Source organism: Lactuca serriola, chromosome 5 (genome assembly GCF_051521515.1).
Source record: "Lactuca serriola cultivar US96UC23 chromosome 5, Lser_US96UC23_V15, whole genome shotgun sequence".
NCBI classification, from domain to species: domain Eukaryota; kingdom Viridiplantae; phylum Streptophyta; class Magnoliopsida; order Asterales; family Asteraceae; genus Lactuca; species Lactuca serriola.
The window spans coordinates 145,189,361-145,261,449 of record NC_136412.1 but is presented as its reverse complement, the minus strand read 5'-3'; the positions used below and the strand labels follow the sequence as shown (position 1 = coordinate 145,261,449).

Sequence of the window (72,089 nt, the reverse complement as noted above, 5' to 3'; positions counted from 1 at the left end):
AAATTTTATATTATTATTTTTAACAGACCGGGATAGGAAATCCGTTAAAAATTCATAACTTCTTCATCCGACGTCCGTTTTCGTCAGACTTTTTACCGTTGTGCTCCTAATGACGAGACCTTCAATTCTCGTTTAGGTTGTGTCGGCTAAAAATCGATCGATCTAAAATTCGAGTTTTTAGCTGTCTACTGCTACGCTGAAACTTCGAAAAATCATAACTTCTTCATACGAAGTCAGATTTGGGCGTTCTTTTTATCGAACTTCTCGGTTTAACGAATACTACGACTTTCGTTTAGATTACTAAGGCTAAAAAGTAGTTTATCAAAAACTCACTTTTTACGACATTCAGCACCGTGCCGGTTTTGTCGCGAAACTTCAATAGGTCATAACTTCTTCGTTATAACTCGGATTTTGGTATTCTTTATATCCCCGAAATCCTTGTTTCGACCACTACAACTTTACGTAAAGATATCAGGCTTATCTCACACTTTAATTTTGACGCTTATTTTTATTTTTAATTAATTAAACCCTAATAATTAAGCATAAAACACATAATTCACATAAAATTCACATAATTCCTTTTCATTTCTTCTAAATGAGTTACAAAGGTTAACCTAGACCATTATGTCAATATTAATGCCTAGCCTAGAAACACGGGCGTTACACAGCCCCTCATGGTTTGTAAAGTTTACATTTTCAACCCTTTTATTAAATACTTCCCGGTTTGGTCCTTAAAGTAATTTTCTTGACATTTTAACACCAAAATTTATTGAAATTAATATTTTTCAGCATATATTTCATAGAAAACAGTTTAAGTCCCTGAAAATGTAGTTTTCTCGGTTTTAACCCTTCTTTTTCGCAATTTTGACAATTTTGGCCCAAATTGTGAAACTTTTGCAACTTTGGTCCTTTTTAAATTTGAAAAGCATTTTAAACCTTTGAAAAGGACTTGGATCACTTATGGTCCACTGTTTTACAGAAAATCACAGTTTTGGCCCTCCAAAACAGAAAAATTCGCATAATGGGCCTCATTGGGCCGAAATTTTCATTTTTAGCCCATTAAGCTTGAAATTTATGTTTTTGATCCTCTAATTGAGTATAAATCCAGAAATTGTTTTATGGAAACTGTTTTGACACACTTCATCCATCAGAATTCGTGAAATGTCAATTTGGGCCCTTAATTTTGTATTTTTCACATTTTTGGCCCAAAATTTGCGTTTTTAGCTTAAAGAAAATTGTTACTAAACCACTTAGCTATTTTTCTTGAAACACTTTGTATGTAGAAATACATTTCATGCTAAAATCATATAACATAAGTTATATCTCGGTTTTGAGGAGTTTTATGGCTAGATCCAACATTAAAACACATAAAGGCATACATATAAGCATGGAAATCATACAAGGCATATAAACACATATAGATCTACACTTTCACTTGTATTCCCCCCCCCCCCCCCCCACAAAACTCATAAAAACAGAAAATAGGGGGTATGAAGCTCACCTTGGGTGTGGGGGCTCGGTTTTGCAAAGAAAATGGAAAGAAAATGAAGTGTTTTTGGCCTTAGCTCCCTTCCTTGGTAGATCTCGAGTTTGAGATGGTTCTAGGGTGCAAGATCACGATTTTTGCATAGATTAGGAAAGGATTTTGGTAAAACAAAGAATTTAGTTCATAGATTCAAGCAACTCTTACCTTAGATGAAGAATCTTGTGGAGATTTCCTCTTGAATGCCTCCTAATTTTCGAGATTTTTGGAGAGGGGAGAAGGGAGTGTTCTTGAGTGATCTAGAGAGAATTTGAGAGATTTGTGAATGTGTGTGTGTGTGTTTCGGCCGAGAGGGAGAGAGAGGAAGGAGTGAGGTGATTTTGAAGTGATACTTGCATGGGAAAAGGGAATATCTTGCATGGAAATCCTATGGACAATAATGAGGTGGCATGGGAAAGTCAAACCCTCCTCTTGGGCTTGATGTGGGCCGAAAACATGGAAGGAAAAGGAAATTTTTGGGCTTTTTGCTCCCAAGCCCATTATTAGTGTTAATTAGGGTGAGTTTTAAGTCTAAAGGAGTGTGGTAGGATTTTTTTTTATTTTTATTGGACTAGTTTAGGTTATTCATGTATCAAGACTTTTAATTCATTTCTTTCTAGGCCCAATATGGCCCAAAATATTGAAATAAATAAGTGTGGGTCCAATTAGAGCCCAATTAGGGTTCTAAGCCCATGATAGTCTAATTGGAAGCTTATTGGTCCATTTGGATCCAATAGGGGAGTCCTAATCCAAAATGGACTCAACAAGGACTTTTAGGGTCTCCAATTGTTTGATGACTATTTGTAGCACTTGTATGATGTATTTGATTGAAGTTTTTGATTCACATTAGCTTGAATGTATAGATTACATGACACAAAATTTCCAGTTGTGACACATATAGGATTCAACACATAATGTCTCACATAACGACATGATACTTGATCAGTCTCTTGCTATAATATTCCATATATTGAATTTCCTTTGTTGAATCATTTCAACACGATATTCATATATGACTAAGACTAAGTTCCATTAAAATCCTTCAATCTAAACTTTTAGATTAGAAATGAAATATTAGTGCTCTCTCCCGTATAACTTTCTATAGCGAAAAATTTTCAAACTTTGCAAACCGCAAATTTGTAACCTTTGTTTCCTACGAACAATATTGCCTACTTACAGCATAACAATTATGCTCCCATTAGCATAATGATTTTACTCTTGCCAACATAACAATTATGCTTCTATCTACATAATAATTATGCTCCCACTAGCTATGACATGTACCCAGAAATCAATTGGATTTCTAGAAATCAATTCTATTAACTTCCTTACTAAAGTTTAGATTTATGATTCGTGATGCTTTGATAAGTCTTCTTCTAGACTTCTCAAGCTCATACACCTTCACTAGATAGCATATGTGCGTGTTTAAATTGTTTCAAAACTACAAGTCATGTATGTTTAAATAGTTCCTTTCCATTTATCACAACTCAAACTATGAAAAGGGATGTTGTAATCATATACAAATTTGAGAACGCAATTATGACAACTGCTAACTATAATGATATCAATCAGATTTAAAATCTACTAGTGAAATTGTTTCCTCATAATGAGTTTCATGAATCAGAAAGAAACCTTTTGTCACTTAGATTATATGGTGTATGTGTTCCTATCGATTTGATTTTTTCATTTTCGACCTACAATCATAAGATAAGTTTTATGAAAAAACCAAAATCAAATTTAGTTTTCCTTTCATGGACCAAACTTTTGCTTATTCTTAGTTTCTCGCTCTCCAGTAGCACAAGGGCCTACCAATGCTTCCAAGTTGTTTAAGCAACTCACTTCCATTGACCAATGTACTATCACGGACCAATGTGCTCTGCCCTTTGCAGTCAAATGAGAACTATAGAACTCACATGCATAGTCAACTTTACTGGAAGGTGCATAGAAACAAGAATGTGTCAACTTAACACGATAGGTTATCAACCACAGGTCGTGTGCTAGTGATAACTAAAAGGTTTATTCTTCATTGGCTCTTGAAACTCTTTAAGACCAATAAGACTCTGTCACACCCCAAAACCGAGAACGGCGGAAACGTTCTGGGGCGGAGGACGTCATGTAATGTATCACAATAATGCAAAGTAGTAAATAAGAAACAACATCATCCATTGCATTAATAGTATAATTTTAATTACATTTGAGTTCTTTCATAGTATAATTCTACAAAATGAATATTCAAAATAAAAGACGAGTCTTGACCGCTCCGTCTCCACAGAACCTGGTAGTCGTACCTGTCTATCTATGTCCTGGGAATACAAGTTATTTTGAAAGCGAGTATCAACAATAATGCTGGTGAATTCATAAGTATTTATGTGACTTTGATTTGTAAAGCTGTAAAGAAATACCTGCAATGTTTGAAGGAAAGTTTGTACCAATGGACATGATTGTAAGTAATTGTAAACGTTTGAAAACTCTAGAAAATCCCATATTTTCTACTAGTATAAAAAATAGCCTTCTACCAAGACCCGACTGTTTTGAATGTTTAATTTTAGAAATCCAATATCTGCTTATAAGTGAGTGGTACTTTAAAAGTCCCAAAAATGAATTACCATGGTGATTTTCATGCCTAAAATGGTAGATTTGTATACGTATATAATCGCTAAGGTATTTGATAACTCCGTAAATCAACGTGTTTTTAATACTCCATGTGAGTTTTATAACCATGCTAATGACCCAGACTGCCTGTAACAACGTTCTTCAGGCGTTGGAATGTTATGACGTTTGTCACCCCAGGCCTGCCGGTCTAGCTGTAGCTAACAGCTTAGGTGTGGGATTGTCAATCCCGTATAGATCTATACACAAGTATCACGCTCCCCCTACAAGGGATTATGGTATATAATACAGGACTTAATAATGCATACTCGAAAGTACGTGAAACGTCTCACAAAACCTTGTATCAAACAGATTTATGTAAGAAAATGTCTATTTGTTCTTGTATATGAAAATATCTCTTTGATATGGTACTTGTAATATGTAAAATTTCATGAATATCTAGTACACTATCTTATGTAATCGTATCTCTTGAAATTGTATATCTTGAAATTGTAGGTAATCGTATCTCTTCATATAGTATGTAATGTATTTGTATAGACTCATGAATAGACTGACTCTTGTGTGATCCCTTGTACTTGGGATGGTATTTAGTATCTCCTAACTATACCCATTATAGTTTCTAGTATTGTATGTGTATAACCGAAATATGCCTTTGCTACTCAAAGGTACTGAACCAACTGACGTAAACTTTTATGCCTATATATGTACTTATGATATATATAACTAATATTTGGACGACATTTGGACGAATAACCGATGCCCTAAAGCCACATCCCAACGAGGAAAAGGAAATAAAGCGAGCTAGCCGTCCTAAGTCCTTCAAACATTACTTATATAACGATACATATATAGGCATGCATTTACCAATATAAAAATATAAAAGAAGTTTTGTAAAACCTTTGAAAAATTTAATAAATAAGAAATGATGACTTGAGGTCAGTTTATAAAACGATTTGAAAGTAGTTTGTTTGATAAGAACAATTTTAAGTGTAAGAAGACCTTTGTTTGAAATACGATTCTAACAGCGTTCGAAAGGAAACATAAAGTATGTAAGACAGTTTGATAAAGAGTTTTTAACATGTAAAAATGTTTGTCGTAAACTATTATAGTTTTTCCAAAAGTTTGTTTCGTTTGTATGGTAAACCCTAGTGAAATGCTCACTTGTTATGTAATGTGTAACTTTTGTAGTGACATAAATGAACACATATACTCAAAGTATAAATAAAGTGTTTGATTCGTATATGTATAACAACATATTTAATTTCAAAAGACAAGATGTTATCGTGATATATTTTGCGTACGAAAGGTTCCACGTAGTAGTTATGAATCACATATGATTTACTTGATAAAAAGAGTATATAATGAAACTTTAGGTTACACATGATAATAACCGTGTGTTTAATTGTATTCCCCCCCCCCCCCCCCCCCCGTTAAAAGTGTATAAAAGCACTGATAACACATTTCAAAATGTAGTTTATAGGGGTATGAACTCACCTAAGAAAGTGCGTGATTTGAAGAAAACGAGATTTTCCCGAGCGGCACCTCGACCGGAAAGTGACGAGATTCTCTGGAATCTCGGGGCTTCGGACCTTCGTCGGGGCTTAGATATGAAACCGGGAAGTCGGGATGTTGTCGACACAAAAAACGAGGTGAAAATGTGAGAGAAATGAAGAAATTTAGCAAGGGTAGCCGGCACCCTCGCACTCTATTTATAGGAGCTGGAGGTCCTCGGTACGCTGGGCGTACTTCGGGCTTACGCGAGGCGTACCTCGTACGTTGGGCGTACTCCGAGGTTACGCTGGGTGTTCGCTTGCATCAATGCTGACCGCATCCTCGGGCGAAGTGTTTGGTCGACGTGGACGATCCGAAGCCTAGCATCCGAGTACGCTGGGCGTAAATCGTTTCGGTGTGTGTGCCACGAACTTGTAAAATCCGTAACTTTCGCATACGGGCTCCGTTTTTGACGTTCTTTATATCCACGCGAAGGTGAGAAAATACTCTACAACTTTAATTTAGACTCTGTCGGCTAATTTTGAATTTAGTTTTACTTATTTTTTAATTCATAGGCCGGGACACGATAACTTCGTTAAAAATCCATAAGTTCTTTATCCGACGTCCGTTTTCGTTTGTCTTTCTACCATCGAACTATTATTGTCGAGACATTTAACTCTCGTTTAAGTTGCGTCGGCTAAAAATCGCTCAATCTTTATTTCGAGTTTTTAGCTGTCTATCGCTGTTACGAAACTTAGTAAATTTGTATCTTCTTCATGCGATGTCCGTTTTGGGAGTTATTTTTAGGCATGATCATGGTTTAACGTAATCTACAACTTTCGTTTAGATACTTAAGGCTAAAAATTATTGTATCGAAACTTTGCATTTTACGTCTATCAACGTTGCCGGTTTTTGCCGTGAATCTTAGATTGGTCATAACTTCTTCGTTATAACTCGGATTTTAGTGTTCTTTATATGTACGAAAACCTTTATACGATTCCTACTACTTTATTTAACCCAAATAAGATTTTTAGGAAAGTTATATTTTTGGCCTAAATTTGATTGGTGTTACATTTTATTGTCTCAAAATATCGGGTTGTCACATCATCCCCCTGTTAGAGGGAATTTCGTCCCGAAATTCGAGTTTAAGCAGTATTAATTATCATGCTACGGACAAAAGTTTTATTTGCTACTCGTGTTCTTAAGTGAACATTGGTCTTCGCCTGGCATTCCAGCGAACCTTTCACTATCGGGATACGACTTTGCTTCTTTCGTTTGACTTCATTGATATGATAACTTTTCTTTGTCGAATGTGTGTTGAGTGTTTCTATGGTCTGTGAGAGTATTACACCTTGTACCCTACAAGTAGTGTCTTAGGCTGTCTTGAGGTATAGGCAGTGACTTTTCCTCTTGCTTAAGAACACAACCAAGCCCTTGGTTGGATGAATCGCATTACACCACGAAATATTATATCTCCTTTTGGGAGGGATAATGTTGGTGCGATGCATCATACTTACTTTAACGTTTGGAATGCTCTTTCTTGTTTATAGACAATTTTGGTGCTCTTCCAAGTGAGAAACTTGTCCTAAAGAATCCCCTTCTGAGGAGTTTGTTAAGCTCGCTAGGAAGTTCTCGCATCTCGGTTAGAGCTAGACTATAAGGTGATTTGGCTACTAGGGTAGCCCCTGGAACTAAGTCGATTCTGAATTTGACTTGACGCTGTGTTGGTAGTCTCGGTTGTCCTTCTGGAAAGGTGTCGGGAAAACCGCGTACTTCTTGGATGTTCTTGAATGTCCTTCACTTCTCGACACGTCTCGGCGATGTGTGCAAGGAATGCATGATATTCCTTTCGTAAGCATTTCTGAGCTTGCATACACGAAATGATGAGAGGGTTCGTACTTGGTTCATGGCTGTAAATAACTAGGGCTTCGTTGTTTAGGGAGGTTAGGACGAACTGCTTTATCAAAGCACCTGATGTCAGCTCGATGTAGACTTAACCAACTCCTACTGATTATGATGCCAAAACCTTAGGGTGGATTAGCTGTCATGAAGATCTAAAAGTTAGTATGACTACTCATGAATTAGGGAAAAGGATAGGTATTTCTAAGTTTATTCTCACGGAAGCAAGATCATTCGCAGTCTTGGGCAGTCTCCGTCCTGAAGTTCATAATAGAACTCATACCTGGTTCATCTATCACAGTCTCGGGTATACGAGTCGTATATAATTTAAGATTGAGAAGGTTGTCGAATAAATGATTCTTCTTTAAGCCCACATCCCAACGAGGAAAAGAAGTTAAAGTGGAATCATCAATTCTAAACCTGTAGAACTTTGATTATATACCACCGCTATGTATACATTCTTCAGCGATAGATCAACCGTATGGGTCTTTAGATTGAACTTGACGTACTGTACGAGTGATACTTCGGGGAGGTTTACTGAGCTTTCTTTGGAAAAGATGAGAAACATGAGGTACTCTATGCATGAGTACTTCAGTGTTCTGGAATGACGGCTTCGCTAGAAAGATGTTTTCGGAGAAGGAGAAGTGCGCACAAAATTGGTATTGCAAGGATCGAATTGAGTGAAGTTGTATGATGACATCGGACTTACTTGGAAATAACGGTATTAGATTTGATCATAAGGGTGTTACAGACAAAACACAACAGTACAACTTTTAACAGAGTTACAGTACTTTGGTTTTACTACAAGACTATTGTTGCGAGCAAGGTATACTACAAAAGGTAAGTATACACAGCACGAGGGTCCCCTTTACTGACGGGATTTCTCAAAAGATAAGACTCGAGTTGCACTAGTTTTAAACATGTTTAACATCATACTTAATGCTGACGATTGGAAGTGAGTCCCCATTATAGTTGGGTCCTTTATTGCCTTTTTCCATTCTGAGGTCAAACTCGTCCTGTTCCACTGTCGTTCTTCTCTTGTTGGGCAAGCCCTCTTGAAGTGTCCCATTAAACCACATAGATGGCATATCCGAGAAATTTCGACATTGGTGGTTGAAGTAATGTGTTGGACTCGAGTCCTGTAGAAGCGGGTAGTGTGTCTGTTCTTATTGCAGGTCTTGCAGTGTAACAGACGACAATTACCTAGGTGATGGAAGTTGCACTTATTACACTTCAGTAGGTTTCCAGCATAATGTCTTGTCGGGTTAGGGATAATTGGGATACTAGTAGTGTTGGTGGTAGGAGTTGCAGATGTCGTGGCTGCGAAGGCTGCCACCGACGATGGTTTCTTGTTTGTCCCTCAAGGTGATTTGCCTTTAACTTTATCCCGGAATTTTCGTTTATTGCTCTTTGGTTTGAGGTTCGGAGTGTCTTGGTAGTTTGTTACTCGTGGGTGTACTTGGTTGTTACATGGATTGGAATTATTGAAAACCATCCCGCTAACATTTGCGTTGTTAGCGTTAAGGTGATTCAGAACAGCTGTTATGGCAGCTGAGACTGCAGCTTAAAAGGTAGCTGCATCAATCTAAAGAGTTGGTTTTGGGCTGATGGGTTGATTACTTTTCTTCGGCGACATGATTATGTAACACGAAAGAAAAAGGAGTTCGTGAGATATTATGGTTGAACCTAGATGTATTTCGATCACTTTAAGTAAAGAGTAAGAGTATGTTCTCGAAAGTTTGACCTACATCCATATGATGCAGTCCTAGTACGGATTGGAAGTATATTCATGATGGTTTGACCTACATCCCTATGATGCAGTCCTAGTACAGTGTAGAGGTATGTTTGTAGAGTGGTCTTAAGACGTTTGTCGTTCAAGCCGAGGTATCGTTGGTTGGTGACTAACATCATCCAACCACTAAAAGAGACATGGAAATGTCTCCGGAGTTAAATTACTATAGTCCAATGACTTGACTAAAGCATGTTTCAGATAGACTCCAACGAAGGTATGATGAGGGTTTTTGAACAAAGAGTGACACGGAAGTTAGCCGACTGTCAATATCATTGATGTTTAAGATGTAATAAGTTTAGGAAAACTTGACCTTGAAGAAGGTCTTACATCATATCCAGAGTAGAAAGGTTTTGGCCGCATAAAGGCCTAACTAACAGTACTTACAGTACAAGATAGTTACATAGAAAAATGCTAGATAGGACATACACAGGAAAATGATTCCTTTAAACAAGGAAGGGAAATAAAGCATTTCTTACTGGCGGCGGTCATCCTTCTGGTGAACTCTTAGTTCAGCCAATAGACGTTCCATTATCAAGAAGGTGTCTTTCGTACACTCTCTGGCATACTCGTATCTCTATGACTTCAGCTCGTGTTTTAGCTAATGCTAGCAGCAGGGTCTCATGGTCTCTCTCAGATCTCTCATGAGTGTTTTCAAGATGATTGGTGTAGATGATGTGCATTCTTGTATTGTCATTTAACCTCTTCGGTATATTGGAGAGTCGTCCTGCCCTGAATTTCGTTTTGAGTAACTCTACGGATCAGGATTGGTAAAACTTTGCCTGTTGAGCTCCCTTTAAGTTGTAATAGTTTCGGTCTCCTTTAAACGAAATTGGTTGATTTTTCTCTTCGCTCCATGTTTTCAGGCATTCTATCCAAGGAAGTGTCGAGCCATGAAGAGCTAGACGAGGGTTAGGGTTTGAATTGGGAGTTACCAGGGGTAGATTCTCATCCTCGAGTTCGGAGTTATCATCATCCGAAAGGTCTTTAGCATGGTGATCATTCAAAAGGGATTGGATGATCATTCTCTGGTTCTTCTCTGAACCATCCATCATTGCCTTTGTTCGGGAAATACAGGTCGTCGTGGGGATGGGGTCCAGCTATGTTATCTATGAGGTAATTAGGGTATAAGAATCTAACACATAAGTAGTTTATAGTAATACACGAAATACTCCTATAGTATTTTAGGTTTATGTTCTATTGTTCTCATTGTGGTATTGTGGGTAAGTTTTTAGACTTGTTGCAACTCACAACCACACTTAGGCACATGCTAGTCAACCCTCGGATAATATAGTTGATCAGGCTATATCATCCCAGTTTTGACTATATGTCTCTAAGTCTACTTGTGCTGCCCAACAATCGTAATACTTTTGTTCTGTCCTAGTGACACTGATTTTAGTATGAATGCAGGCACGTATACTTACTTAAATATTTTATTATTTAAAAGTATAGACTCTTTGTCAGAGTATTTTAATCCCTATTGTATTTATAGTTTGTATATCTTTTATGAGTTGATATACTCAATTCCCTATAAACAATGCTCTGATACCAATCTGTCACACCCCAAAACCGAGAACGGCGGAAACGTTCTGGGGCGGAGGACGTCATCTAATGTATCACAACAATGCAAAGTAGTAAATAAGCAACAACATCATCCATTGCATTAATAGTATAATTTTAATTACATTTGAGTTCTTTCATAGTATAATTCTACATAAATGAATATTCAAAATAAAAGACGAGTCTTGACCACTCCATCTCCACAGAACCTGGTAGTGGTATCTGTCTATCTGTGTCCTGGGAATACAAGTTATTTTGAAAGCGAGTATCAACAATAATGCTGGTGAATTCATAAGTATTTATGTGACTTTGATTTGTAAAACTTTAAAGAAAGACCTGCAATGTTTGAAGGAAATTTTGTACCAATGGACATGATTGTAAGTAATTGTAAACGTTTGAAAACTCTAGAAAATCCCATATTTTCTACTAGTATAAAAAGTAGCCTTCAACCAAGACCCGACTGTTTTGAATGTTTAATTTTAGAAATCCAATATCTGCTTATAAGTGAGTGGTAGTTTAAAAGTCCCAAAAATGAACTACCATGGTCTTTTTCATGCCTAAAATGGTAGATTTGTATACGTATATAATCGCTAAGGTATTTGATAAATCCGTAAATCAACGTGTTTTTAATACTCCATGTGAGTTTTATAACCATGCTAATGACCCAGACTGCCTGTAACAACGTTCTTCAGGCGTTGGAATGTTATGACGTTTGTCACCCCAGGCCTGCTGGCCTAGCTGTAGCTAACAGCTTAGGTGTGGGATTGTCAATCCCGTATAGATCTATACACAAGTATCACGCTCCCCCTACAAGGGATTATGGTATATAATACAAGACTTAATAATGCATACTCGAAAGTACGTGAAACGTCTCACAAAACCTAGTATAAAACAGATTTATGTATGAAAATGTCTATTTGTTCTTGTATATGAAAATATCTCTTTGATATGGTACTTGTAATATGTAAAATTTCATGAATATCTAGTACGCTATCTTATGTAATCGTATCTCTTGAAATTGTATATCTTGAAATTGTATGTAATCGTATCTCTTCATATAGTATGTAATGTATTTGTATAGACTCATGAATAGACTGACTCTTGTGTGATCCCTTGTACTTGGGATGGTATGTAGTATCTCCTAACTATACCCATTATAGTTTCTAGTATTGTATGTGTATAACCGAAATATGCCTTTGCTACTCAAAGGTACTGAACCAACTGACGTCAACTTTTATATCTATATATGTACTTATGATATATATAACTAATATTTAGACGACATTCGGACGAATAACCGATGCCCTAAAGCCACATCCCAACGAGGAAAAGGAAATAAAGCGAGCTAGCCGTCCTAAGTCCTTCAAACATTACTTATATAACGATACATATATAGGCATGCATTTACCAATATAAAAATATAAAAGAAGTTTTGTAAAACCTTTGAAAAATTTAATAAATAAGAAATGATGACTTGAGGTCAGTTTATAAAACGATTTGAAAGTAGTTTTTTTGATAAGAACAATTTTAAGTGTAAGAAGACCTTTGTTTGAAACACGATTCTAACAGCGTTCGAAAGGAAACATAAAGTATGTAAGACAGTTTGATAAAGAGTTTTTAACATGTAAAAATGTTTGTCGTAAACTATTATAGTTTTTCCAAAAGTTTGTTTCGTTTGTATGGTAAACCCTAGTGAAATGCTCACTTGTTATGTAATGTGTAACTTTTGTAGTGACATAAATGAACACATATACTGAAAGTATAAATAAAGTGTTTGATTCGTATATGTATAACAACATATTTAATTTCAAAAGACAAGATGTTATCGTGATATATTTTGTGTACGAAAGGTTCCACGTAGTAGTTATGAATCACATATGATTTACTTGATAAAAAGAGTATATAATGAAACTTTAGGTTACACATGATAATAACCGTGTGTTTAATTGTATTCCCCCCCCCCCCCCCCCCCCGGGTTAAAAGTGTATAAAAGCACTGATAACACATTTCAAAATGTAGTTTATAGGGGTATGAACTCACCTAAGAAAGTGCGTGATTTGAAGAAAACGAGATTTTCCCGGGCGGCACCTCGACCGGAAAGTGACGAGATTCTCTGGAATCTCGGGGCTTCGGACCTTCGTCGGGGCTTAGATATGAAACCGGGAAGTCGGGATGTTGTCGGCACAAAAAACGAGGTGAAAATGTGAGAGAAATGGAGAAATTTAGCAAGGGTAGCCGGCACCCTCGCACTCTATTTATAGGAGCTGGAGGTCCTCGGTACGCTGGGCGTACTTCGGGCTTACGCGAGGCGTACCTCGTACGTTGGGCGTACTCCGAGGTTACGCTGGGTGTTCGCTTGCATCAATGCTGACCGCATCCTCGGGCGAAGTGTTTGGTCGACGTGGACGATCCGAAGCCTAGCATCCGAGTATGCTGGGCGTAAATCGTTTCGGTGTGTGTGCCACGAACTTGTAAAATCCGTAACTTTCGCATACGGGCTCCGTTTTTGACGTTCTTTATATCCACGCGATGGTGAGAAAATACTCTACAACTATCATTTAGACTCCGTCGGCTAATTTTGAATTTATTTTTAATTATATTTTAATTAATAGGCCGGGACACGATAACTTCGTTAAAAATCCATAAGTTCTTTATCCGACGTCCGTTTTCGTTTCTCTTTTTACCATCGAATTATTATTGTCGAGACCTTCAACTCTCGTTTAAGTTGCATCGGCTAAAAATCGCTCGATCTTTATTTCGAGTTTTTAGCTGTTTATCGCTGTTACGAAACTTAGTAAATTTGTATCTTCTTCATACGAAGTCCGTTTTGGGAGTTCTTTTTAGGCATGATCATGGTTTAACGTAATCTACAACTTTCGTTTAGATACTTAAGGCTAAAAATTATTGTATCGAAACTTTGTGTTTTACGTCTATCAGCGTTGCCGGTTTTTGCCGTGAATCTTAGATTGGTCATAACTTCTTCGTTATAACTCGGATTTTAGTGTTCTTTATATGTACGAAAACCTTTATACGATTCCTACTACTTTATTTAAGCCAAATAATATTTTTAGGAAAGTTATATTTTTGGCCTAAATTTGACTGGTGTTACATTTTATTGTCTCAAAATATCGGGTTGTCACAGACTCCAACTGACTTCTTGACATATAAGTTTCTTTGAACATTCCTCGACAAGCAAAAACAAATATTCAAAAGTTAGTGTGGATTCTTATCAAGACAACACTTCATTTAATTGGTACTAGTTTATCTTTTTTTTTATAACCAAAACATCACAATTACCAATTTCAAATGTGCTAGACTAAGAAAACATTTCTACTCCACATTTTATGAGGTGTTATAAACCTATTTAGTTTTAAATAAATTTCGAGATACGATTCGAAATTATTAGAGTGTGACTCTAAAACTTGATTTGATATAAAGTATGGCTCATCTTTCGATTGAACCATTTCAACAATATCTGATTCATCTTCTTAGTCAAACAAAATTCACTAAGATGTCCTAAGAGGATCAATTGTAATATAGTTCTACAATCGTTAAGATGATCATAAAACATGATACTAAAGTATTCTCCTTTCGTTTTATATCACTCAAACTTTTATCTTTCTACCTAGTAGATTCTTATTATTTGTTCTATTACTCTTTGAAACTTTTCAAAGTGTTAGAATTATGCTTAATCTTATAAACAAAACCATATTTACTGAACCATTAGTAAATTATGACGAATAGACTTATTGTCCTTCGTGGTGGATCTGACCAATGCACATCAATGTGTGCTAGATCCTTTAGTCCCTTACTTGAATCACATAAACATGTGAACAAGGAATTAGTCTTAATTTTTAAAGATCAAGATTTTCATACATCACACAATTCGAATTGTATGACTCCAAGTTTCTATCCAATTGAAACTTGGATGATCAAAATTCTTCTTCACTTGGTCAATTATGACATTACCACAAATGATATAACGAAGAATCAAATCCACTTTTAACATTGCTAATAATAGAAATATAACCACCAATTTTCACACATACCATTGCAAGGAGATATAAAGTAAATAAGATAAAACGAAAAATTTACCTTATTGATTATGTGCGGAAAAATTTGTCCTTACAATGCAAATATATATGAAACTATGTTTCTAGATATTTCCTAAAAAATCTATTAATCTACCATAACTCCTAATCAGCAGTTCAAAAATATGATCCTCGAACCATGCGATCAAAATCCATCTCTCACGATCTGATTCAACTTGTTCTTCTTATTCTTTCTTCTTTCTCTTAGATCCTGCAAAACATCAAAACATGACTATCACATCATGTAATAAGAATCTATGAATAAGAATTTAACAGAGTTAGATAGTGGTTGTACCTGAAGTAGAGTCATACAACTTGACTTTACTATCTCTGTAATCTTTCAGGTAGACAGGACAGCTTCGCATCCAGTGTGCATTCACTTGGCAATAGAAACATATTGACTATTCTGGAATGGCACATTTGCCTTTCTTTTTACCATGTGGTCAAATAGTTTGACCTTGGCCGATCCCTTTCCATTAGGAAGAGAAACCTTTTCTGAACTACCAATGTTGCTATTGTCCATGGAGTTTTGGGAGACAGATCCTTCAAACATATTTGCTTGACCAGTGCTCTTCGGCATTTATGCTTTAGCACAAATTAGCAAATATTTTAGATCAATAAGGGTTACATCGTTGTCCATCATATAGTAGTCCTTAATGAACTGACTATATGATTTAGGAAGCGAGTGAAGAACCAAGTCAACAGCCAACACCTTTGGGAAAATGACACCCAGCATTCCCAATTTGTCAATGTGCGACTTCATGTTTAGAACATGTGCACATACATAATTTCCATCTAGGTGTTTGCATGCCAACATGGCATGAGTAACCTTGAACTTTTCAAGTTGAAGAAAACGTGGGTCAGGGAGAATCACTGGAGTAGGTTGAGGAAGAGTTGGAGGAGTATGATTTCCAGTTCCACTATTTGAAGAATGGAACATTCTTTCACCTTCATCAACCTGTGGCAGATCATCTTTAGAAGGAAATCCGTTTCCAAAAGGACAAGCAAGACCATTGTTGTCAGAAATTGACATCTATAAAGCGATAAAATAAAATTCAAGTTAGTTGATTTTTAATCCTTAATTATTAACCCAAAATTTAAATTAAGGCTAGGATCCATATATTCGATTCGAATTCTGAAGAGGGATGTCATAATCAAATTCGAATATATTTTAGGTAGGTAAGCATTTACCAGTTTCAATCGAATGAAACTCCTAGATCTTTAAGATTAATTGAACTATTCAATGACATGTTTAATCTCGATTATGCTCTTACTTTGTGAGTGAGATGCCGAGGATCACAAACAAGATATGAATAACCATGCAAATTAGCTTAGTACTCTCGATGTCATTTATCACTCAATTAATGTGCCGGTTAACCAAACATGCTTCATTAATCAATGATAATTTATGAGACACCCATTCCTAACAATATTAGTCCCATATTAGTGTGTCGGTTAACTACACACGCTCCGCTAACAACCAATAAGGTGCAATGTGCAATTTCATGGGTTAGCATCAAATTCACATTTTTCCTAAAGTAATTAAGAATTAGATTTTTATAAAATGGTATAGTTACTTTATAATCCATTATACTTTTAATGAGAGTTTAGTGTCCTATCCTACCCGTTCGGCTAACGACCCTCCACTAGTCAAGAGTGTGATGGGTAAGAATGGAGGTCATTTTATAGGCCGCTTCTTTAAACACCCCTTATAGGCCAACTTCGTGAATGAGGCCTACTAACGGAAAGACTGACTTATTCTTATCCATATATAAATTAGACTTTTAATTTTATAATAGTATATGTGTGTATTTTAAACATTTAAAAAACTAAGGTTTTATCTTTTAATAAATAAACTTTTAGTTTAATTAAATTTAAACCATTTTTATGGATTTATTAATTGTCTTTTAATTAAACACTTAATTAATTTATTAATGAAATCCATGAGGAACTCATCGAGTTCTATGAACAGATTGACGAATCTGTTCCCTCCTCCTTTGGACAATTCATAATTACATCAAATTCAATTGAAAAACATCCTAGGTTGTGATACCACTGATGGGTTTTGAGCATAACTACAACCTATGTGTTCATGCAACCCTAATTGCTTTGGATCTAAGTTTTTAACTAGTTGAACATACAAATTGAATACCAAAGCAAAACTATAGATCTAGCATATATATATATATATATATATATATATATATATATATATATATATATATATATCGAAATCTACATATAATTAGGGTTTAGAAGTTTACCTCACTTGTTATGTAGAAATAACAAGAACACCTTGTAGATCTTGACTCTTGAAAGCTTAGTGCCTCAAATGTGACACCTCTAATGGCTTACAAACACCACTAGCAAGAGGATGAGAGGGGAGAGAAGGGAATACTTTAGAATTTCAGCTAGGGTTCTCAAATGCAAGCACTTTATGAAATCCTTATGGTTTCGGGTATTTATATAGTTGTTGGTTGCTAGTGTTTTCTAGAGGAAACACTAATTTCCTGCTTAAGGCTTAAGCAGCACATGGATACCTCATCTAGAGGCCTTGGATGAAACCTATTGTGCCTCCCTATAGTTTTCATCTACTCCCATCTAAGGAGTCCAATAGCCCAGCTTCACAACTATCAATGATTTGCAAAACAGCCCATGTTCCTGATTATTACTTTAATCAGTTCCTTTAATCCTAAAATTAATTCCTAATTAATTTTTGATTAAATACTAATTAAATAACATGATTTCTAATTAATATAATATTTTTATAATACATTAATAAATTAATTTATTATTCCAAATAATAAATTCAACATCTCTCTCTAAAAGTCATTCTATCAAGTTGCTAGAGTGAAGGCAACCTAAAAGGACCATGCTACTATCAAATCAAGCATATAAAATTATAGTTATAGGCTTAGAACCTAATCCAACAAGTACTTGGTGGTAGTGGGTAGGTGGTTGTTGTACTAGGTGGTAGGGGTAGGGTGGCGAGTTGTAGTTGGTGGTATTGTCGGGTGGTGAAGGTAGTCATGGGGGTGGTGATGGGATGGTGGTGGTGGTGACAGGTGGTGAGTTATTGATATGGGTGGTGGTGGTTGGTGGTGGTTGCTGATGGTGGTGGTGGTTGGTGATAATGGTTGTAATGGTGGGTGATGATGGTGGTGGTGGGTGGTGGGGGTGATGGTGGCGGGTGGTGGTGGTGGTGGTGGTGGTGGTTGGTAGTGACAGGTGGTGGTGATGGGTAGTGGCAGTAGGTTGTAAGTTGCGGTGATGGTGGTTGGTTGTGGTGTGGGTGTGGGTGGTGGTGAGTGGTGGGTGGATGATGGGTGGATGGTGGTGGTTGGAGGTTAGAGGGTGGTAAGGTTGTAGGTGGTGGTGATGGGTGGTGGGTGGTGGTGGATGGTGTTGTTCATTAATGAGTTTATTAAATTTTTTTAATATTTTTTGGTTTATATGAATATTATTTTATAATTTTAATTAAAAAAAAATTATATGGTCTAAATTTTCTCAAATGTTCCCGCAATAAAAATAATCTTGATTGAACTCTCATATATATATATATATATATATATATATATATATATATATATATATATAGAGAGAGAGAGAGAGAGAGAGAGAGAGAATTGCATTATCGGAGCCGAGCTAGGAACGACCGTTAATGGACATCCACCTTCACCAGTAAGAGAGGCCCTCTTTAATACATTAAGAAAAGATGTTCACAGGGGCAAAAATACTCGGTCATAGGAACTTAGACCACCTACGGGATGGTGAAAACCACCTCAACCGGATCAGAGTAAACAACAATGTCGAATCAGGTCGCCCCTTGCCTTGAAAGAATTAACATGCGTCCACCAGCTTTCCCAAAATAAGGGGGATCTGCTTATATATATATATATATATATATATATATATATATATATATATATATATATATATATATATATATATATATATGAGAAATTAAATATTCTCCTACCTTTTATTCCTACTTTTCTTCCTAACTATTTAAGATGATGACAAGTGAACAAATTTAAAATCTCAATAAAATTTAAATTAAATTTAATAACACTTGTCACTAAATAGGTAGAAGGATAGTAGGAATAAAAAGTAGGAGGCTATTTAATTTATATATATATATATATATATATATATATATATATACACACACACACACACGTGTGTGTGTGTGTAAAACTTCAAATAAGAGCCCTTAAATGTTAAGAAACCTAAGAAGCACAAATTTTTAAATTTATTTTTGTCTTTTACAATATTTTTATTTTTTAAAAACTTTTATACATCACAAAAACATAAAAGGACATAATGGTCGTTGTTTTAAACTCATTCCATAAGTTTAGATCTATTAGTTTAGATGTGATACATTCATTTATAATTTTCCAAAAACAAAATAATATCTCTTATATACTTCAAGAGCTTCTGATGACCACCATCACCACACCCATCACGGCCAATGGCGGCCTCACTACCATCGACATGTGGTCTATAACCGTCACTTTTCTTTTCTATTGCATACTCGTATCACCGGAGATAACACCTGCATCTGTTTTCGGAATTTCAGATCTAACACCTTCGATCTCTTACCTCCACCATTGCTCTGACGAAATGTCGTTGAACATGACGTCAAAACACAACCAATAACGTCAATGACCTTAAGTTCCATTTTCTCTCAAATCTTTGTGAACACTATCAAACCACCACATAAACTTATACTTTTCTCTTTAAACCACCAAAAAGTATCACATATAGATCTAAATCACCAAAATATCCCAAATATAGAGAGAAAGCGGTGAAAACGACCACGACATGCCATGATATCTCAGATCTTATTCCAGATCACCATTACAAGCAATGAATCTCCATTACCTGCATTATCGTTCTGCGCACCAGAGCCAGATCTACGAGCTCTGCTGACCGGTGAGGTTAGATCTATGAATTATGCCAAAGAGAAGGCTATTTCCATAAACTCCGGTGACCGACAACGATCCACCACAACTGTTTCGCTTCAGATCTATTCAAACTTCTATTCCTATAGATTTGCTTCATCTCCAACCACCTCAAACCACCTTGTTTGTCTCCACCACCAACCCCGCAGATCGCCACACACTAGTCGCCTGAAGAAAACTAAATTTATGTTGTAGGAGAGGGAGACATTTCGTGTTGTTTTACCGGTCATTGTGTTAGTAAGAAACCAAATCTATACAACTTATTTTTCAAACAGAGATAATATTTTAATGGTTTCTTTTAATTTATGTCAATGTTATAACTAGTGTCATAGCCGTCCGGTGGACAGGTTGACAAATGTATAAACAATATATTGATTTATCTTATTTTTATAGCATATTACTTTCATTCCTTTCTATATTTGTTGTGTACATGACAAATCTACCCAATTGTCTTTCTGTCTCTTGAAATAACATCTATAATTGTATTGCATACATAAGATAAAATAAAGAATATAGTCGATTTAAGACTAAAAAACTAAAATATTATTCAGTGTAGATATGAAAGTCAATATTTTCAACGTATCGGTTCAAATAAAACCACCACAAGGACAAACCTAGTACGATCCTTTGGACAAACCTAGTAAAATCCTATGGCGTATGAGAAATAAAGATGGAAAGCTGAAGGAAGATTACTTGAATACGGTGAAATTGATTTAGCATACATGCTCTAACACAAATGAAGTGAACTTGACACTTTAAGCTCAACCATTGATGAGAACTGGGTTCGTTTTTACTGGTAGGTTTCTATCAATACCTTCAATCTCTCAATTTCAAATTTTTATCTTTTTAATATCTACTAATCTACCTATATAAATATAGGATTAATATCATAAATGGATACAAATATATTTGTTTTTATATAAATCATCATTGTTTTTTAAAGTATAACCAGAAGGGTATTTTTTGAACAAAAAAGTTCCGGTACATATTTTGAATTTATTTTTTCAAAACAACGGCTATTTGTGGAAATGTACTTTATTTGTTTGTCTAATTATATAGTTAACATTCATTTCTAAATCTTCATTTCTTAATTTTTTTGCTTTATTTTCTTATTTAACCATTGTACTTTGAAAGTACAATGGTTTAATAAGAAAAAATATTTTTTTTGAAATATGAATTAAAAATGAAAGTATGATGCTATATTTGAAAGTACAATGCTTAAATAAGAAAATAACATAATCTTTTTAAATAAGAATTAAAAATTAAAGTATGATGCTATATTTGAAAGTCCAATGCTTAAATAAGAAAAACTACATAATTTTTATTGAAAATAAGTACAATGCTATTATTTTCAAAGACAAATTACCATTTTGCCCTGGCCTCATTTATAAATTTGTTTAAAACACTGAAAGTATGATGCAATATTTGAAAGTACAATGCTTAAATAAGAAAATAACATAATTGTTTTTAAAATAAGAATTAAAATTGTAATTTACTATAAAGATAATGATAATGTACCTGAATCTTTTGATTTGAAACATCTAACTCATGTTCCAGCTAGGATATTTGCTATGTTTCCAGCATAACACCTCTCTTATAAAAGAAAATAGAATATTTTAATAGAATGATGAGAGATTAATGGGTTAGTGAAATGGCAAAACTAACCTTCAAAACAATGGAATTCAAGCTCAAACTCTTGCATTCAACAATAGACGCTTTGTACTTTCTTCCTATCCCATAATTTTAGAACTTAACTTCTGTTATTCTGACACCTAGCATAGTACATTGCTATTTTTTACTCTAACCAAAATAGAAAAATATGATCTTTTCTTGTGGCATTGATGTAACTATAATCATGTAGGATGCTATAATAAGAAAATAAAGCAAAGTGTGTTGCCATTTTTCTAATCTGCTTCAATTTTTGCTAATTGAACGGGTACAATCTTCAGTTCTTTGGTTCACATTTTTTTTTTTTACCATAGATGGCTAAACGGAAAAACAGAATTATATTATATTTTATAATGTCATGTTTAAGTTTACACTTTAGTCTTTGTATTTAAATAATACTAATTTAAAAGTGTCATGATTCAATTAGACTTAAAGGTATCATATTGAACTAAAAACTAATCATTTTTAAGTTATCATTGTAGAATGTCATAAAGAGGTTTCATATGCCATCGACTCGACTATTTCTTCATTTACAGATTTTAATCGTTATTATTAACTAAACATCACGTTAAACTATTATTGAAATTATTAAACAAAGTAAGTTATATTATTTTCTATTCTAAATCTTAAAGGTAACAAACAACCATTCAGAGATTATTTTTATCCCTTTCTCCAACTTTCTCATATTATGTCCTTTTTTCTAGCCAATCAACATTTTAGATAATTAATTAATTTCATCAATTTTAGTAAATATATCTTAATTTTTTTTAACGTTCTGTTTGAAATTAAGTAATTAAATAATAAACCCTAAACCCAAGATGTAAATTTATATTTTATATTATGTTATAGTAGCCCTAAAATCCATAATATTTAGCGGGGTGTTGGTTTCCGGGAGCCAAATGATATAATTTGGACTTTCGGGGGTTAAAGTGTAATTTCGGGATTCATTTTGTAAAAATTTTGAGAAGTTAGGGGTGATTGGTAATTATTGGACTTAGATTGAAATGATTTTGGAATGTTAAGGGTGAAATGGCAACTTCTGGGACTTGAATTGTAATGAATCATTAAAGATGGGGGTTCTTTGGTAAATAATGGATTGAAGTTGAAAAAGAATTTGGAGGGAGGGGCTGAAAGTGGATTATAGACAAAGATTTCATGTGATTGGGTATAAACCCGTCACCTTCTCCCAAACCCTAACCCTATTTTTCATTCAGCTGCCACCTTCCTTCCCCTACCTCCAATCGCTGCTATCAGCTCCGACTCCCTCTCGTTATTCCAATCAGTTAAAGATCTGAATGACCGTCGTCCTCAGCAGACGCCCTTGCCGTCGTGGTGATTCGTTATCCAACCATCATTTCCCCATCGCCAACGATAGAGAGAACCGCGAGCAGATGTCCTTTACGCCGTTGTTGCCATTCACAATCATGGTATCTTCTCCGTTCCTTGGTTGTTACGTCCTTGTCCATGTTCTGTCACCACCATAGCTCCAACCAGCCACTTTTGTTGTGCTCCGGTGTGTCTGTTACCCCCCGAAGTGGAGGAGTTGGGTGCATGTTTTCTGTTACATCTCATGTTCGTGATGGTGTTGTAGTTTGCAAGCAATATGTGCATGTGTTTATTGGCTGGTAACTGAGAAGAAGCACCATGGCTGCCAGCCATGGTGGCTGCCGTTTCTTTCACTTCTTTTGCCGCCACCAGCCACCGTGGGGAGGGGCGTAGCTATGTGCGTGTTTTGGTGTGTGTTCGAGTGTACAAGTTGTGGTTTGTATTCGTGGGGTTGTACATGCAAACTATGAGGTGAGGGTTGCCACCTTGTGCCACTTCCGACCACCACAACGGTGGTTGTGCATATGTGCATGTTATTTTCTGTGTATGCTCGTTTGGATATTGTGTGTATAATTGTAATTTGGCCAATGTAATCAAGGAAATTTGTCACCACCACCGTGAGGTGGTGGCCGCCGCTATGAGTCGTCGTTGACCACCACAACCCGAGGTGGTAGTTGTGGTTCCTAACATTTTTAACCCTAATTGACCTAATGAATCCCTAATTGACCTAAAAAACTAACCATTTGACTAATTGGCACGCGATTGGGTTGGAAACCCTAATTAGGGTTTAGAAAACCCTAATTTTGGGAATGTGATTTTTGGATTTGTCGGGATCTGTGTTGGACATTTGGATTTGGAAATTTGAATTACACCCAATCACATTGTATGTTTGTTCTAGTGGAGTGAGGAACTTAACGGATTAAGTCCTTTATGGGTTAAGTAAGAACACTAATTTTGGGAATGTGATTTTTGTATTTGTCGGGACCCGCGTTGGACCTTTGGATTTGGAAATTTGAATTACGCCTGAGCACATTGTATGTTTGGTCTGGTGGAGTGAGGAACTAAATGGATTAACTCCTTGATGGGTTACGTATGAACACTTAACCCAAATCATCATTTTATGTGAAAAACCCTAATTGGGTTTGGGTTCTTGTTGGGCGATTTCTTGGACTAAGTTGCTGTGGGCCTTCATGGGCCAATTTCGAATAGGTTTACGGACTAAGGAAATTATTGGGCTTTAGGATAAGGCCCATTGGAAAGGCTTGGTCCCAATTGAAAAATTAGGCCATAGGTGGGCCATAATTGGCCTTGATGATTATGAGATATTGGACCATCAGAATGCCAAATGTTTGGACTAGGATAAATGGTTGGCCCTTAAGATAAGACCATGTTGAGGTTTGGGCCTAATTTGAAAATTAGGCCATATGTTGGACTTTGGTTCATTGTTTGACTTTTAGGCGTTCAGAGTATATGTTTGGGCCTTGGGCTTGGATCAAGCTAGGTTGGGGGTAAAGTAGTCTTTTACCCCAATAATGTAATTATGGTTATGTATTCGAACCTAATTATTAATTGGGTGTTGTTTTGATATGGAGAGTTTGGGAGTCTGCCATCAAGCACCTTGGGTTTTATTTACGGGACTTCGGCAGTGTGAGGTGAGTTTCCTCACCATACTAGTGATTCGAAGGAACTAAGGCCGGCCCATTCAGTTAACTATAGTGTTTATTGTTGATTCACTACTGATATGTTAGTATTCATGAATATGTAAGTGTGATAGTATTTTATTGACTAGATATGTGAAAACCCCAAGGGGAGCCTGTGGCAGTTGGATATCAGACCATGGTGGAGCACATGGCATTCCAGGTAAAGACCATGGGAGGAGCCCATGGAACATAGGTATAAGACCCTTGGGGAAGCCCATGGCATCCTAGAGTAAGACCCTAGAGGGAGTCCACGACATCCTTATATATTTATATGCATGGCTTATATGATTGATATGGCTTATGTGATTGATATGGCCTATGTGATTGATATGGTCTATGCGGTTAAGTGGATTATGTGGATTATGTGGGGTATGCTCTGGGGAACTCACTATGCTTCGTGCTTATAGTTTTGTTTATGGTTTCAGGTATCATTGGTTTGGAAAGGAAGGGTTCGGCTTGATCGCAACGCACACACCCGTGTTTTCCGCATTATGTGATTTTGGGACTTAACTCTGATAAATGTTTTAATTAAGCAATGTTTTTGAATGATTGGATGAAGTAGCTTTTGTGTTTGACTATAATGAAAAAATGAAAAATTTACCCCTGATTTTTGGGTCGTTACAAGTTGGTATCAGAGCCTTGGTTTGAGGGATTTGGACATACTTTCGGGTGAGTCTGAACTTAAACTGAGGATATGTATAGTTTTCAAAAACAAAAATGTTTTCAAGGAAAGGATTTTCAAAGATAAGAAAGGGTGTGGTGCATGAAATCGTCCGAGCTCAAGTAAGTTTTCCCCATAATACCCATATATGTTATCTGTTATGACTTGATTTATGAATTAGTGAATCGCATGCTAGTTAGGGCTAGGAGAGATGCCTTTATATGTTGCATGAGCTGGTAGACTTACATGCTAGTCCTAATTAAATATCGATAGATTGGCCTGATATGTGATGCTTGTAGCCTTGGAGATACTAGATGCCATGCGAAAATGAGAATGACCATTGGTATTGGTAACTGCTAAGCGTATGCTTTGAAAATTGTATACGGTTAGGATCTTATAGCCTTAGAATAACTAATTTGGCCTTATTTCCTATTCCTTGTTTGGTTGTGGTCCTAGGGTAGATTCTATTATTCGACAGTCTATTAGATCCTGTTTTGTGTATAATTTGCATGCATAAGGCAGCTGGTAGTGAGGGTAGATGTGGATAGCATGAGTTGTGGTATGTGGGCGGAATGTTTGATGACAGTTTCATGGGTTAGAGAGCCACTGCATGAATGTTTCTTGCTTTGTGCTTTGTGGAACTCTTGAATGATAGGAGTCAGCTACTAAGTGGATATGACGATATCCAAGAGGTGGATGGCTAGCATCATTGGGATTTCTACAGCAGCTGATGGTAGGGTTCGGTTGGAAAACTAGGAAAGCCTAGGATATGCTCCAGTGAGTTAGTAGGGCGGTTTCATGAGGTTGGGATCCTAGGGAGAGCCTAAGAGTTGCTTCGGTGGGTATTATGTTGTTGTTTAGCGGATATTTGGTGAATCAGTGGAGTAGGTGACTTAGAGTATTCGTGAGGATTATCGAGGAAAGTATGGATAGGCGTGGAAGGTAGTATTTGGCTCGTACTACTAAAAGCACATGATCCATACACGAATCGGTGAGAGTCTTGGAAAATCTAAGAAGCCTATAGGAAGGAGAATTCTTGGTTATGCTTGGGTTGTGGGAATAGGTGTTGTACAAGATGAGGATGAGCATGCATGGGAAGGACCAGAGTTTGGTCCCGGCTCCAGTGGTGAGCCAGTTAGTAGAAGGACTGTTAGTATTTTGAGTTCGCCTTGGATCTCTTGTATCAGGTGGAAAGGATTGATTGTGCGATCTATTGCACTTTGGGGATTGGAGACTATGTCTTGGGGGTATTTTATAGCCTGTTTTAGAGCAGAGGTTGCTCCAGCTATTGTAGTTCATCCGTTGACGATTGAGTTGGTGAGTGCGTCATGGTGCAAGACCTTGAATGATATGGTTCCTAAAGCCTGAGGATAGGAGATCGATTTGGAGTACCTCGAGAAGAGAGGTTCATGTCATGTGCATTTACTGGAGGGTATCCGGGAGAGACCCAAGACTTCTGAGCAGCGTTTGAGAGGCCAGCGGGGTCAGAGTCAGCACGACATGTGCGGGAAACTGTACAATGGGGTTATCGCTCCAAGAGTATGGATTGCTACTAGCGTAGATGGATTGATCATGTCAACAAGTGACATTGCGAGTGGGTGCTTGACTTTGGGTGTGTCCGATCCGATGGATCGACAGTAAGGTTTTGTACCATTGTGATGAGGCGAGAGTTTTGTAAGACTGCGGGATAGCCGTAGCATTTACCGGTCCATATTAGCGATAAGAGGGTGGTAAATTTGTAATTGCCTTCAGATTTCTTTGTTAAAAGGGTGCATTGGGAAGTGATCAGATCATCCGATTGGTTAAGAATACAAGAGTATTCTTCAGGATTTCCAAAGCTGAGTGATCATTTTGTTTGGATAACTATGGGGCACTTGTGTTGTTCGGCTCATGATTTGGGCGGGTCATGCATATTGATGGAAATAGATCGGAGATCCATAAGGCGTAAGAGGTGAAAGATCATCTTCAAGTCCAAATGAGGGAGAAACAAGTGGCTGCTTAGGCCTACGTTATGTTGGTGGGAGTTCAGGAAACTCCCAATCGCCGGTTGGCATCGCCTTGATTATGTACAGTGAGTAGTAGGAATCCATAGGTGTGACCCGAACTCCTAATAACATTAGGATTCGGCTCAAGATGTGTGACGATGTGATAGAGGAGTGTGGTAAGGCCATGGGTGGTTAGCATGGTTGGATGGAAGTAGTGTTAGGATGCGATAAGATCATAGCATTCATCGGTACGAATTAGACTATTTATGTGATGGTCACAAGCACGAAAGGGAGATAAGCTCGTGCTTTGGGCACACCGGCCAGGGTTAGCTAGGAATTACTCCCTATTCTAGGATGAGGATCCTTGGGGTTCGTGGACGAGTCTGGATAATTATGGGAATTCAAGATGGAACTGGTTGAGACTATTGAGTCAAGGGTTTGGATCTAGAGTTGCAGAGTCATGTATGTGACATAGAGGAGTCTAGGCTGGGTAGCCTTGGTACCGATCTCTTTGGAATCTGGTGGTTAGACCAGGTGCAAGACTAGTAGTCTCGGGTAATGGCTTAAGGGTATTTACTTATCGGTCAAGTAAGGGATGATGGGAAGTCGTGGTGCATTATGCAAGTGTAGGATTTCGTATTAACGATATGAGATTTGGGGCATCTATATGCCAAGGGCATCAAATGCAAGATTCCAGGGTAATGGATGGGTTTAGTGACTTGGGATTTGTGTGTAGATTTGCTTGTATTCGGGGTATACGCTAAGTTGTTGTAATTGGATTAAATAATCTTAGATTGGTTGACTAGACCCTGTTGCGCAGCTCCTGTCAGAGTCTTAATCGTTGTAGGGATAAGTATCCTACTCGAAGGATTATTTGAGCTTTTGGTCAAGTACAAGTTTATTGTGGGGAAATTTGGTTTGTGACACTGTTTTCTAGTAGGAACCTCAAGTTCTCAAAAGTTGAATAGTCAGTTGGGAGATAAGTGCAATGAAATCGGCAATGATTCAGTGCGGGCGGTCTGTCAGGGAGGCGGACCATCTCGAGACTTCATATTTCATATTGAGTAGATATGATCATGGTGCAAGGAATTCGTTCATCGTCGAGTTTTAGAACCCTGCGAGGGATGGTTTCGGTTGCCTGGGAAGGTTGGGGTATGCTCAGGGTTGTGACCGTGTTGCTCAAGTTATCGGGTGTGTCAGGGATGACAAGGAATGATTTCGAGCACAAAAATCCAATTTAAGTGGGGGAGAGTTGTAACGTTCCGTTTGAAATTAAGTAATTAAATAATAAACCCTGAACCCCAAGATGTAAATTTATATTTTATATTATGTTATAGTAGCCATAAAATCCATAATATTTAGCAGGGTGTTGGTTTTGGGGAGCCAAATGATATAATTTGGACTTTCGGGGGTTAAAGTGTAATTCCGGGATTCATTTTGTAAAAATTCTGAGAAGTCAGGGGGTGTTTGGTAATTATCGGACTTAGATTGAAAGAATTTTGGAATGTTGAGGGTTAAATGGAAACTTCTGGGACTTGAATTGTAATTAATTATTAAAGATGGGGGTTATTAGGTAAATAATGGATTGTAGTTGAAAAAGAATTTGGAGGGAGGGGCTGAAAGTGGATAAACCTGTCACCTTCTCCCAAACCATAACCCTATTTATCATTCAGCCGCCACCTTCTTTCCGCTACCTCTAGTTGCCGCTATCAGCTCCGACTCCCTCTCATTATTCCAGTCAGTCAAAGCTCCTAACGACCGTCCTCCTCAGCCGACACCCTTGTCGTCGTGGTGATTTGTCATCCAGACATCATTGCTCCATCGCCTACGAAATAGAGAACCGCGATCAGATGTCCTTTATGCCTCCGTTGCCGTTCATAATCATAGTATCTTCTCTGTTCCTCAGTTATTACGCCCCTGCCCGTGTTCCGTCGCCACCATAGCTCCATGCGGCCACTTGTTGTTGTGCTCCAGTTGCGTCTGTCGCCCCAAAGTGGAGGAGGTGGATAAGTGTTTTCTGTTACATCTCGTGTTCGTGATGGTGTTTTGCAAGATGTATGTGTGTGTGTTTGTTGTCCGGTAACTGAGAAGAACCACCATGACCGCCAACGATGGTGGCTGACATTTCTGTCACTTCTTTTGCCGCCACCAGCCACCGTGGGGGGTGGGGGGTAGTTGTGTGCGTGTTTTAGTGTGTGTTCGAGTGTACAAGATGTGTTTGTATGTACGAATTTTGGCCGGAAAATCCACCGCCACTACCATGAGGTAGTGGCTGCCACCTTGTGCCATTGCCGACCGCCACAAGGGTGGTTGTGCATGTGTGCATGTTATTTTGTGTGTGTGTTCGTTTGGATATTGTGTGTATAATTGTAATTTGGCCAAAGTAATCAAGGAAATCTGTCACCACCACCGTGTGATGATGGCTGCCGCCGTGAGCCGCTGTCGACCACCACTACCCGAGGTGGTAGTGGTGGTTCCTAACTTATTTAACCCTAATTCACCTAATGAAGCCCTAATTGACCTAAAAACCTAACCATTCGACTAATTGTGTAACAACCCGAAATTTCATGTCACTTCTTGTACCACAACTTGTAATCCAATCCGATCAACCAGACGTCATTTTCAATTTCGTTTCCAATTTCGCCATTTTATTAAGTCATTAGTTTTTATTAACCTAAAATGACTTAATGGGTGTCTTAATACATTTAGAAATCATTTTAAACGCCCAACTTTAGTGATCGGAATATTTCTAGAAATTACCGTATCGGGTTACAATAACTCAATCGGGTACGACCAAAAGCCTCGTCTAACGCCGGTATCGAGTAGAATTCCTCCGTGTCCAAAACTTAAACACTATATAAACATGTTTAAGACTCCATTTGAAGCCTTTGGTCAAACTACCATTAAACACTCACAACCTCTCTCCTTAAGCTAGAATTAAGGTCCAAATCTCAAATTTAAGGCTTCAAATCTCTAAGGTACACTCCTTAGCTTGTATTGTAACCTCCTTAGCCTTCAAATTCAAGTTTAAAACATGATTTATGACCATATTCATGAGTTTACGGCCATGGAGCATTCATTGGCCGTAAACTCATATTAAGTGGGTTTTTAAGCCCTTAAACCCCTCCTTGACAAGTTTGGGACTTAGATATGGCTAAATGGCTTCAAGATATGGACTCTAAACAATTGAAACATGAACTTTGTTAAGTTTGAAGGAGTTTACGGCCAAGGATCATTCTTGGGCCGTAAACTCGTTAAACTAGGGTTTTCATGCCCTTAAACCCTTCCAAATCACTTCTATGGCTTAGATATGAATTATAGGACCTTGGTTTTAGCATTTGGACACTTGAAACATAACTTTTGAGGGACTTATGTGAGTTTACGGCCAAGGTGAGTGCTTGGGCCGTAAACTCCCCAAAACAAGGCATAAATTCATTTCTAAGGTGTTAGAAAGCCATCCAACACCACCAAAAGCCTTGGAATAAATCAAAGGACCAACCAAAAATAGTTTAAGGGACTTAATCACATCATTTGTGGGATTTCTAAGAGTTTACGGCCAAGGCTTGTTCTTGGGCCGTAAACTCCAAGATTTATGGTGTTAGAATGCAAACTAAACACCCCTAAAGCCTTTAGATGAATTTTAGACCTTGAAACGCTTTATATCACCCTATAGAAGAGTTTACGGCCATGAGGAGGGTCTCATGGGCCGTAAACTCCATAACACCCCTCAAATGTCCCATAAAACTCATGTTAGGTCTTGGAATAATCCTATTAATCACATATGATTTGTTTTAACAATATTTAACACCATTTTCATGAGGATTAAGGAGTTTACGGCCAGGAGCCTATGCTAGGCCGTAAACTCCCATAAATTAATCATTTTGGTGATTTAAATTCATTCCAAGTGTTCCAAGACATTTTAGATAATCCATTCTAGCAATCCCCATGTCCATTTAAGTCCTTAGACCATCAAAATCACACCAACATGAGTTTACGGCCGTAAAATCATGTGTGAGTGTGATTTGTGGTTGTAAACTCATTTAAATGTTTACTTATGGAGAGTAAACTCAAGTCCCAAGTCCCTAGTGCCATTACACGTCCGAAGATGTCACCCGGGTCACTCCAAACGCTCATTTTGAGGTGTTTAACCTCGTTGGAGTGTAATGTTCCATATGATTAGTGAATGTATCCCTAATTGTATATATATGGACATTATTTCATTTTACATAGGGACATCGCGAGTAATCAAACCCCGAACCAACGTCTAGTATCCAAAACCGACACGTTTCCGAGTCCGGTGAGTTCATACCCCTACCCTTTTCACTGTTTTTCACTGTTTTCAGGGGGGGGGGGGGGGGGAACACAAGCAAAGTACAAGGGTTTTCTTGTACTCAAAACTTATTTTCGTGTGTGTGTGTTTCACATTCCATATGCTTTTAATACCGATATACGTAACTGATAATTAGTAGAATATACAGCTCACTTAAACATTTATTTGTGAAATGGATTTTATAAACGGTTATGTTTTATATATTTCACAATTGGTTTCTACAATTTATCAGTTAAAAGCATGACATTATAACACATGAATAATATAATTCGTACACTGACTTGTCCTCGGTAACATTCCACAGAGATACGCGAATGGAGGATTATCATATTATTACTAGTAAATTTGTTATTCCGTATGATTGGAGACACGTCCTCGGCGAACACTCCACAGAGATACGCGAGTGGAGGACTACACCCGTAACCAGAATCTCTGGAATTTAGAGAGCGTGACTTGAGTGTATAGATCTATACGGGGCTGACTACCCCACACCTGGCTGCTAGCTACAGCCGAACCGAAATGGTTCAAGGGTGACGAAAGTCATAAGGATTGTGGACTACTTATTGCCACAAGGCTGTGGACTACTTATTGCCATAGGTTCAGTCTTTAGTATGGTTATGGAACTCGCAACTAGGATAACAGAGATTTACTTATAGTAATAATGAATCACATACCACATTTTACAGATAAGCAGGCTTCGGTTTACATCTTTTACATCTTTTACAAATGATAACCAACATTCAGGAAGGTATGGGACCTCCCTGGGGAAAAACTTTGTACATAACCAAGTTTAATAGAGTACATCTTTCATATTGAAAACCAACATACAGGAAAGCATGGGGCATTCCTGGGTAACATACTTATAACCAGAAAAGTGTAACCAACTGAATAACATTACATCTTTTACAATAACCACCCTTCAGGAAAGTATGGGACTTTCCTGGGAATGCACTGATACATTAAAGAAATAAAACAATGATTTGGATAACCAAACTATACATTAGTTTTGTGATACAACAACCAACTTTTAAGAAAATATGGGATTTTCTTGGCATGTGTTACATTTTCAGAAACAGAAAGGAAACATAAACATTTTTCACAAAACAAAACTACTTATGAACTCACCAGCGTTATGCTGATTTTCAAACTGCTTGTGTTCTCAGGTCAACGATAGTACAGGTACCCGAAGACTTACTTGGTTCAGGATCGTGTGCGTGCAAGGCCCGTTCATTTTGTTTATATCTATATTATGTATCACAACTGTATAAACTGTGTCTTTTGAAACAAATTGTAAAACTTTTAATATGTAATGTAATGTTTGTTTCACTTTACTTACTATGTACATTGGATTTGATACTCAACGTGGAGTCAACCCCGGGAACGTTTCCGCCTTTGGTTTTTGGGGTGTGACAGATTGGCATGCGATTGGGTTGGAAACCCTAATTATGGTTTAGAAAACCCTAATTTTAGGAATGTGATTTTTGGATTTGTCGGGACCCGCATAAGACCTTTGGATTTGGAAATTTGAATTACGCCCGATCACATTGTATTTTTGGTCTAGTGGAGTGATGAACTTAATCGATTAAGTCCTTAAAAGAATAAGTCCTTGATGGGTTAAGTAAGCACACTTAACCCTAATTGTCATTTTATGTGAAAAGACCCTAATTGGGTTTGGGTTGTTGTTGGGCCATTTCTTGGACTAAGTTGTTGTGGACCTTCATGGGCTAATTATGAATAGGTTTATGGACTAAGGAAATTATTGGGCTTTAGGATAAGGCCCATTGGAAAAGGCTTGGGCCCAATTAGAAAATTGCGCTATAGGTGGGCCATAATTAGGCCTTAATGATTATGAGATATTGGACCATCGGAATGCCAAATGTTTGGATTAGGATAAATGGTTGGCCTTAAGGTAAGACGATGTAGAGGTTTGGGCCCAATTTGGAAAATTAGGCCATATGTTGGGCCTTGGTTCATTGATTGGTATTTGGACCTTTAGAGTGTGTGTTTGGGCCTTAACTTGGATCAAGCTAGGTTGGGGGTAAAGTAGCATTTTTACCCCAAGCATGGACTTTTGGTTCTGTATTGGAACCCAATTATTAATTGGGTGCTGTTTTGATGTTGACAGTTCGGGAATCTGTCTTCCAGCAGCTAGGGTTTTACCCGCGGGACTTCGGCAGTGTGAGGTGAGTCTCCTCACCATACCAATTAGTCTAAGGCACCAAGGCCGGCCCATTTTATGATATTTTGTACACTAGTTGATGGAGTGTCTATGACATGATTGTTGGTTATATGCTAGGAGGTATGCTAGTTGTATATGTGGTGTACCTATATGAAAGATTATGAGGAAGCCCATGACATTTGGACGTAAGACCATGTGGAGAGCCCATGGATTTCCTATTAAAGACCATAGGCAGAGCCCATGGCATATAGATGTAAGACCATGTGGGAAGCCCATGGCTTTCCTTTTAAAGACCATGGGGGAGCCCATGACACTTGGATGTAAAACCATGTGGGGAGCCCATGGATTTCCTATTAAAGACCATGGGGGTGCCTATGGCACATAGGTGTAAGACCTTGTGGGGAGCTCATGGCATTCTGGAGTAAGACCCTAGGGGGAGCCCACAGAATCCAAATATGTTGTGTGCATGGCTTATGTGGTTTATGTAGCTTCTATAGCTAATGTGGTACATGTGATTCTGTGGACTGTGTGGGGTATGCTCTGGGGAACTCACTAAGCTTCGTGCTTACAGTTTTGTTTATGATTTTAGGTATCCTTGGTTTGGAAAGGAAGGGTCCGGCTTGATCGCAGCGACACATCTGTGTTTTCTGCACTATGTGATTTTGGGATTGTAACTCTGATAAATGTTTTAATTAAGCAATGTTTTTAAATGATTGGATGAAATAGCATTGGTGTTTGACTATAATGAAAAATGAAATACCCCTAGTTTCTGGGTTATTACAATACTAACCTGCTCATTGCTTGATACATGTTTACTTTTATCATTTTCTATAAAGATATTATTTTTAAAATTGTTTTTCAAGAAAGAAAATCCACCAATTATTATGCATCATGTCATGCTGTAGTTATGTCTTTCTCCTTCTATATATATTTGGTTTATCTCTTTTCATTTTTTTATTATTTAAAATTTAATAAATATAATAAATAAATAATAATTTATATTATAAATTGGTGAGGTTGTATTATATTAATCTGTTAAACTTTATATTGACTTATGGGTAAATAAAAATATCATAACATAGGAATTGACATTTTATTTACTTTTGCTTCTTTTACTATAAGCAAGGAGAAGTATAGAATAATATTAAGGTGTTGTTAATTAAAAACATGACATCCGAATTATTTGTTTTATTATAATTTTTAGTTTTATTTTTGTTTTATGATTTGGTTGTTAGGAAAACTGCAATAAAATTCTTACATATTAGCCTCATAATCGATTTAGTCCAGTTTTACCCTTTGACCCGATCAACATGTCATCTAACTTTCAAAAATTAAATCTTTTGCTCGGATTTCAAAATTTATTACAAATTTGGTCTAAAATTTACATTTTTGGCCTAAATTTTAAATTTTGTTAAAAATTTGGTCCAAAAATTACCCCTTTTACCCAACTTTTAGAATTTTATTATGAATTCATCCTAACTTTAGTTTTTTTTTTTTTTTTTTTTTTTTTTTTACAACTTTTTTTCTCAAAAATTTGTTTCTAATATGTTTTTTCTTTATAAACTCATTTTTATACAAAAAAACATATTTTCACATAAAAATCTTATATTTTCTATATAAAAACTTTTTTTAAAAACTTTTTTGGATACGAAATATATACTTATAAAAATAGGCTTGGATTATTTGTTTGATTTCTCTTAAAAACTCAATTAAGAAATTAAAGTAACCCTAAATTATACTATTAAATTATACTTTGTCAAAAATTAGTTACACTCAGTTTAATATTATTTATTTGTTCGTTAATCACATTTATAAAACAAATAATGTCAGTTCTTAATTGTAATTCATAGAAATTTTCATTTTATTCCTAAGAATCTGGAATTTGTAGATTTTAGTTAACAATAAATATGTTTCATTACATTATATATCCATTTAACTGTTTTATTTGTTTTGAATTAAATAAAATTTGTTAAACCTCAATTACCATATTTACACCATGGAATTAAATAAATATTTTTGTTAGCATTTGGTCAAAATCTAATCTTATATAATTTTTTTTATATAATATAACTAATCATCCCAACCAATCTAAATTTCTTTTACCATTGATCAACAACCTAAAAACTAAAATTACATTATATATGAAAGTATAAAATATATATAATATATTAATATTATACTTTATTATAAGAATCTTTTTAAGAAATCTATAATTTAGAAAAAAGAAAATTGATTTTTTTAAGGCATAATTCTATTTTTTTACTAAATTTTTTTATTTTTTAGCTAGAAAAATAAAAATATTACCAAATAAATGAGAGTTATAATGTTTGTTATATTAAGTTGTGAATACGAACAAAAAATGCTATTGAATTTAATTTTAGTCCGGCGTCGGTCCGACAATGATACGATGGTGGTCCGACAACAAGTGTCAAATAGTTTATAAACTAAGAAATGAAAATATACTTAATACAATATAAATGTTAGATTTATCCAAAATACCTTTAAAAAAACATTTTAAAAAACGATTCCTAGGGTACTTCATTTTTTTAGGTTCTCATTTGAACCACTTCATATATATATATATATATATATATATATATATATATATATATATATATATATATATATATATATTGAAAACAAAAAAACCCTAAAATTAATAAAAATGCATAAAAAAATACTTAGAGATCACAAATCTTTTTTTTTTTTTGACTTTATATTCTTAACAATCGTAGCTTTTTTTTATAAAGTCGCTGAAAAAAATTAAGAAATCGGGATTTTATTTATTTTTTGTTGTTTTTTATTTTTTTGGTTTTTTTGGTTTTTTTTTTTTCAAAAACAATTCAGCAAATTTATATAAAAAGGTGTGGTTTTATAGAATAAAAAGTAAAAAAAATTGTGATCTCTATGTATTTTTTATGTATTTTTATGATTTTTAGGGTTTTTTGTTTTCCATAGAACCCAAACCTATATATATATATATATATATATATATATATATATATATATATATATATATATATATATATATATATATATCATTTACATTTATTCAACATATAACATATAACATTCGTCAATAATTTCATTGATATAAACTAATAAATATAAAGTAAAATATATATGTATATACTTTTATATCAATTTAATATATACCATCTGTTATGATCATCACATATCATCATAATTGTGTGTAGTGTGTAATCATAATCACTGGTCACAATTTATACTTTATTGGCTATTGTTGTTGCTAGTGTCTAGTGGAGAAAAACAATAAAAGGAATGAATATAGATATAAAGAAAAAGAAAGCAACTCAAAAAGTCAATAAAAGCAATGAATATAGATATAAAGAAAAAGAAAGCAACTCAAAAAGAGAGAAACAAAGCTACATATCTGACAAGTGAGAACGGGGACTAGACCAGCGAAGAGCATTTAATTGCACGTTGGAGGTCAAGTTTGAACGGTCAACAGCGAGTCTCTGGCGACTGTCAAAGAGGAGAGAGATCGTACAGAAAGGGGTACAAGACATCAACGATGTTAACAGGTGACGTTCTTTCGGTAAGTTACGACAAATAATTTTCCGACAGCCAAAATAAAGTTTGGATTTTAGGCTTACACTCTTTAGTTTCTTAAACTTAAACTTGTGTTAAATTGTTGTGATTGTCATTAGATCGTGGGTTTTTATAGATTTAATCCTAAAGAAACAAAGTTCAAGGTTGGTTTTGATTTCGTTAGAGATCTTCTCAAAATTTGTTACTGGTTTATGTTCACATCATCTAGAAATCGGGGGGGGGGGGGGGGGGGGGGGGGGGGGTGGAGTCGGCGCAAAGATGCATTCTAAAACCTTTTTTTTTCAACTTGATTATCAGATTATCTAAGTATTGGTATAAGGACACCTAAAAGCAGGGAGGCCAAGCCCTATAAGGTGGTCCGCTAATGGGTAAATGTACACATCAAAACCGAATAAATGATAATAGAAAGGTTTGTCGACCTCTTGGAATGGTAAAGTTATACGTAATAATAATGTGCGGTGTCTAACAGTCATGGAAAATAGTTTGCAACATATGATACTTGTTGAACAATTATTAACATAAAGCGTTTAAAAAATCACACCACACCACCGACAACAAACACTCAAAAATTTTAAAGCGACATAATTATTTTCAACTATTTCCTATTTATCATTAACCATTTTCAATCGGGAAAGATTATAACAGACAAGGACAAAGACATTTCATAGTTTGAGAAATCTATTGAACTTCCCTATTGCTACTCTCATCAGAACAAAAGACACTTCCTTGTCATAATCAAACAAACAATACAAAGTAAAGAAACAAAGAGTAAATACCTCAATTAACAAACAAACAATGGAAAATTAAGCAACAAAGAGTAGATACCTCAATTAACAATGTTGTTTAATTCTGACACAAAATAACACATTAATAAGAAAATTCACAACTCAACAACTATACAGATAAATTAGCATAAACAAATCGGTCATTGAACTAATTATCCAGGACACCTCTTTTATACACCAAAAAATGGCAACTGAAATATCAAACGCTGCAATAAACAAACATACATAAGACGTAACCACAACCCAATTAGGAGTCATTTCCAATTGAACGGCACGTGAGAGAACGACCCCTTACCACAAGCTATTTTTCGCAAATAGCACCATATTAAACATGTCATGTGGCATAAAATGTGGTGTTTCCGACGACTCAGCAAAAGGCTTACTAAGTTATATACAATACAGATTCTTTGAACATATAGACATAACCGTTATTTTGGTTTTTTGCTCTTGCAAGAGGTGTGATTTTAGCTCCTTTGAAGCTTTGATGATGTGATTTTGGTCATTAACTACACCATATTACTACAAATGTTTCTATATTGTAATCCCATAAAGACCAAAATGTCCTCCTACGAGTTGTTTGTTACATACATTAGGTTTAATGAGTCTATTTCCGACGGGCTTTGGTGTCTCATTTGTCCAAGTGTTCTGATTCTGATACAATGTTCTTTACGGGATTTGGAAGCATTATCAATGTTTATGTCCCTATGTTCTGACATGTTCCATGGTTTGTCCTCCCCCCCTCCCCCCTCGTCATCATCACAACACACAAAGCAATCACAAATTTATTTCGGCACCGTCTACCTGCACTTGACTTGGCAATCACAAAGCAATCACATGTTCCATTCTTTAGGTTTATTTCTATTGTAGTGAACGTACTTTTAATAGAGCTTACATATTAACCAAATATGATGAAATTAAAAAGGGGATCTATTGACATAGCTCCAAAATAGAGCTTAACAAAGTTAGTAACAATGTATATTCCTTTATGGGTTGTAGAGTAAATGTGCAGTTTCTTAATCATATGATTAATTAAAATGTAACGTATTTGGAAAAGAAATGTATTTATTTTTGCTTTTGAATAAATCATTTTTTCCTATTACATAATCAAACATACATACTAACCAGTCGGAATCTTACAGTGATAAGGTAGAAAGTGATATTATTTATGGAAGAGTTGTCAGTAATAGGAAAACCACCATTGCAAAGGTAAATTGTGATTTTGTTTGTGCTAATATATATTTTTGGGCTAAGTGCATGAAATGGCATCTAAATTTCATAAATGTTAATTTCATTCATAGCATCATACCTTCCTTTATATGTGCATTATAATATCTTACTTTCATTTCATTTGAAAATACAATGCTATAATTAGATTTTCTAAAGTATAATGCTTAGTAATAAAAACTTAAAAAATATGATTCTATAATATAAAGGTATTTGCTGCATTTTATAGCACTTGATTAATCTGGAAAAAAGTAAACAGGACCAAAACCATTTTATTTGGTTCTTTTATCTTTACAAAAAATTGTTCCTCGGCTAACAGTGTCGCCTTCAGTTCTCACAAAAGACAGAATTATATTTGCATATTCACAATCATTATTTGAATTGTGAAACTTGAACCCCTAGATTTTAATAATAAAGTAACTGAAACCGAAATACTCTATTTTGGTAGATTTACAAACTATAATGCCTTAGAAAGAAAGAAACTGAAAATAAATTGCTATAATTGGGTAGAATACCAAAGTCTAATGCCCTTTACCAGAAAGATCTTGGAATGGGTTTGCATTTGGTCAATTTATTCCTGTTTACTTTATAGGAAGTAAAATCCAATGATGATGAAGGTTCTCCAAAAATACGCTGCTGTTCATTCGTTTGATGCTTTCTAATTTTCCGCTGCATCGCTACATAGGATTTGAAACCAGTTTAACCCAGTTCAAATCCACTATGATGGTTAATAGAAATACCAAAAATAATTTGTTACCCCACAAAGTACAATTAAAAAGATTAGTGATATGAAGAGCCAATTGACGATTATTGGAGGCCATTTTATGACATTAACCCTCGATTATTACTGTCATTCTTTAATTATAATTTTGACGGTGTCCCCCACGAGGTGGCAAGGAGGAAAGATCAAGTTACTATTAAATGTGGATGACTATTATCTTTTGTGTATAACTTTGTGGTTAACCCTGAGTTCGTTGATTGTATGAGAGTTGTTGTGATAGATTTGCATCACAAATTCCATAAACTTGAAGATGTAGGTAGAACACTATGTTGAGTTATTCACAAAAACAAGTATAATTGTGTGATTGAAATTGAAAAATCTTTTCATCAATATTATGTTGCTTTATTACAATGTAATTATATAAAGTCTTGAATGAATATTGATACCAAAAGGGTGTTGTATGAAAAACGTGGACAACGTTATATGTGCATTTTGTTGAAATGTGTGAATATTTCAGTACTATGCAATCTTATTTAAAAAAAGGATAAGGTGTGCCTAGCTTGACTTGTTTTGTGCAGAATTTGTTGATAAGCGACTGATTCTGAAAATACTGATGTAGTTTTCCTGAAGTGGTTACTAAGTTGAGGGAGTAAAGGATATAATTTTGGAACTTGGAGGACCAGTCTGCAAGGAGTCAGGAATGCAGCTTATATCTGGTAATCTGGATTACTTTTCGAAACTTAGATATTTTCTGCTTTCACTTTATTTGTATTTCATTCATGTTCTTCTGTTAAAGTTTGGTAATCGTTTTCTCTATTCTCGATTCTGGTGTTGGTTCTCTATAATTAAACTCTTCTCCAAGAAATTGAGATTAATAATCTTCTTGCTGTTGTTAAATCTGTAGTTAGGAGGTGTTTGAACATCTTAGTATCTGTTTGATCAAAATAATAATGGAGTCCTTCCTCAACGAGTTTCAACATCTTGCAATCCGACTTGAAGAGATAAAGTCAGCCACCAACACCTTTGATGACAGCAAACTTATCGGAAAAGGTGGATTTGGGAAAGTGTATGAAGGAGTACTCTCTAACTCTAAGGAGAAGGAGCATATAACCAAGGTTGCAATTAAGCGTCTAGATCGCAAGTATGGGCAAGGTGACCCCGAGTTCTTGAAAGAGATCTTGCTGCTTTCGCGCTACACACATGAAAATCTCATCTCTCTCATGGGATTTTGCAATGAAGATGGTGAAAAGATCCTTGTGTACGAATATGCTTCTCATGGAAGCCTTGATCACTATCTAAGTAGTACTAATCTCACATGGAGACAACGTCTCATTATATGTATTGGGGCTGCAACAGGATTGTGCTACCTTCATGATCCCAAGGAGACACAAGAAAGAGTTCTCCATCGTGATATAAAAAGCTCCAACATTTTACTCGATGAGAATTGGAATGCAAAAATTTCTGACATGGGACTCTCGAAATTAGGCCCTGCAAATCAGCAACATACATTTCTTATCTCCAATGTTGCGGGTACCTTCTGGTATGTAGATCCGATGTACATGGAGACAAGTGTCGTAACAAAAGAGTCTGATGTCTACTCTTTTGGTGTGGTCATGTTTGAGGTATTGTGTGGGAAGCTATGCTTTGAAAATACCAATGGTAATTTCAAGAGTTTCGTGCGTATGTGGAAAAAGAGCTACAAACAAAAGAAATTGGATAAGATTGTCTTTGAAGATATGAAGGAAAAGATGGATCCAAGGTCATTGGAAACATATTCATCCATTGCCTATCAATGTTTGAAGAAATCCCGTGAAAAACGACCAGAGATGTATCGTGTTGTGGAAGAACTTAATATTGCGCTTCGGTTTCAAGAGAATTTTGAAGAGGCCAAACCACAAATGAACTATGAAGAGGTGCGTAAGTCAGCACAGTTTAAAAAAACAAAAGAGATGTGTAAGACTGAGGTCCCTTCTCTAGCATACAGATCCGAAGAGGAAATAAAAATTCTTCTCTCTGAAGGAATCTTCCTTAACCAGGGCAAAACGGTAATTATATGTATAGCTTAATTGTAGTTTTAATTCAAGGAATTTCACAAAACAATTCTTGCAAAATATACAATGCATTTGCCACAAAGAATGATGATGTAACTAATTAAATGACTTTCTACTTAACCACATTTCAATCACAATCACAATACTAAAATCCACGTATATAAGATGTAAAACAAAGAAGGTCTCTACTCTAACATGAGTTTTTTTTTTTTTTTTTTTAATTTTTAATGGACAGTGGTTTTGGTTAAATAAGAATGGAGAGCATTGTGAAATGATATCCGCAGCAGAGTGTTTCTATCCAATTACCGTTGCACCACAGTATATTGAATTTTATGCTAAGGAAAAATCAAGGTAAGTTGCCCCCATCCTTTTTATTAGTGACTATAGAGTTTTATGTTATTCTTTGCACCTTTGTTGCAGATTTACAGACTACATGAATACACAAATTTGTTTGGATTTCAAAATACATGTCAAAACACAATATTTGTCTCCACATATCACATACGCAGTTAACCTTGTGTTCTGTTTATATGACTCTGATTCTACCAATTCACACCTCGAGTACACAATGGCTGGGGAAACAGAATCTTCTAGTTTGTACTTAGCAGATACGAGAGAAGATGGATGGTTGACAGCCGAATTGTATCAGTTTACTAGCGACAATAGATATGTTGATCTTGAAATTACGTTCAAATGTTGGAATAAGTTGTTAGTAGAAGGCATTGAGTTTGAGCCCGTGGAAATAGTAAGCCAACAAATTCTAGAACATCAAGAATTAGAGGATGAGAGGGAGGTAGACATGCAGGAGGACATGTCTCATTCAGATGCATATTGGAAAGAAAAATTACCTAGTGATTATGAAACCATAATCAAGTGGTCAAAAGATAAGTTGCATTGGACAACAAAGAAGGAACTTTATTCTATTCTTTGCAAAGGGTTCCTTATCCAGATCCAAGGCGAAGAGGTAAATTTGCTATTTCCCTATCACGTGTTGCAAATATGTACATATATTATATATAGTTGTTGTGGAAAACTACAGAATTCTCAAACAAGTACTTACATAGATATTAATAAATGTCAGTGGTTTTCTCTCGACAAAGATGGAAATAAATGCATTATGCTACCAGCAAATGTGGCTTTGAAAAGAAAAAAGTGGAGTTGGAGATATTTACCCGAATCAAGGTTCTTTTCTCTTCTACCACTCCCAGTCCTTTATCTTGTAACTAATGCCCCGTTTGGCGCGCTAACTAAAAAACCAACTTTTAGGCTATGTTTGGCGTACTAGCTGAAAAAGCTAGCTCTTAAATAAAAAACTAGCTGATAAAAAATAATGTTTGATAAAACTAGTTGAAAAGCTAACTGAAAGAAATAAAATAACATTTAAAAGAATGTGTTTCTATAATTAATTAAGGGGTATATTTGGAAAAAAAAATTAAAAAAAAAAAAAAAAACTCCGATTCTAGCTTATCATCGAGCTATGGCACGCCAAACACGGCCTTTGCTTATAAGCTAGCTTATCAGTAAACTATCTCAAGCTAACTTATCAAAAAGCTACCTTATAAGCTATGATAAGCTACTTATAAGTTATGATAGCTTATAAACCATCTGAAGCTAGTTTATAAGCTATTTTTGTGGTTTTACCAAGCAATAAATTATCGTAAGCTAACTTATTTTTGGTAGACATGGCCCAATTCTCTATGTTTTGCATACGGGTAATTAACAGATAAATACCTCAAGGGTCCTGAGATAGTTTAAACTTTCAATAAAACTTAGCATTTCTATAAAATTACGCAATGTCTTTTTGCAGATTTGAAGAAGTGGCTTTTGATCCTACTTGGAGCTTTACTATACGTTGCAATACGTCCAATATATTGTCATCTGAAACATGTTATGGAGCTTACCTTATTTACAAATTACAAGAAAACCATTCTGGATTTGAGCCTCCTTTGAAAGTGTGGATGACTAGTCAGTCATTATCAACATCACGATATATCTATTTGATTAGTCCTCAAACTCTAATCATTAGACGAAAGGCTTATGAAAATACTCACAATCCATTGAATAGACCCAAAATAAAAGGCCTTCCACAACAAAGGAAAGATGGTTGGATGGAGGTACAAATAGATGAACAACTTACACAAACTCCCTCGAGTTTTGTAAAACTTTCAGTCAACTTTCCCATTGACCAGTCGCTTAAAGGGCTTATTGTTCAAGGCATTCAGTTCAGACCATGTAATTAGACACGAATTAGTTGTAAAAGGCTTTCTTATGCATGAATGGTTGGGCATTAAAAAATGGGTAATGACCTAGAAAGGTAACGAACTTTGGTCTTTGTACACGTGTAGGTAACCATGTTTTTTTCATACACGTTTGACCATTGAACTTGTTTGACGTGTACAAAATAGGGTAATCTGACTGGTAATGAACACTTCAAACAAGCTTACTGGTCAAATGTGTACGAAATATGGTAAAAAAACAAAGTTCCTTACACATTTTGGTAATATTGGATTCTTTATGCTAAGTGCAAGTAATTATAATACCCACTAATGTGACATGGAATCGGGCTATCGGGTTTGTGTCCGATCTAGTGTAGGTGTCGTTAGCATATTTTTGACTTGATTCTTAGGTGCCATCGACAAAACTGTTAGAACCGTCTCAAGGATTCCGACAGTCATGTTACATCGATGTGTATGACATAGTTATCGATAGCGAATAGCAGTAAATAGCGACGAGCTACCTATATGCTATGTAGCGATAGCGATCAAATAGCGAACGCTATTTCGTATTTAGCGATACGCATAAAAAAATAAAAAATATTTATTATGTTCAACTATTATAGTTATTATAAATTTATAATCAATAAATAAGGAAACAAGCCACTAAACTAGCTAAAACGTTCAAAACTTCAACCCTTATCGATTTTATTCTGATTTATCCCTTAAAAGGAGGAAAAAAACCTAATGTTGCTATTTACCTCGCTATTTATTGCTAAACACTCAATAGCGACTCTATACCTATGCGCTACGCTATTCGCTATAGTGACCGCTATGGTCGCTATTGACAACTATGGTGTATGAGGAGATAGTTTTTCCTGGATGGAGAAACATCTTGATGGGAAGAGTGTATGTATGGAGGCTTATGTTAGAGAATGAGATATCATCCTCATGGAGGAGGTGTTCTATTTATAAATCTTGGTCAATGGACAATTAGGTTAGGCTTGGGCCAATCCAAATCACGCCCAACTAATCATTGGCTAGGTTGTGCTGCCATGTCTCTAAAATGCACACAACTTAGCCCCTTAAGCGTATATAACCTAGCCCCTAACTAGTTGGGCCTAAACTGACCCAAGACCTGACCATCTTCTTAAACACAAAGACCTGGTATCCCGATTCCATGTTACATATTGCACTTAGCATAAAGAAGCCTATATTACCAAAATGGTCAAGGAACTTTGGTTTTTCTCCATATTTTGGTAACAATGCTTTTTTCGTACACATTTAACCGGTAAGCTTGTTGTTTTGTTTGACCTGTTCATAATAGGGTAATATTACCGCTAATTACCATTCATATTACCTTATTTTGGACACGTCAAACAAGTTCAATGATCAAATGTGTACAAAAAAACATAGTTACCTATATGTAGAAAAAGACCAAAGTTTGTTACCTTTCTAGATCATTAACCCTTAAAAAATTGTTTATGTTTTACTTTCTATGTTTCTTTCTTTCAGAATTTCTTCAGAATACATGTAATAAATTTAACTTTAAGCTACAAGGAAAGAGTTTGATAAACATAATTGCATTTAGCCCAATGTATGAATCGTTCTAGCGATTCATATCATTAACTTCAAGAAGAAACCAAACTGTATGATCTTATTATTGTCAAATTTATATCAAAAATAGCATAAGTATTCATTGTTCTCAAAATAGAGGAACACCTTTGTGAATCCAGATTCATTTTAGTTTGGGGTTTTAAAGGATTTTCGGAAACAAGGAATAATGGGGAGCTAAGGCAACAAAGAATATTGAATCGATTCTAATTAGGTTACAAAGAATATTATGTCGAGTCTAATTAGGTTTTACCCATCAGGCTTTAGACCATTAATTTTTTATTAAGTAAATTACACGGATAGTCCCTATGGTTTGGGGAAATTTGCACGTTTGGTACCTACCTTTTTTTTCTAACTCAGACAGTCCTCATGGTATGTTTCTATTACGTATATGGTGCCTACCAGACATAAAATGACTACTTTTCCCTTAATGATAATTTTATTTTGTTAATTCTTTTTTTATTTAAGTTATTATTAAATAAACTAAAATTATTAAATATTATTATTAAAGGGACCCACCCTAGCTTATCCTCTTCCAACTTCGACACCACCTCCTATCATCATCACCGGTTCCATCTCCGACTCCGGTCATCATCTCTCCGCTATACATCCAGTGCCATGGAAATCACCATAAAATCAACACAAACTACCTGACCTTCAACAATAAATCTTAAAGTACATCTACAACAAAATCTTTAACTCTAATCCAAAACCAAAATAAAACCTGACAATCAAATCGAAAAACCAAAAAGGAACATATGATTCAAAACCAAATCCAACATCGAAGCTGCAATTTAAAAAAAAAAAATCAGAAGCCAAAACTCGTGCCAAAAACACCGATACACTCACAGAATCAAAAATCCCAAATATAGTCCCAAATGCAAATCGATTAATAAAAACAAATCCAGATTTAGGTGCCAAACCCCTAAACCGGAACAGCGGAAACGTTCGGGGGCGAAGGACATCATGTACAATATTACAACAATTGCGTAATAGTAATCAAAGCAAACACAACAATTACATTGAATAAGTAAAGTATTTACATATGTTCGATACATAGTTTGTTTGACACCAAAAATTTATAACAAAAGTGTAAAAGACGTGACTCTAAAAGATCCGTCTTCTGAAACCTATGGCTGTACCTATCTACCGGTTCCCTGAGAATACAAGTGGTTTTGAAAGTGTATCGACATTTAAGTTGGTGACTTCATAAGTATGTTTTAATGATGGAAAACTTGTTTCTATACTTTGAAAATGATAGCATGTTCCTCCAGAAAATCCAATATTTTCTATAGTGTATGTAATGTAGCCTTAGGCCTTAAGACCAAAATGTATCTTGTTACTATACTCTGTAGTAGTGTAGGTAGTCTTATTAATGAATAAAACCATATAATGTATGTTTTCCTAAACTATATGTAGTACTAGAGTACTCTATACTAGGAAAATAGTGTATCGTAGTAGTGTTTGTTATGAAACCTTTGTATGTATGCCTGGATACCACCAGCTGTAATCTATAGTAATATATTGTTTGTATGAAAACCTTTGTATGTATGCCTGGATACCACCAACTATAATCTATAGTAATATATTTTTTGAATGAAAACCTTTGTATGTATGCCTAGATACCACCACCTGTAATGTATAGTAGAGTATTGTTTGTATGAAAACATTTGTATGTATGCCTGGATACCACCAGCTGTAACGTATAGTAGTGTAGTGTAGTTTTATTAATTAAAATAAAACAGCAGTGTTAATCCCGTAAATAAATGTTTTAGTTAATATTGTTGTGAGTTTCATATAAACATGCGAAACTGACTAGTGGCCTCTACGAAGTTCTTCAGGCGTTGGAATGTTATGATGTTTGTCACCCCAGGTCTGTCGGCCTAACTGTAGCTAACTGTTTGGGTGCGGGGTTGTCAATCCCGTATAGATCTATACACAAAGTCACGCTCTCCCTCCAGGAGACTCTGGTTAAACTGTATAGGACTTAGACCCGTACCCCAAGGGTATAATTGAAGTAGTGCCTCACAACCCTGTATTTACTAGTTTATGTGTAGTGTAGTAATGTTCCCTTGTACTTAAAACTGTATGTATTACCTTGTAGTAGTGTACTTTGTAATGTAATTTAATTATACTTAAATAATTATTTAGTATCGTATCCTTGAATCAATATATTAGAGTAGTGTTTCCCAAACTATACCTATTATAGTTTGAATGTAATGTTCTGTAATGCACTGAAAACCTTTGCAATTTAACTGTGTGTATGAATTAGTGAAAAGTACCCTTTTGCTCAACATGTTACAATAGGGTTAAAAATATACATAAATATATTTTTATAAACTGTAGTGGTAAATCAGTTTGAATAAATTGCAAAAAGGTTTTAAAATCGTTGGAATGTTAACACAAGAGTCCTTGTGTTTTACTTGTATTTCGCCCTAAAAACATTGAAGATAGTGAAAATCTATGGGTATGAACTCACCTCTGTGACGTGTTCGTGTTTGGATAGCGTGATTGAAGAGATCATCCTCGGACTAGCATATGTGAAAAGTACGGTATCCTAGAATTATTTAAACACGTAATCATATTTAAATTAGTGAAATAATAAATTAAAGTGTTAGAAAACACTTGATTTATGTATGGAATTTCTTGTAAGCATTCTTAAAAATGGTATGAAGTGTTGAGGAGGGTTTTCGGTCAAGCCCCACCGAAATCCTTGATTTCGGTCCTAAATCCTCGACCGATGACCAGGTTCTCGGCCCTGAATGAGTTTTCGGTCAGGAATGTGTTCTCGGTTCAAGGTGTTTTCGGTTAGCTTGAAGATTTGAAGATTGTTCTTGGTGTTCTTGGTGAACATTATGAAGATTTGAAGGATTTTTCTTGAAGGTATGAATGTTCTTGGATGATACTTGAGAGAAAAATGGGAGTGTTTTCGAGTGAAAGAGTGAGAAAATGACTTATTTTTCAGGGAAAAATATATATTATGGTTGGGTTTTCGGCTAGAAAGGAGGTTCTCGGCCGAAATCCGTTTTCGATCCAAGATCTGTTCTTAGTAAGGAAGGTTTTCAGTCGGAGGTTCTCGATTCCAAAGGTAAACTTGGATTTTTAAGTGTATTTTATTTCAAATACTTATATAAAAACATCATTTATATAATTTAAATCCTATTTAACCCTTATGAATTTAACGAAATGATCAAAACCTCGAATTTTATTTATGGTGGTTTGACTTTTATTGACTAGAAAAATAACGTGTTGTTACATTATCCCCCGTTAGAGGGAATTTCGTCCTGAAATTCTTTCTATAGAGAGTACATCATGGACTTGGGAAAAAGATGCGGGTACTTCTGTTACATCTGATATTCTCGTTCCCAAGTGAATTCAGGTCCCCGCTTGGCATTCCAGCGAACCTTCACTATCGGTATGCGACTTTGTTTCGTTCGTTTGACTTCCCTATCCAAGATTTCTACTGGTGTTTCCAAAAAGTTAAGACTCTCGTTTATTTAGATTTCATTGAGTGGAATCATAAGAGTTTCGTCAGATAGACACTTCTTTAAATTTTACACGCGGAAGACAGAGTGTACATTGTTAAGTTCTCATGGTAGACGAAGTTTGTAAGCTACTGGTCCAATTCTAGTGAGAATCACAAATGGCCCAATGTACCTTGGATTTAGTTTTCCACACTTTTTGGAGCGTATCATGCCCTTCCAGGTTCAGACCTTCAACAGAACGCGGTCACCAACTTGGAATTCCAATGGTTTTCGTCTCTTGTCTGCGTAGCTCTTTTGTCTGTCTCTAGAGGCTTTTACTCGTTCTTGTATTTTTACAATCTTTTATGTAGTTTCTCAAAGGATTTTTGGTCCGGTGAGAGTGCTATCAGGTACTTGCCCTTTTGCTAGTTGTGTGTCGCCCACTCCAGCCCAACACAGAGGGGATCTGCACTTATGGCCATATAGGGCTTCGAACGGGGCAACTTTGATGCTAGAGTGGTAATTATTTTTATATGAAAAGTAGACAAGTGGAAAATGGGTATCCCATGCCTTACCAAAGGTGATCACACAGGCTCTCAGCATGTCTTCTAGTGTTTGAATGGTTCTCTCAATCTGCCCTTCAGTTTGTGTAGGTTGTGCTCATGTCCAGCCTAGTTCCAAGAGCTTTCTGAAGTGACTAATAAAACCACGAGGTGAACCTACTATCTCTATCTAAGATAATAGAAATGGGTACACCGTGTAGTCGTACTATCTTTCGGATGTAAGTTCTCGTCAGTTTCTCCATTTTGTTTGTTTCTTTGATTGGCAGGAAGTGGGCGGACTTGGTTAATCTGTCAACAATTACCCAAATAGTGTCATAACCACCTGTTGTCTTGGGTAACTTCGTAATGAAATCCATTATAATCATCTCCCACTTCCACTCAGGTATTTCTGGTTATTGAAGTAAACCTAAGGGCTTTTGATATTCTACCTTAACTTTGGCGCAAGTTAAGCACTTACCCACATAGGTAGCAATTTCAGCTTTCATGTTTGGTCACCAATAGAGTTTCTTGAGATTAAAATACATCTTGTCTGAATCTAGGTGAACAGATAATCGAGTCTTGTGTGCTTCATTCATTACTACGTCCCTGAAACCGCCGAATTTTGGGGTCCAGATCGGGTTCATGAAATAATGAACTCTGTCTCCCTCGATCTCAAAGTTCTTCTCCATTCCTCTTAAAGTTTCACCCGCCACATTTTCGGGTTTTAAGGATTCTACATGAGCATCTTTGATTTGTGTGATAGATGTGAATGGATTGTAATGGTTATTGCCTTCACCCTACGACCTATGTACTCCTTCCGACTAAGGGCATCTGCTACTACATTGGCTTTACCAGGATGATAGCGAATTTTGCATTCGTAATCATTTAGTAATTCTACCCATCGTCGCTATCTCATGTTAAGTTTTCTGATCAAAGATATGTTGAAGGCTCTTGTGATCGGTGAAGATAGTGCACTTGATACCGTAATGGTAATGTCTCCAAATTTTTAGGGCAAAAACTACTACTCCCAACTCAAGATCGTGAGTGCTGTAGTAGACTTCGTGTTCCTTAAGCTGTCTTGAGGCATAGACAATAACCTTTCATCGCTTCATAAGCACACAGCCTAGCCCCTGATTGGTTTACATTGCAGTATACAACGAAATCCTCTGTCCCTTCTGGAAGAGACAAGATAGGTGTGTTGCACAGGGCTCGCTTCAATGTCTGGAATTCAGTGTCTTTTTTTTCTCCCTAACTAAAAGTTACACCCTTCTGAGTCAAGGTGGTAAGCAGTTTAGCGATCCTGGAGAAGCTTTGTATAAATTTGCAATAATAGCCAGCAAGACCCAAGAATTGACACATTTTTGTGGGCGTTCTCGGTTCTGACCAATTCTTGATTGCCTTTATTTTGGAAGAGTCCACGTGTATGCCTTCTTCGCTAACCACATGACCAAGGAAAGTTACCTTTCTAATCCAAAAATCGCACTTTGAGAATTTCACGTATAGCTTCTTCGCCCGTAATGTTTCTAGAACCTTTCTCAAGTGCTGGCTATGTTTTTCCTCACTTCGTGAATAGATGAGTATATCATCTATGAATACTATCATGAATTTGTCTTGGAAAGGATGGCACACCCGATTCATTAGATCCATGGATACCGTGGGCCCGTTGGTTAGACCAAAGGGCATCACTACAAACTCGTAGTGACCGTAACGAGCTCAGAATGTTGTCATGGGAACATCACTCTCCAGAACTCGTAATTGATGGTACCCTGATCTCAGGTTGGTCTTCGAAAAGTAGCTGGCTCCTTGAAGTTGATTGAAGAGGTCGTCTATTTTGGGTAGAGGGTAGCGGATCTTAATGGTAAGCTTGTTCAGTTCGCGGTAGTCTATGCAGATTCGAAAAGATCCATCCTTCTTCTTCACGAACAAGACGGGTGCTCCCCAAGGTAAGAAGCTCGGTCTAATGAATCCCTTACTGAGCAATTCGTTTAGTTGACTGGATAATTCATGTATAGTAGTGTACTATTTGTATGAAAACCTTTATATATATATATATATATATATATATATATATATATATATATATATATATATATGCCTAGATACCACCAGTTGTAATATATAGTAGTGTAGTGTAGCTTTATTAATTAAAATAAAACCATTGAAGTAGTGCTAATCAGATATATATATATATATATATATATATATATATATATATATATATATATATATATATATATATATATATATATATATATATATGCCTAGATACCACCAGCTGTAACATATAGTAGTGTAGTGTAGCTTTATTAATTAAAATAAAACCATTGAAGTAGTGCTAATCCTATAAAAAAATGTTTTAGTTAATATTGGTGTGAGTTTCATATAAACATGCTAAACTGACTAGTGGCCTCTACGACGTTCTTTAGGCATCGGAATATTAGGACGTTTGTCACCCAGGTCTGTCGGCCTAACTGTAGCTAACTGTTTAGGTGTGGGGTTGTCAATCCCGTATAGATCTATACACAAAGTCACGCTCTCCCTCCAGGAGACTCTGGTTAAACTGTATAGGACTTAGACCCGTACCCCAAGGGTATAATTGAAGTAGTGCCTCACAACCCTGTATTTACTAGTTTACGTGTAGTGTAGTAATGTTCCCTTGTACTTGAAACTGTATGTATTACCTTGTAGTAGTGTACTTTGTAATGTAATTTAATTATACTTAATAATTATTTAGTATTGTATCCTTGAATCAATGTATTAGAGTAGTGTTTCCCAAACTATACCTATTATAGTTTGAATGTAAAGTTCTATAATGCACTGAAAACCTTTGCAATTTAACTATGTGTATGAATTAGTGAAAATTACCCTTTCGCTCAACATCTTACAATAGGGTTAAAAATATACATAAATATATTTTTATAAACTATAGTGATAAATCAGTCTGAATCAATTGCAAAAAGGTTTTAAAATCTTTTGAATGTTAACACAAGAGTCCTTGTGTTTTACTTGTATTTCCCCCTAAAAACATTGAAGACAATGAAAATCTAGGGGTATGAACTCACCTATGTTACGTGTTCATGTTTGGATAGCGTGATTGAAGAGATGATCCTCAGACTAGCGTATGTGAAAAGGATGGTATCCTAGAATTATTTAGACACGTAATCATATTTAAATTAGTGAAATAATAAATTAAAGTGTTATACAACACTTGATTTATGTAAGGAATTTCTTGTAAGCATTATCGAAATTTGTATGAAGTGTTGAGGAGGGTTTTCGGTCATGGCCCCACTGAAATCCTTGATTTCGGTCCTAAATCCGCAACCGAGGACCAGGTTCTTGGTCCTAAATGAGTTTTCATTTAGGAACGTGTTCTCGATCCAAGGTGTTTTTGGCCAGCTTGAAGATTTGAAGATCGTTCTTGGTGTTCTTGGTGAAATTTGTGAATATTTGAAGTATTTTTTTATGTCACACCCCCAAACTGGAACGGCGGAAACATTCGGGGGCGGAGGACGTCATGTATAGTATCACAACAATTGCATAATAATCAAAGCAGCAATAACTATTTTATTGAAAACATAGTTATTACATTGTATCCAAAACGTTGTTGTTTCAACATTTAAAACTATAGCAAAAGGTAAGACGTAATATTCTATGCTCCGTCTTCGGAACGCCTTAGAGAGTATCTGTGACCTGTCTACTAACTTTCCTGAAAATACAAGTGGTTTGAAAAAGTGTCAACATTAAAGTTGGTGAGTTCATAAGTATTTTGTTGGAAAATATATGTTCTTTGTTATTGAAAATGTTAATGTATTATGCCATAAAAATCCAATATTTTCTTAGTAAATAAATCGTAATCTTAGTACTTTGAGACTAAAAACTATAAGTTTCTTATGTTTATAACTTGTGATTCAAGGTTCTAATTCTTGTAATTGGTATGACCCGTACTGTTACCTCCTATGATTACTTAATGTATACAATTTATATATAAACAAAATTGAACAGACAGTCGATTGGGTGATTCTACCCTAAGCCCACAACCAAACAAGGAACATGAAGTAAGGCGGAATTCACACATTCCACTACCTATCGGATCTTTATTATATATAATCTTAACGTATACATTATGTAATCAAAGATATTAGCAAAAGAATACTTGATATATGCTTTTCTGAAATTCTATTCATACCATATTAGTAAATAATATAATTTATTGTTTTTCGTGTAACTGTGTATAAATATAGAAATTATGTACTTACAAATAATGTAATATTGATTTATTATTTAAATAAAACCACTGAAAGTATATTTTCTCTTAAATCCGAATGTATGGTAAATAATCAAATAAAATTATTTTAAAATACATTATTCGTAAATATGTTGTTGTTTTCTCTTTGTGAGTTCTTATAACCATACTAACCCAGTCGGCCTGATCACAACGTTTTTCAAGTGTCGGTATGTTAACAACATTTGTTACACTAGGTCTGCCGACCTAATTGTAGCTAACAGTCGGGATGTGGGATTATCAATCTCAAATAGATCTATACACAAATATCTCGCTCTCCCTACAAGAGGCTCAGGTTATAAAATCAGGACTATTACGAGTACATAGATAAGTACACGAAAACATCTCACAAATTGCTTCAACATTTTTACGAATAATAACTGAAAACCCTTTTATCTGAAAACCATTTTTGTTCATCTGTTATCTGAAATCCTTTTTGTTCATCTGTTATCTGAAAACCCTTTATGTTCTTTTGTTATCTGAAATCCCTTTCTGTTTATATGTTAACTTGTACTTTGCAAAATAGATTCTTTGTTCCATAAACTATACTTATTATAGTTTATAAGTTCGTTTTCATGTTATGACCTGAATCTTGTAAAATAGTATCTTTTTTCAATAAACTATACCTATTATAGTTTATAAGTTTGTTTCCGTGTTGGTGTAAAAACCATTGGGTATTAACATGTTTTGTAAATTGTTTGTAAATTCAATAGTAACGATATTTTTCGTATTTAGAAAATTTCACGTTTAATTTCTTATTAACGGTAAGAAAACATAATCAGATATTTATATTTTTAAACACAAGATTTCTTGTGTTTTACTTGTATCCACCCCCCCCCCCCTTAAAACAATTTAAAAATCGTGAAAACATAGGGGTATGAACTCACCTTATGTGCGTGTTTGTGACTCGATGCGATGTGGTTGCGATGATTCCCAAGTTAGAACACATATAATTTCCGAAATCCTAATAATATTTAAACACATAATATTGTGTTCAAATTAGCTAATCTAATAATATAAAGTATTAGTCAACACTTGTTTGTATAGATTACTTACTTAACTGAAGAGAAATTCTTATGGAGGTTTGAAGATTTTTGGGTAACCGCTTGCAAATGTGAAGGATTTGATATGTGTTTTGAGAGCATATGAGTGAAATGAGTTTACTGTATGTTCCAAATGAATTCATTTGTATCTTAAATATGAAGGAAACTCATGAGGCGGTAAATGTGAGGTTTATGGTAGAAATCACATTGGGAAGTTAACTTTGGATAAGATATGAAGATATTTGAAGAGTTTACGGTCCTACACTCTTAAAAATAAAGTGTTTACGATTTTAAATCAAAATGGAAATGGAGTTTTCGATCCTTGAATTCAAGAAGAGGGGGTTTACGGCCAAAGAGTCCAATGGTAAAGTGTTTTCGGATTAAGGTCTTCTAGAAAGTGTGTTTTTGGTTCAAGTTCAACCATGAACACCCCTTGAATCCATTTCAAAACCGTGAACTACTTTTAGATTACTTTCTTGGACCGTAAACTACTTTGGCATTAAATCCCTAGGCCGTAAACTCCATGGTTCTAGAAGCATAAGACTCAAAACTCTATTTAAGGTATTACTTTATGGTTTAAGTTTAAATCTTTTGCCTTATATTGATTTGTACTAACCTAATTTAATTTAAGTTTAAGTCCATGCTTAGTTACAAGTTTATAAACAAGTCTTCATAGTTATAGATGGCATCCAATGTGGTTTCACTTGTACTAGGTTAGGGTTTAGACCTTGATGGCTCTAAAATTTTCGAATTGTGACATTATCCCCTCGTTAGAGGGAATTTCGTCCCAAAATTGTTTCTAAAGTGGCTACTCATGATCTAGTGAAAGGATGTAGGTACTTTTGTTTCATTAAGCTTTTCTGTTCCTTAGTGAATTCAGGTCCTCGCTTGTCGTTCCAGTGGACCTTTATTATTAGTATGCGACCTTGTTTTGTTTAATCTGATTATTTGTGTTAGTACGCTACTATACTTAAGATAGGAGAATGTGTGGGTTTGGTTTACTTTTTTACATTTACTTGAATAATAGTATGCTCACTCGTAGTCTCGAGCAACTTTTCCCTGAAGTTCATGGTAAGACTCATACTTGGTTCATCCACCACTACCTTGTGTATATCTTTAGTAGTGATAGACTAGTTGCATGGGTCAATACTCTCTATTCTTGAATTTGCCTTGCTGTACAAGCGGTATTCCTGGGAGGTCTGCTGAGGATACTTCGGGAAGATTACGGACTTCCGGAATATCTTCGATGAGTTTCACTTTATGTTTCTTGTCTACAGAGTAAGCTAGGAAGCCGTGGTACCCTTCTAATGGGTACTTCTGAGTTTTGAAGCGAGATATGATACGGAGGTTTATGTCGGATTTATCCTTATATGTTGAAAGGATTTAGTTAGATGGCCAGTTAGAACGAGGAATCTTTCCGTAGCACGTCGACTTGGTATGGTGAGGACCAAGACAATCGATATCGAATCATGACGTCAAAACTTCTTATGATAATGGGTGTTAAATCTATTAGGAAGAAGTATTTTGTTTAGAGCGATAGTACATTCTATGTTTATGTCTTTAGTGTTCTCTGTTTTATCCTTTTTATTACTACTGTGAAAATTTGTACCGCATTTAGTGAATATAAACAGTAAGAGCGCTTCGATACTAAATGATGAAATCTCGTAATATGATCCCTACAAGGTTCCTCTATAATTGTTTAGTGTATGCAAATCGTGTATAGTTAAGATTGTGAAGACATTCGACTGAGTAACTCTGCCCTAAATCCACAATCAAACAAGAAACATATATGACTATATATGACTCTAATGTTACACTAAGCCATCATAGCTCACCTGTAAGGATCCTTAGTTTTTATATGAATGATGCATTAATTTTTATTTTGATTTTTAATTGTCAAAAACTTTTTTGAAAATTCGTTATTTAAATATTGTTAATTGAAAACGTACCAAAAATACTAGTAGCTTCCTCATTGCTTCTTATGTTTTGTCGTTAAACTTCTCCCTCTCCTCCATCATTCCTCTCTGTTGGAAAATCTCTCTTTAAATGTCCCATTCCACCACATGCATGGCATACTTGACTTGTACAAACATCGATGGTTGAAGTGATGTGTTGGGCTGAAGTGCTACAGAAACAAGTAGAGTGCCCATTCTTGTTGCAGTTCTTGCAATGCAACTCCCGACAGACTCCCTTTTGATGGAAGTCATACTTGTTACATTTCAGTAGTGTTCCAGGAAATCGTCTAGCTGGTATCGGAGCGGAAGATGTTGTTGATGCAGGGACTTCCACAGGTTGTTGTCTCTTAGCAAGTCTTTGAGATAATTTGCGCTCGTTTTTTTTCTAGAACTTTTGTTTATTGGTCTTAGGTTTGTGGTCTAGGGTGCTCTTAATGACTGACACTCGTTGGTTTCCTTGGTTGTTACTACAGTTTGAATTGGCGACATTGTTTCCAATTTCATTTTTGTTAATTGTTAGCGTTGAATTGCGCCATGACAGTTGTTACGGCGGCTTGGAATGTAGTGGAATCTATATGTCGAATCGGGATTTCGTCGGTTGGCCGGTTATTTCCATGTGAAGACATTATTATGTTATATGATGTGAAATGAAATTGTAAGTACTTTTGGTCATTTCTAGTTGTACTTTATCTATTGATACTTACATATAAATTTCTCGTTTTTTTGTATGATTCTCTTGATTTTACTGTTACTAGTTGTGATTAAAGGTACAGTATACTTAACACATAGTTCAAGCAGTGTAATCACTAACTCACTAAGTTATATCAGTTTATAAATTACTAGTGTGACGTATAGAGTGCTTTCTAGTTTGTCCCTGATAGGGTAAGGTTCGTTAATGATCTCTCTAGTGCTTTTCACTTCGTTCGGTCCTTTCTCGGGATTCTCCTCATGAACCCTCTTTTGGTTCTTTCTCAACTCCTATGTTGGCTATTGTAGTTGAGTGGTTATATCTACCTATGTTGTTCGTCCGAGAATGGGAGTGTCTAAAGAATATACGATATTAATAAAACATTCTTATTAAAAATTAATAATTTTTTTATGAGGATGATCCTTACCAGGTCCTTTTATAATCACGTAGTGTATACAGATTATATATAACCAATATCAAATAGACTTTCGAATAAGTGATCCTACTCTAAGACCACAACCAAACAAGGAACGGGAAGTAGAGTGAAAATCACAAATTCTAAGTCTATAAAACCTGAATTATATATAACCTTAACGTATACACTCGGTAATTATAGACCTACTAGTACAGGTCTTTTAGCTTTCACATAAGTTAGTTATAATGCATAAAATACTTCTATAGTATTTTAATTATATATTTGATTCTAGATCTTCTTGGTATACAAAGTTGGTAAGTTTCTAGACTTATTGTTATTGTATAGTATCATAAAATACTCCTCTAGTACTTTTAAACTTTATGTTTGGTTCTTGTATTCCTTTGTATATAGAGTTCGTAAGTTTTAGACGGGTTGCAACACCACTATCAGTCCCAAACACATGTTGGTCGTATCTCAAATAAATATAGTTGATCAAGCTATATTTATCCCAGATATGATTACATAACTATCTAGGTTTGACTGTAGTGTTAAACATCTAAATACTTATGTTTTGTTCTTCTTGTGATACTTGTTCTAGTAAGTAAGCATGTAAGTATTGATGGGTTTTTAGCATTCTAACACTCTTATGGTGTACGTGCAACCCTATAAACCTTGGATATATGTCTTCTCTATTATACATAAAAATATTCTATATTCCAAGGTTTCATCCTAACTAGCATAATATGAAGTATATTCACTACAAGAATTTAGTAGAATGACATACCCTTTGATGGAGCTTGAAGTCTTGAACCTTTAAGAGCTTAGTGCCTCAGGTGTTGCACCTCAAATGGAATCATACAGCACCAAAAACACTTGGAATAACTTGAGAAGAAGGATACTTAGGTTCACACTTATGAAATCGGTTTTCCCTCTTTGTATGCACACACTAGTGTCTTTTTCATGAACCATGGACCTCTTTATATAGTGTGGAGGATTAGGGTTACATTCATGTAAACCCTAATACCCATGACCTTTCATTTCCATAGGATCAATGGGTTAAACACTCCATGGACTATCCATCCCAACCTAAATGAACTTGGTCCACCACATACACACACACACACACACATATATATATATATATATATATATATATATATATATATATATATATATAAGAGTCCATATTTAATTAGTTCCTTTTGATCACTAAATAAATTCTTCATTAATACTAATTAAATAATATGATTTCATCTTAATATATTAGAACTTATAATATATTAATAGAAATCACTAGTATCGTTTTTCTCATTTAGTCTATCCAATTGTTCCAATGCTATGCAACCCAAATGGACCATGCTAAGTCGGGTCGAATACATACTAATAATAATTATGGACTTAGACATCTAATCCAACAGTCTCCCACTTGGATAAGGCTAAAACTATTGTTGCGTATGACTCCAAAACCCGACTAGCAATCGTAGCTCTTAAAGCCACTGTCAAACTCTGATCTAGTCAATAACTTGTCCATTAGATAAGGGATCATATATTACTCCATTCTAGATATCATATGGACTGAGTCATGGATTATAATCATACTCTCTGTTCATTTGTTGTTTCCCGATTTCCGATTTATGACGACCGACTAATTGAACAAATCACATTAGTCTAGGCTTGGCCAAGCACTTATGGGTGTCATCACTAAATCATCGAGGGGCCCACAGATATCGCTTTTATCCCTTCAAGGGTAAAAGGAATGGATAAACTTTGACTCGTATGCTTGTTCTACTACTTGTTGAATCATACACAAAGGCACGTTTTATAACATTGAGTTACCAATTCGTTTTCATGCAATCAATGTATAACCAACTCATAGTCAACACCTTATATCTCTAGGTTTGAAGAATATAAGATATTATTGTCTCATGATCACTCGTGATAAAATCCATGAAGTGAGTCAAATGAGCTTGGGTTTAATCCAATACTCGGAACTTATGAGCACTCATGAATGTTGTAGGAACTCTCGCTATGTCTAACATCTTAGACATCTACAAACCAACTTCATGACAGTCTTGCCTTAATACCTACTTCCAATGTATTATCGAATGTGGATGGTTTGAATAACTTAGTCATTCGGGAAGAATGACCTAGTTATTCTGGAAGTCAAAACATGCAAAGCGAAACACAATAAATATTGAATCCAATATGGTCTCAGAACTTATGAATATAAATAGAATATCTTTTATTTATCACTATATTGATTACACATTATTCATTGTATAATGTTTCAAATTTATCAACTTAATACTTGAATTAAAACAATAGTTGCCCCATGCTCCAAGCATGTACACTATGTTTTTCTAAACACTAGCCATGCAATACACCAAGTATGCACACTATGTTTGTCTATGATCTTTACTTTGTGGAATACATCAATTGAACATAATTCCAATGATTCTCATTTCACAATTCCAAATCCTTATCGTAAATGTAAGAATTCCAAATTCCTACCATTTACCGAAATCTGTTAGATTTTAAACTTATATGCACTGATCCTCTTATAATGATTATGCATAAATTCACAAAGACTTGTCAACAATAATTACAAAGTATTCCAATGGAGATGAACTCCATGGAAACTAAGTCTCATAATCAAAGTACATCGCTTTGAACATCCTTCTTGCATTAAGTTTTCTAATCTTACACAGATTGAATAACTTCCACCTATGGAGACATTTTCATATTCCAATTTTGACTATCACTTCTGAACAAGAGTTGCCTCCTTTCAGAATATGTCAATAAGGTCCTTCCAAAATTAACATTATACTTCCAACTATCGTTGAGCAACCAATCTTTGGTAAACCTTAGATTGTCCTCGATGATTGCTTAATCATTTTAGTCATATCCAATTCTAGACCTTTTCCTTTCTTAATTCACCCAAGCATTTGGAAAATTTAGAAAGGATAAATATTATAGCACATGCAATCGATCCTATACCTGAAGCATGTGGGATACGATTCATGATGTCTCACATAATGACATGATTCTAGACTAGTCTTTTGCTACAATATTTTTATCTTCCATGTTTTCATAGTTCGAAGATGAAGAGGTATGTCGTAATCATAATCGAATTTTGAGAACGCAATATATTTAGAATTTTCTTGAGCCATTTCAACATAATATATATATATATATCTATATATATATATATATATATATATATATATATATATATATATATATATATATATATATATATATATATATATATATATATATATATCCTTGCCTAAAGATGATCAAAATCTCAATCTAAGCTTTTTAGAATTGAAATGAAGTATAATTTCTTCTCCCTTAATTATAGCAAAACAAATTTTCCAAATTGAAACTTTTTGTTTTCTATAATTAACATTGCTAACTTGCAATACTTATGACAATTATCATGATCCCACTAACATGATGATTATTAGCATAATAGTTATGCTCCTACTAGCTTTGACATGTACTCAGAAATCAACTGGACTTCTAGAAATCAATACTTTATTGACTTTCTTACCAAAGTTCAGACTTCTGATACGAGATGCTTTGATAAAACTTTATCAAAACCATACACCTTTCCTTAGATAGCACAAATGTGTGTCTAAACAATTTCAGAACTATGAAAAAGGATGTCGTAATCATAGTCTCGATTGTTTAGAACTTTTCCATTCCTCACAAGTCCATGTTAGTGTGCCGGTTAACCACACACGCTCCACTAACGACTTTGAGAATGCAAATATCACAAATTTCTATCTACTTAAAATCTACTTAGTGAAAGCATTTCCTCACCATCATTTTCATGAATCGGAGAGAAACCTTATGGCACTTAGATTTTATGGTGTATGTGTTCCAATCCATATGAATTTGTTGTGTAGTCTTAGCTTCTTGCCACCTGGAAGCATAAGGGCATGTCATTGCTTCAAAGTTGTTATGCAACCAACTGAGAACTCTCATAACTCATATGCAAAGCCAACTTTAACAACAATGGGTACAGAAATAGGAATATGTCAACACGATAGGTTATAAACCTCAATTCGTGAGCTAGGGATAAACTACAGGTTTTATTCTTGATTAGATATTGAAATTCTTTCACGATCTTTTAGACTCCCACTGTCCTCTTGAACTTTTCAATGGCATGTTTCAATCTTGATTGTGCCTTCTCAAGTTTGTGACTGTGATGTCACAAACAAGGTGTGAATAACCATGAAAATATACTTGGTACCATTAATATTTATCACTTAATCGATGTGTCGGTTAACTACACGTGCTCCACCGATCCTATGATAAACATTAAGCCACCCTTTTCCTACCTTGTTAAATCAAGTTAGTGTGCCGATTAACCATACGCGCTCCACCAAATTCACATTTTCCTAAGTAACTAAGATTGGGAATTCATAAGTGTTTAGTTACTTAGTATTTATCATTAATATTTTTAATGAAGGGAGAATTATAGTCCTGTCAAACCCGTTCAGCTAATGACCCTCCACCAGTCAAAGAAGCGTTCAGTGAGAGTGGACACCCAATAAACTGCCATTTTATAGTCAGTAACCTTATACCCCCCTTATAGACCGACTTCATGAATGAGGCCTACTAACGGTAAGACTGACTTGCTCTTATATATATATATATATATATATATATATATATATATATATATATATATATATATATATATATATATATATATATTATTAACTTATAATACTATAAAGTATAAGGGTTGAATTTTAACTTTTAAAATTCTAAGGGCTTAACTTGGAATTAAAGTATTCATGAGGGGAAACTTTACAAATTCCAAAACATGAGGGCAAGTTTTGAACTATTCAAAAACTTTTCAATTCCATAACTTATGTGTTTAAAGTAGTTTTAATGAAAAACTCTTCAAGTTCCATAACTTGAGGACAAGTTATGGAAGACTTTAAAGCATTTAAAAAATGAGACTATTCATTTTTATAACTTATGGAATGAATTCAAAAAACCTTTGGATTTTCATAACTTATGAGTTTAATTAAAGTTTTAAAAACTTTAATGAAGAGACTCTTAAACATCCATAACTTGAGGACAAATTATGGAGTCCATAAAACTATTTTATGAGAAAGACTCTTCAACTTTATAACTTATGCATTTTAATGGATCTTTAAAAGAAATGACTTTTGGTAATCCATAACTTGATGACAAATTATAGACTCCATTAAAACATATTTAGATCAATAATTAACTAACAACAATTTGGAAATAATTCCTATGATCTACCAAAACTCATAAGTGTATGAACAATCATATCAAGAATTTCAAGAATTATTTAAACACACATAAAACTTGAAATTTCTATAATGACCTTGAAATTGGTTTACCATAATCATTACCAGATCAAAAAAAAATAGGTTTTATAAGTCCAAAACAATTTAAGGTGATGATTCTAGACCAACTCCAGCCTTAAAACTTGAAAATATGCTGTCAGGGGCTCCAACTCATCGAGTGTATGAACCTACTCGACGAGTATGATGATTTTCTTCATGGAATCGGTGAGTCCATCAGTAGACTCGGCGAGTCCAGTTCCCAGAGAGCCAGAATTTTCATTTTTTAAGCTGCTGCATCAAATATAAATGAAAACAAGCCTTGGCTTTGATACCACTGGTGGGTTTTGAGCATTCTAACACTCCTATGGTGTACATGCAACCCTGAAAACCTTGGATCTATGTTTTATCTATTATACATGCATATATTCCATATTCCAAGGTTTCATCCTAACTAGCATAATATGAAGTATATTCACTACAAGAATCTAGTAAAATGGCATACCTTTTGATGGAGCTTGAAATCTTGAACCTTTAAGAGCTTAGTGCCTCAAGTGTTGCACATCAAATGGAATCACACAACACCAAGAACACTTTGAATAACTTGAGAGGAAGGATACTTAGGTTCACACTTATGAAATTGGTTTTCCCTCTTAGTGTACACACACTAGTGTCTTTTTCATGAACCATGGACCTCTTTATATAGTGTGGAGGATTAGGGTTACATTCATGTAAACCCAATACCTATGACCTTTAATTTCCATAGGATCCATGGGTTAAACACTCGATGGAGTTGTTGGATTAGGTGTCTAAGTTCATAACTATTTCTGGGATGTATTTGACCCGGTTGGCATGGTCTATTTGGGTTGCATGGCATTGCAACACTTGGATAGACTAAATGAGAGAAAGGACACTTAACGATTATTGATATATTATAACTTCGAATATATTAATAATATTATTTAATTAGTATTGATCAAAGAGTTAATTTGAAATTAATTAAGTGGTCAAAAGAGACTAATTAAATATATGTGGTTGATTGTGTAAATAATCTATTCTTATATAGTGGGCTAATGATCCATGGTTTGTATGGATTAGGCTAAAACCCATAAGGTGCTCCATGGATAATCCATGGAGGTTACAAACCCATTGATCATGGAATATGAAAAGCCATGACAATTAGGGTTTACATGGTGTAACCCTAATTGTGCCACAAATATATAAAGCACCCCAAAGAAGCAAAATCGGCACTACTACTTGTACAAGTGAGAGGGCTAGCCGATTTTGAGGTTAAGTGAACTTCTCTCAAGTCTATTCCAAGAGTTGTAGTGTTGTGTGAGATATTTGAGGCATCACACTTAAGGTGCTAGGCTCACAAGGTTCTCAAGGAATCCAAACTACAAAAGGTATGTTCTTCTTCTAGCATTTATGTTTAAAAGTTCCCCATGGTATGCTAGATAAGTTAAGAACCTTCGAAAATCAATTTTGCATGTATCATAGTGAAACATATATCCAAGATTTCTAGGGTTGTATGTACACCTTAGGAGTGTTAGAATGCTCAAAACCCAACAAAACTATCCATGAAAGCTTAGCCCAACCTAAATGAACTTGGCCCACCACACACACACACACACACACACACACACATATATATATATATATATATATATATATATATATATATATATATATAAGTGTCCATATTTAATTAGTTCCTTTTGATCACTAAATTAACTCTTGATCAATACTAATTAAATAATATGATTTCATATTAATATATTAGAACTTATATTATATTAATATAAATCACTAGTATCCTTTTTCTCATTTAGTCTATCCAATTGTTCTGATGCCATGCAACCCAAATGTACCATGCCAAGTCGCCAATAATAATTATGGACTTAGACATCTAATCCAACAAGTATGTATACTTTTATAAAAATATTGTTATATTTTAAAAGTATACTTTTAGTCAGAGCACTTCGGCCCCCATTGTATTTATAGTTGTATATCTTTTATAGGTTCATATACTTAGTTCACTATAAAAAATGCTCCGATACCAATCTGTCACACCCCCAAACCGGAACAGCGGAAATATTCGGGGGCGGAGGACGTCATGTATATTATCACAAAAATTGTATAATAGTAATCAAAGCAACAACTACCATTGTATTGAAGTAGTGCCTCACAACCTTGTATTTACTAGTTTACGTGTAGTGTAGGAGTGTTCCATTTACATGAAACTGTATGTATTACCTTGTAGTAGTGTATTTTGTAATGTAATTTAATTATACTTAAATAATTATTTAGTATTGTATCCTTGAATCAATGTATTAGAGTAGTGTTTCCCAAACTATACCTATTATAGCTTGAATGTAATGTTCTGTAATGCACTGAAAACCTTTTCAATTTAACTATGTGTATGAATTAGTGAAAATTACCCTTTCGCTCAACATCTTACAATAGGGTTAAAAATATACATAAATATATTTTTATAAACTATAGTGATAAATCAGTTTGAATCAATTGCAAAAAGGTTTTAAAATCGTTTGCATGTTAACACAAGAGTCCTTGTGTTTTACTTGTATTTCCCCCTAAAAACATTGAATACAATGAAAATCTAGGGGTATGAACTCACCTATGTTATGTGTTCATGTTTGGATAGCGTGATTGAAGAGATGATCCTCAGACTAGCGTATGTGAAAGGACGGTATCCTAGAATTATTTAAACAATTAATCAAATTTAAATTAGTGAAATAATAAATTAAAGTGTTAGACAAAACTTGATTTATGTAAGGAATTTCTTGTAACCATTATCGAAAATTGTATGAAGTGTTGAGGAGGGTTTTCGGTCAAGGCCCCACCGAAATCCTTGATTTGGTTCCTAAATCCTCAACCGAGGACCAGGTTCTCGGTCCTGAATGAGTTTTTGGTTAGGAACGTGTTCTCGATCCAAGGCGTTTTCGGCCAGCTTGAAGATTTGAAGATTGTTCTTGGTGTTCTTGGTGTTCTTGGTGAAATTTATGAATATTTGAAGTGTTTTTTTTGTGTCACACCCTCAAACTGGAATGGCGGAAACGTTCGGGGGCGGAAGACGTCATGTATAGTATCACAACAATTGTATAATAGTAATCAAAGCAACAACAACTATTGTATTGAAAAGATAGTTATTACATTGTATCTAAAACATTGTTGATTAGACATTTAAAACTATAGCAAAAGGTAAGACGTAATATTCTATGCTCCGTCTTCGCAATGCCTGAGAGGGTACCTATGACCTGTCTACTAACTTTTCTGAGAATACAAGTGGTTTGAAAAAGTGTCAACATTAAAGTTGGTGAGTTCATAAGTATTTTGTTGGAAAAGATATGTTCTTTGTTATTGAAAACGTTAATGTATTACACCAGAAAATCCAATATTTTCTTAGTAAATAAATTGTAATCGTAGTACTTTGAGACTAAAAAGTATAAGTTTCTTATGTTTATAACTTGTGATTCAAGGTTATGATTCTTGTAATTGGTATGACCCGTACTGTTACCTCCTATGATTACTTAATGTATACAAGTTATATAAAAACAAAATCGAACGGACAGTCGATTGGATGATTCTGCCCTAAGCCCGCAACCAAACAAGGAACAGGAAGTAAGGCGGAATTCACACATTCCAATGCCTATCGGACCTTTATTATATATAATCCTAACGTATAAATTATGTAATCATAGACTTTAGCAAAAGAATACTCGGTATACGTTTTTCTGAAATTCTGTTTGTACCATATTATTAAATAATATAATACTCCCTCCGTCCCAATATTATTGTCCACGTTTGACTTTTTAAGTCTCTTTTGTTCAACTTTGATCTCAAATAATTTTCTTTTTGTTATATAAAATTTTATGCAAAATATATGAATAGATTGTTTTTCAAATATATGTTCATTGTTATAAGTTTAATAAAAAAATTATATAACATAAATAAAGTTACTTATGGTCAAAGTTGACATGGAAAGACTTCAAAAGTCAAACATGGACAATAATTTTGGGACGGAGGGAGTATATTGTTTTTTGTGTAATTATGTACTTGCAAATAATGTAGTATTGATTTATTATTTAAATAAAACCCTTGAAAGTATATTTTCTCTGAAATCCGAATGTAAGGTAAATAATCAAATAAAATTATTTGATAATACATTATTCGTAAATATGTCATTGTTTTCTCTTTGTGAGTTCTTATAACCATACTAACCCAGTCAGCCTAATCACAACGTTTTTCAGGCGTCAGAACGTTAACGACATTTGTCACCCCGGGCCTACCGACCTGACTGTAGCTAACAGTTCAGATGTGGGATTGTATGTCCCAAATAGATCTATACACAAACATCTCGCTCTCCTTACAAGAGACTCTGGTTATAAAATCAGGACTTTTTACCAATACTTAGATAAGTACACAAAAACATCTCACAAATTGCTTCAATGTTTTTACAAATAATAATTCAAAACCCTTTTATTTGCAAACCCTTTTTGTTCATCTGTTATCTAAAATCCTTTTTGTTCATCTGTTATATGAAAACCCTTTCTCTTCATCTGTTATCTGGAATCCCTTTCTATTTATATGTTAACTTGTACTTTGCAAAATAGATTCTTTGTCCCATAAACTATACTTATTATAGTTTATAAGTTCGTTTTCGTGTTATGACATGAATCTTGTAAAATAGTATATTTGTTCCATAAACTATGCCTATTATAGTTTATAAGTTTGTTTCCGTGTTGGTGTTAAAACCGTTGCATCTTAACATGTTTTGTAAATCGTTTGTAAATTCAATAGTAACGATATTTTTCATATTTAGTAAATTTCACGTTTAATTTCTTATTAACGGTAAGAAAACATAATCAGAAATTTATATTTTTAAACACAAGAGTTCTTGTGTTTTATTTGTATTCCCCCTTAAAACAATTTAAAAAACATGAAAACATAGGGATACGAACTCACATTATATGCGTGTTTTTGGCTATATACGATGTGGTTGCGATGATTCTCGGGTTAGAACACGTATAATTTCCGAAATCCTAATAATATTTAAACACATAATATTATGTTCAAATTATTTAATCTAATAATATAAAGTATTAATCAACACTTTTTTGTATAGATTACTTACTTAATTGAAGATAAGTTCTTATGGAGGTTTGAAGATTTATGGGTAACTGCTTGCAGATGCGAAGGATTTGATATGTGTTTTGAGAGCATATGAGTGAAATGAGTTTACTGTATGTGTCAAATGAATTCATTTGTATTTTAAATATGAAGCAAACTCATGAGGCGGTGAATGTGAGGTTTATGGTAGAAATCAAATTGGGAAGTTAACTTTGGATAAGATATGAAGATATTTGAAGAGTTTACGATCATACAATCTTAAAAATGAAGTGTTTAGGGTTTTAAATCAAAAATGAAATGGTGTTTTTGATCCTTAAAGTCAAGAAGAGGGGGTTTACGGCCAAAGAGTCCAATGGTAAAGTGTTTTCAGATTAAGGTCTTCTAGAAAGGGTGTTTTCGGTTCAAGTTCAACCGTGAACACCCCTTGAATCCATTTCAAAACCGTGAACTACTTTGGATTACTTTCTTGGACCGTAAACTACTTTGGCATTAAATCCCTAGGTCGTAAACTCCATGATTTTAGAAGCTTAAGACTAAAACCTCTATATAAGGTATTACTTTATGGTTTAAGTTTTAATCTTTTGCCTTATATTGATTTATACTAACCTAGTTTAATTTAAATTTAAATCCATGCTTAGTTATAAGTTTATAAACAAGCCTTCATAGTTATAGATGGCACCATGCATTAAGGTTCCAATGTGGTTTCACTTGTACTAGGTTAGGGTTTAGACCTTGTTGGCTCTAAAATTTTTCGGATTGTGAAAATTCGAAGGTATGAATGTTCTTGGATGGTACTTGAGAGATAAATGAAATTGTTTTTAAGTGAAAGAGTGATCAAATGACTTATTTTTCGGGGAAAATATATATTGCGGTTGGGTTTTCGGCCGGAAAGGAGGTTCTCGACTGAAATCCGTTTTCGGTCCGAGATCTATTCTCGGTAGGGAAGGCTTTCGATCTGAGGTTCTCGGTTCCAAAGGGAAACTTGGATTTTTAAGTGTATTTTATTCCAAATACTTATATAAAAACATCATTTATATAATTTAAATCCTATTTTGCCCTTATGAATTTAACGAAATAATCAAAACCTCGAATTTTATTTATAGCGGTTTGACTCTTATTGACTAGAAAATTAACGCGTTGTTACATCAGGTGTATCGACACTAGAGACCAGATTTGAACATTGAGACTCGATTATGTATCCTACAACCTCACGGATTCCTAAACTGTACCCCCCCTGTGACAATCCGAAAATTTTTCCGTCTCGGTATCCCGTTCTCGTCAGTAAAACCGTTTGTCTTGCAATTTTTCCGTTAACATTTTGGATTAGATCATTTAATTTAAGACTTTTATAATGACCTCGTGAGTATCCAAACCCGTTAGAAAAATGTGAAAACGCCCCAAATTATTATTTGGAAAAATTTTAGTTTTATTCCGTCGGGTTACAAACAATTAAATCAGGTACGACAAAAAGCCTCGTTTAACGTCAGTATCGTGTAGATTTCCACCGGGCCACAAACTCAAACCTTATATAAAGGATGAGTGAACTTCAATTTAGCTTTTTACCACCATCTCATAACTTTCTCTCTCTACTCTCTCTCATCAAATCCAAGTTTTGATCCAAAATCATCCATTTCAAGCTCCAAATTGGTAAGAAATCCATCCTAGCTCATAATATAACATGTTTGGCTTTCAAATTCGTGTTTAAATCATGAAATAGGACCAAGAACTTGTGTTTACGGTCTAGGAACCTCCCCAAACCATGAACACCTATAAATGGGGTTTTGGAGCCCCAAAACCCTTCCAAATCACTTCTAGTGCTTAGATAAGGCTTAAGGACTTGCATGTACGAGATTTGAACACCAAAATCTTACCATTTGAGGATTAAACATGAGTTTACGGCCCAAGATCATGCTTGGACTGTAAACCCTCATTCATAGACTATAAACACCTTTTAAGGTGTTAGATTGCCCCTTAAACACCTCCAAAAGCTTCCATAAGCTTCCATGAGTGCATAGAACCTTATATTCCTTCATTAGATCCACCAAAACATACACAAATGAGTCACACTTGAGTTTACGGACCAAGAACATTCTTGGACCGTAAACACCCCTTCTTAGACTATAAACACCACCAAAGGGTGTTAAAGTGCCCTTAACACCTTGTATAGCTTAGAATTTGACCTAGAACTTTGTATGCTTAACCTACAACCACCAAAACACATGATTCATGGACAAACATGAATTTACTGCCGTAAACTCATGTGTTTAAGGTAGTAAACTCACCAAGAACATCTTCATAAACCGTAAACTCCTTTCCAAGGTCAATTCAAGTCCCGATCACTTCCTAAGCCATGGAATCAACCCTAGAACCTTCCCTTGTGCATTGTAAGACCATTTAGCATCCAAGAACACACCACCCATGAGTTTATGGCCATAAACTCATGGGGATATGGTCATTGGACCGTAAACTCCCCTAAGGGCTTACTCTTGAAGACCAAACTCCATGTCTAGGCCATACACCCCTTTAGATGCTATCCGGATCACTCCTAACACTTGAAATGAAGTGTTTTTGCGCCTCGGAGTGTATATTCTTACTTAATTAGTAGTTCAAAATCTAATTAGATACAATTATGTATCTCTTCATACTACATAGGAACCTCGCACGTGTTCAAGCCCCGAACTGACACTTAGCATCCAGCCGACACATTTCTCGACCGGTGAGTTCATACCCCTACACCTTTTTCCTTGTTTTTCAATGTTTTTAGGGGGGATACAAGCAAAAGTACAAGGAAATCTTGTACTCAAACTTATTATTTCATTTGAAATGTTTTCATATTCCATATGCTTTTAACACTGAAACCGTATTGACCAACCGTTTAACTTGCAGAGTTAGCTTTCAGATTAATTGTAGATCTCTTTATAAAATGTTATAATATATGTTATACTTTATAAATTACGAAGGATTCATGCTAATCATAAATTAGGATTATTACTAGTAAAACACACCTTTGGATAGTACCAGAACATCAAAAATACAGCTAGTGCACGCCTTTGGATGGCACCAAAACTTCGAAAATACAGCTAGTGTATGTCTTTGAGTGTCTCCAAAGATTCGAAATTAATTCAAAAGTATGCCTTTGGATATCGATAGAGTTTCGAAAATACGTATAATATACGCCTTTGGATATCGACAGAGTTTCAGAAATAAGTCTAAAACACGCCTTTGGATGTCACCGGAACTTCGAATATACAGCTAGT

General features: G+C 35.1%; 1 protein-coding gene across 4 annotated transcripts; it reads left to right on the top strand.

Annotated features, from left to right (window-relative positions):
• Positions 1 to 37,152: 37,152 nt before the first annotated feature.
• On the top strand, positions 37,153 to 44,617 carry LOC145053062 (uncharacterized). 4 transcript variants are annotated; one of them, XM_079001031.1, is made up of 7 exons: positions 37,153 to 37,320; positions 40,698 to 40,794; positions 40,983 to 42,123; positions 42,365 to 42,480; positions 42,550 to 43,093; positions 43,211 to 43,311; positions 43,937 to 44,617. In XM_079001031.1, the coding sequence occupies exons 3-7, from the start codon at positions 41,029 to 41,031 to the stop codon at positions 44,367 to 44,369; spliced, it is 2,289 nt and encodes a 762-aa protein (XP_078857157.1). In that variant the 5' UTR covers positions 37,153 to 37,320; positions 40,698 to 40,794; positions 40,983 to 41,028; the 3' UTR covers positions 44,370 to 44,617. The 4 variants fall into 4 exon arrangements, with proteins under 4 accessions (XP_078857157.1, XP_078857156.1, XP_078857158.1 ...); XM_079001030.1 differs by having other exon boundaries at positions 37,153 to 37,334; XM_079001032.1 differs by lacking the exon at positions 37,153 to 37,320 and adding an exon at positions 37,673 to 39,339.
• The last annotated feature ends 27,472 nt before the right edge of the window (positions 44,618 to 72,089 follow it).

What these genes read in the sequence shown, in the direction of transcription:
- LOC145053062 (XM_079001031.1), top strand. Translation starts at nt 41,029, where the DNA reads ATGGAGTCCTTCCTCAACGAGTTTCAACATCTTGCAATCCGACTTGAA. An exon ending in TATGCTAAGGAAAAATCAAG is followed by an intron (nt 42,481 to 42,549) that starts GTAAGTTGCCCC and finishes CCTTTGTTGCAG; the next exon opens with ATTTACAGACTACATGAATA. An exon ending in AGATATTTACCCGAATCAAG is followed by an intron (nt 43,312 to 43,936) that starts GTTCTTTTCTCT and finishes GTCTTTTTGCAG; the next exon opens with ATTTGAAGAAGTGGCTTTTG.